This window comes from Zingiber officinale, chromosome 5A, assembly GCF_018446385.1.
Source record: "Zingiber officinale cultivar Zhangliang chromosome 5A, Zo_v1.1, whole genome shotgun sequence".
Taxonomy (NCBI): Eukaryota; Viridiplantae; Streptophyta; class Magnoliopsida; order Zingiberales; family Zingiberaceae; genus Zingiber; species Zingiber officinale.
The window spans coordinates 119,842,737-119,914,825 of record NC_055994.1 but is presented as its reverse complement, the minus strand read 5'-3'; the positions used below and the strand labels follow the sequence as shown (position 1 = coordinate 119,914,825).

General features: G+C 42.1%; 2 protein-coding genes, 1 non-coding gene and 1 pseudogene across 3 annotated transcripts; 1 reads left to right on the top strand and 3 right to left on the bottom strand.

The window, feature by feature from the left end:
• Positions 1-29,854: 29,854 nt before the first annotated feature.
• On the top strand, positions 29,855-30,838 carry LOC121979938. Its single transcript, XM_042531912.1, has 2 exons — positions 29,855-30,332; positions 30,528-30,838. The coding sequence occupies exons 1-2, from the start codon at positions 29,855-29,857 to the stop codon at positions 30,836-30,838; spliced, it is 789 nt and encodes a 262-aa protein (XP_042387846.1).
• Positions 30,345-30,450, bottom strand: LOC121983632. The gene has a single exon (XR_006112654.1). It is a non-coding gene; the product is annotated as a small nucleolar RNA R71 (small nucleolar RNA).
• A 23,039-nt stretch (positions 30,839-53,877) lies between the features above and the next one.
• Positions 53,878-57,709, bottom strand: LOC121979937 (annotated as a pseudogene).
• A 659-nt stretch (positions 57,710-58,368) lies between these two features.
• Positions 58,369-60,571, bottom strand: LOC121983173 (pectinesterase 3-like). The gene is made up of 2 exons (XM_042536130.1): positions 59,355-60,571; positions 58,369-59,170 (listed from the first exon to the last, which is right to left on the bottom strand). Exons 1-2 carry the CDS (start codon positions 60,385-60,387, stop codon positions 58,485-58,487), a joined length of 1,719 nt encoding a protein of 572 aa, XP_042392064.1. The 5' UTR covers positions 60,388-60,571; the 3' UTR covers positions 58,369-58,484.
• Between the last annotated feature and the right edge of the window lie 11,518 nt (positions 60,572-72,089).

The window sequence follows — 72,089 nt, the reverse complement described above, 5'->3', positions numbered from 1 at the left end:
TTGTTGTGGATCGGTCATCAGACCAATCCATATCCTTCCGGACCGATCAGGACACACCCTGATCGGTCTGGAATGATGCTGATCGGTCTGTGGACCGATCAGCCTATGGGTGGATCGGTCCACAGACCGATCCCCCCTTCGCTTTGAGTCCCAACGCATATCCCATTTCTTCTTACTGATCGGTCTGTAGACCGATCAGATAACCCACAGAATGCTTCTGTGTGGTTACTGATCGGTCACGAGACTGATCAGTTCACTTAAGGTATCACTGGATCGGTCTGTCGACCGATCCAGTCAACCAAAGTATCACTGTATCGATCGACAGACCGATCCAATGTCCCTGTGTTAGTTTTAGAGCCTCCCAGCCCTAAACCCTAACGTCTTCCTGGTCCAGAGAACGAGCTACCAAGCCCTCTCTGACCTAGTCCGGAGAACGAGCTACCGAGCCCTCTCCAACTTTGTCCGGTCAAGAGAACGAGCTACCGAGCCCTCTCTGACCTAGTCCGGAGAACGAGCTACCGAGCCCTCTCCGACTTTGTCCGGTCAAGAGAACGAGCTACCGAGCCCTCTCTGACCTAGTCCGGAGAACGAGCTACCGAGCCCTCTCCGACTTCGTCCGGTCCAGAGAATGAGCTACCGAGCCCTCTCTGACCTAGTCCAAAGAACGAGCTACCGAGCCCTCTCCGACTTCGTCCGGTCCAGAGAACGAGCTACCGAGCCCTCTCTGACCTAGTTCGGAGAACGAGCTACCGAGCTCTCTCCGACTTTGCGTGCCAAGTATCTGTACTTGGACTTTTCTTCTCCACATGATCAACCTTGATCATTAATCAGTCTGAGTTTAATTAATATCTGATACAAACTTAAATCAGTGTTAACATCAAAACAACAGCCAGGTCAGACTGTATTAACAATCTCCCCCTTTTTGTTGTTTGACAACACGATTTAAGTTTAGATCAGAAATGTTCATATTTCCCTAATTTTAGGGGAATCAAGATTCTCCCCCTAAGACAGATACAACACCATATAAGGATAGGAGAATCAAGGTCCTCCCCCTAAAAGCAAACTTTCATTTATCTCTAAACTTAGTTATCTTCTCCCCCTTTGTCAAACACCGAAACGGTGTGAATTAGGTAAGAAAACGTTAAAGGACCCCCCCTTAACCCATACTGTCTTTTTCTTAATCCTCCTAGAATGCCCTCTAAGTGTATTATAAGACAGTAATAAAGAAATAAGAGACATACAAGACATGGCATATGAACAGCATGTTAATAACAAATAAGAAGTGAAACATAGAGAAAAATAAGAAAATGAGCAGCATAAATATATGAAGTCGGCAAATATCCAGGTCAGACATAAATATCCAACAAACAACATCCAAATCATAGACAGTCAAAATGACATCAAAGAACAATGTGTATCAATCAGCCTCCTCATCATGAGGAGCATCAGCATCATCAATGGGAGGAATGGGTCCTTGAGGTGGCATGCCGCTGCTCGAGGATGGATAGCCCGGGAAATCCTGCAGAGGTGGGTATCTGGCCATCCATCCCATAATCGCCTGATGTGTCGCCAGCTGCTGACTGCGTAACTCATCGTAGCGCTGGTCAATCCGGACACGCTCAGCGATCTGCCAGCGCAGATCAGGATCTGCCTCTCCATCGTCAGCAGCAACAGCAGCAGGAGCAGCAGCAGGAGCAGCAACAGGAGCAGCCGCAACCTGTCGTGGAGGTCCCCGCGGTAACTCACCTAGAGCTCTCCCATCCTTCCACCGAACATCCCCATTTTGTCCTATGATGCCAGACTTGGAAAATGCCCATTTCCCAAGTCTGCAATCCTGCCTGACTATCTTGACTATTCTACCCTTGGAGACATCAATCTGAAGGGTCTCGAGCCAATCTGTAATTATATGCCCATAAGACATATAAACAGTGAAGCTGTTTGGCTCGCTATAGGAGATGATCGAAGAATAGATGCTAGACATGATGTCAAAGTCGAGACGCCGACGCAGTCCATAAAGCATCAGGCAATGATATGGTCGGATCTCAGATAAGGGTTTAGATGTGATTGGTAGAAGGTAGTTTGTGACAATCTTAAAGAGGATGTAATCTTGGGCAGATAATCTCAAGGCTGCAAAAGTAGGAAAATCAACATCTAATTCATCTAGCCCACCCGGTCTCGGATGTCTGAAGAAATACTCATAAATAGAGTCAGGTGTGACATCAAAAGGTGAAGGTAAGGGATCTGGTAAGTCAGGATATATCGAAAAGACATTTCCGGAACATCTCCGGCAACCTAGATAGTCAAAGAAAGCTGAGAAACTGAAATCAAGAGTCTGCTTAGCAACTTTTGTTTTATAACTTACATCATTAGTTTGATGAAGATTGTTATAAAACTCAGATACTAAGTCATAGTTGATATCTCGTTCTAAATAAACAAGTGAATCAAGTTTGTAGTAGGCAATGATTTCTGACACGGTTGGACAAAATTCGTCCATGAATTTACGATCCACAGGCCTACAAGGGAGTAATTTAAAGGTTCTTTGTTTAAAGGCTTCCTCAAAATGATGGTTTGGAAATCTCCCGGAGACAGATGGTTCAGGTCGGGAGGGAGCCTTAGACTTAGACTTCTCAGGTGTCTTAGAGGTCCCCTCACCCACTTGTTTCTTCCTAAGGTGTAACAATGAGATATAATGGGGCAAGTAAGTGAGCACCGGAGCCACCAAGCCTCGAAACAAAAAGCACACATATATGGTGAGAAATGAAACCGAAATGCCAAGTTCTAGAGAAGTAAGGAGTTACCTTGGTGCCATTGAGCTTTGGCTAGGGCTTCGGCTAGGGTTCCGGCGTGCAAAGAGAAGAGAAGAGGTGAGGTGTAGGGAAGAGTCGGCTAGGGCTTCCGCGTGAAAGAAGAAAAGAAGGGATCGGGAAGCTTTAAGCGAGATGGGTGTATAGATGATGAAATAATCGGACGGTTGTCTGATCAGGAGGTATCAGGAATCTTCTGATCGGTCCCTGGACCGATCCAGGAACACCCTGATCGGTCTGTAGACCGATCAGGAGACGATCAGCAGTCGCTGATCGGTCCCTGGACCGATAAGGGAACCTTCTGATCGGTCTGTAGACCGATCAGAAGGCGATCAGTAACCCTTCGCGTACCAGATTGACCTGATCGGTCCCCGGACCGATCAGGGAACTTCCTGATCGGTTTGTAGACCGATCAGAAAATGATCAGTAGCGAGCTCCGCGTGCTAGGCCGACCTGATCGGTCCCCGACCGATCAGATTACACACAGAAGGGTGGAGAGATCGGTCCGTAGACCTATCAGTGTCTGATACTTAAATTTTTCAGTAATTTCAGTAACTGAAGTTCGTAGAGATGTTCGATAATTCGTAGAAGTGTCTCCAGGAAAACTTCCAAGTTCAGTACCTAGAACCTGGAGGATCTACAAGCATAACTATTTCCTAAAAATTATGGTCTGAAATTGTTTATAGCCCGAAAATTTCAGACATTTAGAAAACATGCAACTTAAGGCCTGAAAACTGAAATTTTCGACTTGTTATGTTCAGTTTCAAGTTTGTCAAAATATAACCAACTTGCTATCATTCTTTCAAGGACTTGTCCTAGTTTCAATCAAAATCATGAAAAGTATCGTTCAAATGTATCAAACAGTCCATCAACCAAAATTACATTATTTCTAGATAAAGGTCCAACCAAGTTTCCTTGGTTGGAATATATGAGTAAGATCTAGGAACCAAATACACATGAATTATGTAATGGTCTTCCCCATACTCAATTTATGTCTCTTCAACCTAATTATTCAAGGGATGCATGATACATTTTGAATAATTCGGCTGATCCTAGCATCTCACCCCATTTCTAGCAACCAAAAATCATTTGTTAAGCCTATAGTTTGTGTGAGATGTCCCCAAGTTGCCCAAATTAATTTCTCAATTTCTCTTGTTGTTTTAAGTGTCCTTATTGATCATGATGGGGGCCTAATGTCTTATTTAGCCAAACACATCCCCAATTCTCTCCTCAAATGACTAAATTCATTTTCCGGAAGAGGTTTGGTGAAAATATCAGCTAGGTTTGACTTTGACTCAACATATGTGAGTGCAATGTCTCCCCTAGCTACGTGATCTCTAATGAAGTGATGACGTACTTCAATATGTTTGGTCCTTGAATGATGGACTGGATTTTTTGTTAGGTTTATTGTGCTGATGTTGTCACACAACACTTGCACTCCCTTATACGAAAGTCCATAATCTTCTAGAGTGTGGATCATCCACAACAATTGTGACACACTCTCTCCCATGGCAATGTATTCAGCCTCGGTTGTGGAGAGAGCAACGCAATGTTGCTTCCGACTTGACCAACTAACCAATGATGAACCTAGAAATTGGCAACCCCCACTAGTGCTTTTCCGATCCAATTTGCACCCAGCATAATCGGAGTCGGTATAGCCTATCAAGTCAAAAGACTCCGTACGAGGGTACCATAGACCTACTCGAATTGTGCCTTTAAGATATCTCAGAATCCTTTTAACTACAATTAAATGAGATTCCTTTGCACATACTTGATATCTAGCGCACATGCCCACAGCAAAAAGTATGTCCGGTCGACTAGCTGTGAGATATAGAAGACTACCAATCATGCTTCTATATTGCGTTAGATTAACTGGTTTTCCATTCTCATCATTGTCAAGGCGAGTGTTTGTCGCCATTGGAGTGGATACTTCCTTAGAGTCACTCATTTTGAATTTCTTGAGCATCTCTTGAGTGTATTTTGTCTGATAGACATAAATGCCATCTCGAGTTTGTTTGATTTCAAGTTCAAGGAAAAATGTCAATTCTCCCACCAGACTCATTTCAAACTCATTTTCCATGTGAGTGATAAATTCATTCAAATAGCCCTTGTTATTCGAGCCACAAATTATGTCATCGACATACACCTGGGCTACAAATATGTTTTCACCATCTCTACGCAGAAATAGTGTTAGGTCTATTTGACCTCTTACAAAACTCTTTTCTAGTAAGTAAGTTGACAACCTTTCGTACCATGCTCGAGGTGCTTGGTTAAGTCCATAAAGAGCTTTCTTGAGCTTGTACACGTGGTTTGGAGCTTCGGTATTCATAAACCCCGGTGGTTGTTCAACATAGACCTCTTCTTTAATGAAACCATTTAAGAAGGCCGATTTAACGTCCATTTGATAGAGCTTGAAGCCTCTATGTGCAGCAAAAGCTAGCATTAAACGAATGGACTCTAATCGAGCCACGGGAGCATAAGTCTCATCATAATCGAGGCCTTCGACTTGACTATAGCCCTTGGCTACAAGTCTTGCCTTGTTTCTTACTACTTCTCCCTTTTGGTTTAACTTATTTTTGAAGACCCATTTGGTTCCAATAATGGTGGTCTTCTTAGGTCTAGGAACTAAGTCCCACACTTGGCTCCTTTCAAATTGACCTAACTCATCTTGCATAGCTATGATCCAATCAGGATCGTGCAATGCCTCATCAACTAATTTTGGTTCGATTTCTGAGATCAAAGCGACCTCATTAGACTCATTCCTAAAGAATGATCTAGTCCTAACCCCTTGTTGAATGTCTCCCACAATCTTGTCTTGGGGATGACTAGAGGCTATCCTAGATTGCCTTGGTGTTGGCGGTGCCTCATGAGTGATCTCACTAGACACAGGCAAGGGCTCAGTATCAGGTAAAGGATCAGACTGAGCCCTCTCTTGCCTTTGCTCATCGTCATCAGAGTCAACTTCGACTCTTTCTATGTTTTGATCATTTAAACTTAGATTTCTATGTTCAAATTGAATTTCTCCTATATCCCTTGATTGATCATTTGATTTAGGGATTTCTTCAAATGCTACATCCGAGGACTCTTCAATCAATTTAGTCCTATTGTTGTAGACTCGATAGGCTTTGCTGGTGAGAGAGTACCCGACTAGTATCCCTTCGTCAGCCTTAGCCGTGAACTTTCCAAAATGATCCTTGGTGTTCAAGATAAACACCTTACAACCAAACACCCTAAGATGTTTAATTGTAGGGGGTTTCCCAAACCAGAGTTCATGGGGAGTCTTTCCTAAAAACCTATGTATCAAGACTCGGTTTTGCACATAGCAAGCGGTATTTACCGCTTCAGCCCATAAGTAGCTCGGTAGTGAGTACTCATTGAGCATGCTTCGTGCAGCCTCTTGCAAGACTCGGTTATTTCTCTCCACAACCCCATTTTGTTGTGGGGTCCTTGGAGTAGAGAACTCATGCCTATATCCTTTTTCTTGACAAAATTCTAAAAATCTATGGTTTTGAAATTCTCCACCATGATCACTTCTAATTGTTTTAATTGTTGTTGATTTTTCATTTTCAGTTCTTCTACAAAAGGAAACAAAAACATCTATGGTTTGATCCTTATTTTTCAAAAAGAAAGTCCATGTATATCTAGTAAAATCATCAATGATCACTAAACAGTATCTACTCCCATTCAATGAAATAACATTACTGCAATCAAACAAATTCATATGCAATAAGTCTAAAGCAGTAGATGTACTTACAGCGCTTTTACCTTTATGAGCCGCTTTTGTTTGCTTACACTTTTGACATGCATCACATAATTTTGTCTTTTGGTACTTGATGCTTGGTAAGTCTCGCACTAATCCTTTGTTGGTCAGCTTTCGAATGTTCTTCATGTTTACGTGGGCCAACCTTCTATGTCACAGCCATAATTCTTCTTCTTTTGACATGAGACACTTAGCACTTAGCAGAGGCATTAGTAGCACTTTTAAAAGATACTTGGTAAATGTTATCTACCCTTGTGCCTACTAGTACCATGTCAAGTGTGTCAATGTGTTTGACCAGACATTGACTTGAATGAAACTCAATTGTGTAACCCGTATCACACAATTGGCTGACACTTAGGAGATTAAAAGTCATCCCCTTGACTAGAAGGACATTTTTGATTTGGAGACATTCGGATATTTGAATATCTCCAACTCCTATAACCTTAAGGCTACCATTATTACCAAATGACACATTACCTCTATTTTTGTTTTGAAGGGTAGTAAAGAGTGACTCGTCCCCGGTCATGTGCTTGGAGCATCCACTATCAACAAACCAAGTTGATAGATGCTCCCCCTTGACAAATGCCTACAAGACACGAAAGATAGATGTTTTAGGTACCCAAATCTTGGGACCTAATGCATCTACAATGAAAGACCTAGAAACTCATGCCTTGGTCACACCCTTCCTAGTCTCATGAACCCTAGAAGCATATGATCTATGAAATTGGGTTCTAGACACTAAGGAAATGAAACTAGACTCCTTAAATTGATATCCTAATGATGTGCGTAGATTATATACTCTTTTACGCATGTTTTTACGCACATTTACATACTTTGAGCATGCTTGATCTATGCATTTTTATACTTCCAGCTTTCCTTTTAGCATATTTACTCTTTTGGTTCGGAGATCTGCTTTTTGTGCATTTTCTGTACACAGGAGTCGAAATTGGTGAAGATTATGAGTCCTCGGGCAAGCTTGGAAGTAATTGAAGGGAGAGAGCATCAGGCCGTGTACCTCACATGGCCGTGTAGTCTTAACAGGAAGGGAAGAGGACATGGCCGTGTGAATCTCACACGGCCGTGTCTTGATTTGAAGAAATCAGAGCAGATGCCTTACATGGCCGTGTGCATCTACACGGCCGTGTGAGGTTTCCAGAGGCCAAGCAGGTGGTGGCCGTGTGCATCACACTGCCGTGTGAAGTTTCTAGAGACCAAGCAGGTGATGGCCGTGTGCACCACACGGCCGTGTAGCACTTCCAGAGAACAGCCAGATCTTGGCCGTGTGGAGTCACACGGTCGTGCAGCTTTGGCAGAGAGGGAACTGGACATGGCCGTGTGAATCTCACACGGCCGTGTCGTGGGGCCGTGTGGCGCCCGATTTCCTCCTCTATTTAAACCTTCCTTCATGAATTGAAAGGGGATCTCTCCCGCTTTGGGAGAAGGGAAGATTTGGTGGTTTCCTCCCATTCTTGGGAGGATTTCTGGGTGATTCTAAGGGAGTTCTTAACAATTTCGACTCCGGAGCGAGGATTGGATCCGAAGACGAGGCTTCTTCGTAGATAAGTTTTCTCCTTCCCCTTTTCTTGGTTTCTTGGATTGGGGATTTAAGAAATGCTTGTAATCTTTATTTCTTCGGGTATTCTTCCTCGATTCATGGAGTAGATCTTGTATTCTAGGATTAAGGGAGTATTTGTATGATGGATTGATGTAATCTCTTATGGATTTGTCATTTTCTTGTTTCAATGACATTGTCTTGCTTGTATCAATTATATCTTGAATGATTAATGGTGATTTGTGCTTAATTCTCATTCTTGATTGATTGTTTGGATTTCTTGTGGACTTTGTAAAGATAAACTCTCACTCGATCATCCGAGGGATCCACGTGACAGGTGCAAGCCCGTGTAAGGACGTTTGAGAGATAATCTTGAAGAGGAAATAGGAATATTCAAGAGAGTAGGATAGATTTTGTGATTAGTTTCTTGTATCTTGATAGATTAATAAGTTGTGGGCTTCTATGTTGATATCCGAGGAAGGCATAGTAATAGGTGCGCTTCTGTGTAAGGACAACGTAGGTTCACGTCTAATTGATCATATTTAGATACATTTCTCAGTCCTTAGCCGGTTATCTATTGCAAAAGAGAACCGGCAACTTTCTACAAGTGTTTGGCAATTGAGGGATAAGAATTGGTGAACCATTTACATTCAATAAACCTTACAAAGAAACCGAAACTCCTAGAATCTCCCTTTATCATAACCCAAAACACTAAACTCTTGTTTGTTGATCTTTAATATTAGATTTGTTTACCTTCACTTTGCATTTGAAACGATTGGATAGTTGTTTAACTAATTCGCATTGAGACATTTCTAGTGCTTATTCAAGTCCCTGTGGATACGATAATCTTTTATATTACTTGCGACATTTTCGTACACTTGCGGAGCGTAACACCTAATCCAGCCTTGTTATAGACCGCCCTTTGGGCATTTAGAATCATATCTAAGGTCTTAGAGCTAGTTGAGAACTTTCAAGCATTTTCTTGAGTTTCTCAACTTCACTCTTTAAGGCTTTGTTTTCATCCTCAAGAAGCTCTTGATGAAGGTCATCAACCTCATCTTCCCTAAGAGTCTTCAAGTGTTCTACTTCTTCTTTTAATAATTTGATTTCAGTTTTTGATTTCTTAAGCAAAGTTGATAAATGTGCAATAGTTTTATAGCATTTTTCTAAATGTGGAGAAGTTACCTCTTCATCATCCGAAGATGATGAAGTCGCGGCTGATGTATCACTTCCGGAGTCCGATTTCTCCCTTGCCATGAGTGCTAATTGACGAGTGGTTTTCTCCTTCTCTTCCTCCGATGAGCTTGAGGAGGATTCATCCCAAGAAGCTTTGAGAACTTTCTCCTTCTTGGCCCTTTCCTCCTTCTTCTTGAGTTTTGGACACTCGCTCCGATAGTGTCCTTTCTTGCTACACTCATAACACGTAACGTTAGTCTTATCAATATTTTGATCAATAGACTTACCTTTCCCTTTGTATCTCCGGCTCCTTCTCATGATTCTTCTCACGAAGTTGGCCATCTCGCTTGATGATGATCCACCTTCATCATCGGACTTGGAGGAGGATGAGGATGTAGGAATTTCTTTCTCCTTCTTCTTTTCTTTCTTCCTTCTTCCATCCTTGCTCTTTTCTCCAGCAACTAAAGCAATACCTTTCTCTTTTTGACCCTTGTTAGCAAGTTCATGAAGTTCCATTTCACAAAAGAATTCATCTAACTTAACAATTGAAAGGTCCTTGGAGACCTTGTAGGCATCTACCATAGATGACCACAAGGCATTCCTCGGAAAGGCTTTGAGAGCGTACCTTACAAGATCGCGATTTTCTACGCGTTCATCTACGGAGTGAAGACCATTGATGATCTCTTTGAACCTTCCGTGTAGTTCACTTACCGTTTCGTTCTCCTTCATGGTGAGATTTTGTAGTTGGTTTAGGAACAAGTCTCTCTTGGCGATCCGAGAGTCTCGAGTTCCTTCTTGGAGCTCGATGAGCTTGTTCCACAAATCCTTTGCACTCACAAATGGACCTACCTTGACAAGTTGATCTTTGGCTATTCCACATTGTAGTGTGACCACCGCCTTGGCATCGGCTTGTCCTTTGCGAGTTTGCTCGGCAGACCACCTTGACGACTCTAGTTCCTTACCTTCTTCATCCTTCGGAGGTGTGAAACCTTCCTTGACCGAGAACCACATGGAGATGTCGGTCTTGAGATAATACTCCATACGGCTCTTCCAATATTGGAAGTCCGCTCCATCGAAGTAGGGTGGGAGATTGGTACTAAAACCTTCCTTCATAGCCATCTTCTTGCTCTTTAGGGTGTTAATTCGGATGAAGAGCGCCTTGCTCTGATACCACTTGTTAGGACCTTCGGATGGCTAGAGAGGGGGGGTGTGAATAGCCTCCTTTCAAATATTCAATCAATTTCCTCACAGGAGTTTGTTAGCACAGTGGAAATAAGTAAAATGAAAACTGATGCAAGGAAAAGAACAAACCACCACTAACAAAACGATGTACGAGGTTCGGGGATAACTTGCCCCTACTCCTCGGCATGTCCGTAAGGTGGACGATCCCTTGATCTTTCGGTAGATCACACCCCGGACAAAATCCGGCTAAGTATTTCTCCTTCTCGGTGGAGTAACCTCTCTACAAAAGTCACATAATAGATTTGAAAATAAAGCACAATGACTTACAAAGTTCAGTGGCTAAAGGATTGAACAAATGAACTTACAGCCACGAAGCAAAATGCAAAGACAGAAGGAAGCCAAGAGCTCAACAACACAGCCTCTTGTTTGATCGACAGAGAGTTTTTCCAGAACCTTAGCAAACCTCTCTTCTTCCTTCTTCTTATTCTGCTTGCTCACTGTCTTCAGCCAGAGCCGAATCGCTGTCACCTGTATCGAATCACTGCGTCACCAGTCACTCTTCCTCCTCATTTGGTTCTCTGAACTCACACCAATACCATCCATGGTCTTCACTGGTGTCTCTGAGCTCGAACCAATGAGCAAGAGTCAAGCTGTAGCCACTGATCGCCGCCAGTGAACGTTGATGCTCCAAATGCACCATTTGCAGCATAACACAGCAGAAAGATCACTTGGTCTTATTCTTCTGATGGAGCTTAATTTGAAATCAACCATTGGCACGACACCTGCAACCTGTAACTTAAAAATCTCACAGCAGATGATTTGATCAGGTGAATCAGAAGTGAATCAGAAATATCAGAGAAGCAGCAGAAATAAACGACATTGTTGTGGATCGGTCATCAGACCGATCCATATCCTTTCGGACCGATCAGGACACACCCTGATCAGTCTGGAATGATACTGATCGGTCTGTGGACCGATCAGCCTATGGGTGGATCGGTCCACAGACCGATCCCCCCGCTTCGCTTTGAGTCCCAGCGCATATCCCATCTCTTCTTACTGATCGGTCTGTAGACCGATCAGATAACCCACAGAATGCTTCTGTGTGGTTACTGATCGATCACGAGACCGATCAGTTCACTTAAGGTATCACTGGATCGGTCTGTCGACCGATCCAGTCAACCAAAGTATCACTGGATCGGTCAACAGACCGATCCAATGTCCCTGTGTTAGTTTTAGAGCCTCCCAGCCCTAAACCCTAACGTCTTCCTGGTCCAAAGAACGAGCTACCAAGCCCTCTCTGACCTAGTCCGGAGAACGAGCTACCGAGCCCTCTCCGACTTCGTCCGGTCAAGAGAACGAGCTACCGAGCCCTCTCTGACCTAGTCCGGAGAACGAGCTACCGAGCCCTCTCCGACTTCGTCCGGTCCAGAGAACGAGCTACCGAGCCCTCTCTGACCTAGTCCGAAGAACGAGCTACCGAGCCCTCTCTGACCTAGTCCGGAGAACGAGCTACCGAGCCCTCTCTGACCTAGTCCGAAGAACGAGCTACCGAGCCCTCTCCGACTTCGTCCGGTCCAGAGAACGAGCTACCGAGCCCTCTCTGACCTAGTCCGGAGAACGAGCTACCGAGCCCTCTCCGACTTTGCGTGCCAAGTATCCGTACTTGGACTTTTCTTCTCCACATGATCAACCTTGATCATTAATCAGTCTAAGTTTAATTAATATCTGATACAAACTTAAATCAGTGTCAACATCAAAACAACAGCCAGGTCAGACTGTATTAACAATCCTAACCTACTCCGAGCCTCCTCGCAAGCATCCGATCACCCTGACCTACTCCGAGCCCACTCTCAACTTCATTCAAGGCCGCCCCACATGGTATTTGATCTGGACCATGACTCGGATATCATTTGTTGTGCCCAAAGGATGTCTACATATCTCCACAATAACATGATATTGTCTATTTTGGGTCTAAGCCCTCATGACTTTGCTCTTGGGCTCTCCCCAAAAGGTCTCATTCTAATAGAGATATCATGCATCCTTTTAAACTCATAATCTTTACCAAATCTTTTCAATGTGGGACTTTGATTGAACCCCAACACGAGGTGCCTCCGGGCTGTTGGAGGCACCTCTGGCGCCTTGGCTGCAGCTGCATAGGAAGTAGGTAGAAGGCGCCTTCCAAGGATGCTGAAGGCGCCTTGGACAGCCGATGGAAGGAGCCTTCCTTAAAGCTTGAAGGCACCTTCGGGTGGATAAGTAGCGCAGACCGCGGAAGCTATCATCTCCGACGTGGAAGGGATAGGATCCAAGTTGGAGGCGCCTTCCATGGAGTTGGAAGGTGCCTTTAACAACCTATATAAGGTTGGTCCGAGCAGATACTAAACAACAATCAATACTTGTAATACTTCTTTCGTGTGCTGCTAACAAATCGATCCAGTGAAGTCCTAACACTACTCCGACGACCAAAAGTTCTCAATTTTAGATTTCTTTACTGTCAGTATAATATTTGGTAGAATTTTAATTATTGTACTCTTTTTGTAATATTTTTGAAACTATAGTGATTGTCATCGAAAGAAATCTTATGTGTGAGCCTTGGAGTAGGAGCTGCCACGGGCTCCGAACCAAGTAAATTCTTAGTGTTTGCATTGTTTATTTATTCCACTGCGTGTTTTACTCGAAACAAACGAATTAGCCACGAGCGCTATTCACCCCCCTAGCACTTTTCGATCCTACAACATTCTCTTGTAACCTTCTTAATGATTTTCTTAGGCTTTTTAGAAGCCTTAGTCATGTTGATCTTCTCAAAGATAACTCTAGAGATAACTTCTTTTGTAACCTTGGCTTGACTCCTAAACCTAGGGTTAATTCCATAGTTATATGGAACTCTATGGTATGAAGACACATTCTCCTCGGCTTTTAGTTTGTATCTCAAATCTCTCTTGTCATTGAATGACTCTTGTTCTTCTAAACCTAGGTTTTGCTTCTTAGGCCCTTGGACACTAATTGTCATTTTCTTAAGGGTCTTCTTTAATTTATTAAACTTTGACCTCAAGACTTGATTTTCTATCCTTAAATCCTTAAATTTAGATTTTTCTTGATTTCCTTGGATATTTTTATTTCTAGGCATATACCTAATATCCTTATAGTTCTTGCCTAAATTGTTATCTACCTTTCTATCATTAGGTGTGGTAGTCAAAGCTTGAAATGACTTATAATTATCCTTAGATTTTTCATACTTTCTATTTTCATGATAAATAACATTAAAATGATAAAAGTTATTCTAACATGCTTTTTATCATGACATAAGTAAGTACCATTAACTAGTGGTGCCTTAGATTTACCCTTGGAAGCCCCCCCTAACTTGAGCTTCCTCCTATCTTCTTGGTCAGATTTTTTTTCTTTTGGGCATTGGTTCCGATAATGTCCCTTTTAATTGTAAGAAAAGCATATAATGTGCTCATTGTCTTTGCATACCATAGAGTCAACCTCCTTTGGCTTCTCCTTATCCTTGGGTGCCACTTAACCCTTCTTCTTGGTCAACCTTGGACACTTACTCTTGTATTGTCCATTTTCCCTACACTCAAAATAAATGATATGATTTTTATTTTCATAAATTGAAATTCTTATACCTTTACTTGTAGGGGTGGCATAAGACTCTTCTATTGATCTGAATGTAGAAGCTTCTTCTCGATCCGGTGTCAATATGCTCTCCCCCTAAATACTTGAGGTTGATACTTCTTGAGTTTCGTCTTCGAATGCTGAACATCTTTTAACTTCTGAATCCTCTTGGTCTAATGAATCTCCCTCTTTAGATTTGTCTTGACTTGGCAAAGTGGAGGGGTTTTCATGGAGCTTAGTCAATTTGCTCTATAACTCTTTGACATCTTGAAATTCTCTAATTTTGCACAAGATGGTGCTCGACAATAAATTAACCAACAATTTAGTTACTTTCTCGTTGGCCTTGCATCTCTTGATTTGCTCTTCGATCCATTTCTTCTTCTTGAGGATCTTTCCTTTTCCATCAATTGAAGTTTGAAATCCCTCAATTAGAGCAAACCATAACCCTATCTCCATCATTAAAGAAATTTTCAACCTTTGATTTTCAAAGGTCAAAACTCCTAATTTCATAAGGTGGAGGTGCTCATATATTGTTTTTGAATCCATCTTTGAAATCCATTTGAAATTAAGCTCTTTGATGATGAATCTTTGACCGTTGAAATTAGAGCTTCACTTCAAACCTTCTTCTTCTTCATCTAGCTTTTTGTTCTCTCGGCAATTAGTCCACTGAAGACCAGTCTTGCTCTAATACCACTTGTTAGGATACTCCAGGAGTTAGAGGGGGTGATTAGCTCCAATCGCTTTGTTGATGATGATTTATAGCAGAAAACTTGAAGCAATTACTAATACTAGGATTTACTTGGTATCCATCTCCTTAAGATGATCAATCCAAAGATCCATATAGTGCATTGATGTGCGTAGATTATATACACCTTTTATGCATGTTTGGACGCACATTCACATACTTTGCACATGCTTTGTCTACGTATTTTCGTACTTCCAGCTTTTCTTTTAGCATATTTACTCTTTTTGTTTGAAGATATGTTTTTGTGCATTTTCTATACGCAGGAGTCGATTTTTGAGAAGATTTGACGATTGAACAAAGAAGGAAGGCACCATTCCTTGACCTCACACGACCCTGCCATGGGGGGTTGCCCAGGCCGTGTGGCTGCAACAGAGGTGGAAGTTGCCACGGTCGTGTGAACCTCACACGTTCGTGCTAAGATTTAAAGCCAGAAAGACCATGGCCGTGTACACTACACGACTATGCAAGCCATCCAGAGTTGAAGCCTTACATGGCCATGTAAATCTACACGATCGTGCAAGGTTTTCAGAGACCAAGAAGACTCTGACCGTGTGCACCACACGGCCATACGAGGTTTCCAGAGGCAGAGGCAGTGCAAGCTGTGTAGATCTACATGGTCATGCAAGGGAAGCAGAAGCAGTGTGTGCCACGACCGTGTATCACACACGGTCGTGTAAGGAAGGCAGAGAAGGGAGTGGCCTTGGCCGTGTAAACCTCACACGGTCGTGCCTTGGGGCCGTGTGGTGCCCAAACCTCTCCTCTATATAAGGCCTCCTTCAAGATTTGAAACGGGATCTTCTCCCTTTTGGGGGGGAATCAAGATTTGGGGCGTTCCTCCACCTTCTTAGAGGGTTTTCCGACAATCTAAGGGTAGATCTTCATCGTTTCGACTCCGGGGAACGAGGATTGGATCCGAAGACGGTTCTTCATTGTAGATAAGCTTTTCTTCCCTTTCTTTCTCGGATTTGGGATCAAGATGCTTGTATTCTCTTTATCTTTGGATTTCTTTCCTTATTCTATGGATTAGATCTCTTGTTCTAGGATGGAGGGAGTATTTGTAATGGAGATTTGATGTAAAACTCTTATGGATTTGTAAATTTCCTATTTCTATGATTTTGCCCTGTCTGTATCTATTATTTCTTGTGTGGATTGTTGTGATTAGGGCTCAATTACCATGCTTGATTGAATGTTTGAATATCTTGTGAATCTTGTATGGATTGCTTCCCATTCGATTTTTCGAGGGACGTTCGTGACAGGAACATGCCCGTGTATGGACGTTTGAGAGGTAATCTTGAAAGGGAAATTAGGTATTTCAAGAGGGTAGGATAAATTGTATAGATTATATATTATATCTTGATGCGGTTGAGGGGTGATGAATTCTATGTTGATTATCCGAGGGACTCACGTGACAAGCAAGCCCGTGTAAGGACAACATAGATTCATTCCTAATTGATCACGTTTATGTATAGATTTCAGTCCTAGGCCGGTTGTCTATTGCAAGAGAGAACCGGCAACCTTCTATAAATGATGGTCAATTGAGGAATAAGATTTGGTAGATCATTACATTGAATAACATTACAAAGAAACCAAAACTCCTAGAACATACATTTACCATTGCCCTTATTCTTGTTTCTTATTCTTTCATTTCTACATTTTACTTTGCATAGTTGCATTTAGCTTTTGAAAACCAATTGATTAGTTGTTTAGCTAATTCGTGTTGAGACATCTTTAGTGCTTATTCCAGTCCTTGTGGATACGATATCTTTTATTATTACTTACGACATTTCCGTACACTTGCGGAGAGTCAACAAGTTTTTGGCGCCGTTGTCGGGGTCTGCGCTATAACATTGGGATTATCAATTGAGTTAGACTAAATATAACTTTTCTTTTCTTTTCATTTGCATAGTTGTAACTAATCTTTAGAATTCTATTTTCATAAGTTTTTCCTTTCTTGTATAACATTCTTGTTAGAATTCTGTTTTCATAACTCTTTCTTGTATACCTTACTACTTCTTCATAATTCTTTTTGATTTCGATAACTATAATTTGTATCTCCTATTCCTCCTCTTTTGCACATCAAATATGGTATTCAGGTCATTAGGAGATTATGGAGCCCCAAAGTCTGCCAAAGGATTAGGGCCAATTGTTACCCTGAAATTCAAGCAAGACATTTTATGCTTAAACCTTCCTTCATCTCAATGATTCAGAAAGCTCAATTTGGGGGTCTAGAGATTGAGAACCCTTATTCACATCTAATGGAATTCTATAGATACTGTTATACTTTGAAATATGAGGAGGTTCCATATGATGTTATATAGCTACTGGTTTTTCCCTTTAGTCTGAAAGGTGCTCCAAAGAGATGGTATAATTCTATGAAATCTTAAAGTATCAAAACCTGGGATGAGTTAGAGCAGAGATTCCTGGACAAATATTTTCTCCCACAGAAGACTACTTATTTGAGAAGTCAAATCTTGAATTTTAAGCAACTTGTTGGGGAGGAGCTACATCAAACCTGGGAAAGATATCAATCTCTTTTACAGTTATGTCCACATCATGGTATCGAGAGATGGTTAATCATGCACCTATTCTATGTTGGGCTTTCTTTCTCAAATAAAAGTCAATTAGACATAACTTCTGGAGGATCTTTTCTGAAGAAAAGCTTAGAGGATGCCTATGAGATAATTTACAGGATTACATCAAATTTTAATGATTGGACAGGACAAAGCAACATAACCCTAACAGTTAATTCGGTTGAAGGAAAGGAGAATGGTGAGAAAGGAATTCCTCTGAATCAAAATGATCTTCAAATATTATTGCCTTGGTGTTATGAGTCTCTCTCAAAAATATTGGATGAAGAGACATTTTCAACAAAAGAGGAGAAATGTTTGAGTGATTATAAGGAGGATTTAGAGGAGAGATCTCAGGAAGAAGAAGTTAAGTTGATAGAGTAAGAGCCAACTCTGCCAGAAATAATGCCACCTCAACTTGAACTTAAGCCATTACCACCAAACTTAAAGTATGAATTGCTTGGACCAAATTCCACTTTTTCAGTTATAATCAATGTCAATTTAACTTAGCTTGAAACACAGAGATTGATTGAGGAGTTAAAGCTGCATAAAAAAATAATTGGATATACAATTGATGATATCAAAGGGATTAGTCCCTCTCTTTGCATGCATAGAATTTTACTTGAAGAGGGTTATAAAAATTCAATTGAACATCAAAGGAGGTTAAACCCAAATTTAAAAGAGGTGGTGAAGAAGGAGGTGCTCAAACTTCTTAATGCCGGGATCATTTATCCAATTTCAGATAGTGAATGGGTGAGTCCAGTACACGTAGTTTCAAAGAAAGGGGGAATGACTGTTATCAAAAATGAGGATAATAGACTGATTCCAACACAAACAGTAATGGGGTGGCGAATGTGCATTGATTATCGAAAGCTGAATAAAGAAACTAAAAAAGGATCATTTTCCCTTGCCCTTCATTGATGAAATGCTTGAGAGATTGGCTAAGCACTCATATTTTTGCTATCTGGATGGATATTCAGGATTCTTTCAAATTCCAATTCATCCCCAAGATCAAGAGAAGACTACTTTCACATGCCCCTATGGTACCTTTGCTTATCGTCGTATGTCATTTGGGCTTTGTAATGCTCCAACCACTTTTCAAAGATGTATGATGGCGATTTTTTCAGATTTAATAGAGAATGGAGGTGTTCATGGATGACTTCTCAGTTTATGGGGATGACTTTGACACTTGTTTGTCGAATCTTTCTACAGTTCTTCAAAGATGTGAAGAGATGAATTTGGTGTTAAACTGGGAGAAATGTCATTTCATGGTTAAAGAAGGAATTGTTTTGGGACATAAAATATCGGAACGTGGGATTGAAGTGGATCAAGCAAAAGTGGAAGTGATAGAAAAGCTACCCCCACCAATTAATGTAAAAGGAGTAAGAAGTTTCTTGGGGCATGCCGGATTCTATAGGTGTTTTATCAAGGACTTTTCAAAAATCTCTAAGCCTTTAACAAATTTGCTAATCAAAGATGTTGAATTTTACTTTGACAAAGACTGCATGGAGGCTTTTTAATAAAATTAAAAGTGCTCTTACTTCAGCTCCGGTAATCTAAGCCCCGGATTGGAATCTTCCATTTGAGATAATGTGTGATGCAAGTGACTTTGCAGTAGGAGCAGTTTTAGGACAAAGAAAGAATAAGATTCTACATGTCATCCATTATGCAAGTAAAACACTTGATGCAGCTCAAGTGAATTATTCCACTACAGAAAAAGAGCTTTTAGCGGTAGTATTCGCATTTGACAAATTTAGATCATATCTGGTAGGTTCAAAGGTGATAGTTTATACTGATCATGCAGCCATCTAATATTTACTAGGTAAGAAAGATGTCAAACCTTGGCTTATCAGATGGATTTTACTGTTTCAAGAATTCAACCTTGAGATTAGAGATAAGAAGGGAGCAGAAAATGTAGTGGCTGATCACCTATCCAGAGTATGGCAAGATGAAGAAAGGGATGCAGAGTTTAATTTACCAATTGATGACATTTTTCCCGATGAGCACCTTCTAGCTTTGTCAAGTGTTAAAATACCTTGGTATGCAGATTTTGTTAATTTCCTAGCAAGTGGAGTTTTACCTCCAAATTTCTCAAATCAACAATAGAAAAAGTTTTTTTCGGATGTCAAGAATTATATTTGGGATGAACCTCTTTTGTATAAGAAATGCAATGATGTGATTTATCGTAGATGCGTACCTGAGGAAGAAGTTAGGGATATCTTATTTCATTATCATTCTTCATCCTATGGAGGACATTTGGGGAGCTCTAAGACAATAGCGAAAATTCTTCAAGTAGGTTTTTATTGGCCAACTCTATTTAATGATACTAAGAGATTTGTATAGTCATGTGATCAATGTCAGAGAACTGGAAATATCACTAAGAGGAATGAAACACCACTGAATTACATACTTGAAGTAGAATTATTTTATGTTTGGGGAATAGATTTCATGGAGTCGTTTTCTCTTTCATATGGGAATAGGTTTATTCTTGTAGCAGTGGATTATGTATCCAAATGGGTAGAAGCTATAGCCTCTCCTACAAGTGATGCAAGAACAGTTATTAAATTGTTTAGGAGTATAATCTTTCCAAGATTTGGTATGCTTAAAGCAGTCATCAGTGATGGTGGATCACACTTTATAGAAAGACAGCTTGAGAATTTACTTAGAAAATATGGAGTGAGCCACAAAGTAGCGACACCATATCATCCACAAACTAATGGGCAAGCTGAGATCTCTAACCGTGAAATTAAAGTCATACTAGAGAAAACAGTATCTGTTTCATGAAAGGATTGGTCATTGAAGCTAGATGATGCTTTATGGGCATATCGTACCGCCTACAAAACTCCTATTGAAATGACTCCATTTCGGCTAGTTTATGGATAGCCTTGTCATCTTCCAGTAGAATTAGAACATAGGGCTTATTAGGCAATTACAAATCTAAACATGAACCTCAAGGAAGCAGGAGAGAAAAGGAAGCTTCAATTGAATGAGCTTGATGAATTAAGATTGGATGCTTATGAACATGTTAAATCTTATAAGGAAAGGACAAAGAAATGACATGATCAACACATTCTACGCAAAAGTTTCAAGGAAGGAGATCTAGTTTTATTGTTTAATTCAAAACTAAAACTTTTTCCGGGGAAGTTTAAATCAAGGTGGACGGGGTCATTCATGGTTAGAAAGGTTTATCCTTTTGGAGTTGTAGATATTTGGAATAAAGAACTTGGAATGATTAAGGTAAATGGTCAACGGTTGAAGGAATATGTGCATGGTATGAAACTAGATGAGAAACAAAGGTTGTATTTTTCTGAACCTCGCCCTCCGGATTGATTATGTAGTTAGTTCCTTTTTTATGTTTTTTTATCTTTCAGTATAGTGTTTTTAGTTGATTGCTGCTTTGTTTTCAGGTTAAATTTTACTTCCATGAGATGGCCATGACTTTTTCATGGGCATGGAGGTGTTGGAGAGGTAGAGGAAGAAGAAAAATCATCATTTGAAACAAAGGAGAGCTTGCCCATGTGTCATACACAACCAGGGATGTTCTGTAGAGGAAGAGATTGCATGGGCCGTGTTTATATCACAAGGCCGTGTGAAGACTCCAGAGAAGGAAGCATGCATGGTCGTGTCCGAGACACGACCATGTGTTGATTCCAGAGAAGAAAGATGGTGAGGCTGTGTACCAGACACTACCATGCAAAGAGACCTGAGGAGGAGATGGTTGTGGCTGTGCCAATTGGCATGGTCGTGTGAAGTCTCCCGAGGGGGAGAGGGGAGAGGTTGTGTCTCAGACACAGCCGTGTGAGCTTATTCAAGGAGGAGATGGTTGTGGTCATGCCAATTGGCACAGTCGTGTAAGTTTAAATGAAAACTAGGTCGTGTGATAACACACGACCCAGTCCATGCCATTAAAAGGGGAGGGCACGGGTGTGGGCAACACACGACCGTGTCCGCCCACACCCCCTTCTTCTTTCTTCTTTCTTCTCTCTTCTCATCTCTTAGTCTCTAGGGTTTGCCTCTTCTAACCTTTTTCTCTCAAAAGCTTGAGCCTTTCTACTATGGCGGATTTGATCAAGGAAATGTCAACCACAAGGAAAGGGAAGGAAAAGATGGTCGCAACGAAAGGAAGAAACTCTTGCTTCAAAGGTATATCTAACAACTTTGATATCATTTTTTTCTAGTAATAAACAATGACTTAGATATTTTTCCTTATGTAACCGCCCTCTTTTGAGTATTAAATTTGTGGATGATGTAACCTTGGACACATTTAGGGTTTAAGGATGATGTAGAATGGTTATTTGGAAGAATAGGTTGGAGTGGGTTGGACATGTCAAGGGCATTTTATTGTATGTGTATGATTGTATTATAAAATACAGCAGGAGCTATATTTAGTTTTATTAGGATTTTATTTTTTTATCTAGTTACATGTACATTCCTTTTATGGAATAAAGGATCGATGGATGTAAATTTTATTTTATGTTCGATCTAGTTTACATGTACATTCCTTTGAGGAATATAGGATCGAAAAATGTAAAATTCTATTTATGTCGCGGATCAAATCTTGCAAGGCGTGGAACCTTTTGAGGACCAGAGGCGCAGCGGAACAAGGAGCAAGATGGATGCGACAACTAGACCCGATGGCGGTGGCCAAAGATGGCAGCAGCTAGGGTTGGCGACACACGGAGGACAGCAATAGATAAAAGCCATAATAGTTGAAAATTAGTTTTTCTATTTATTGCTTTTTATGTTGTGCTGTGTGTGCTTGTTAGTATGCATGTTAAGTAGGCTAGTATAGTCAAAATTCCTCACTTTAAATAACTAAGTGGGAGAGAGATTTATTTTTAAATAAATTCCATGGTCTCCATTACTGGTTTATAAGTGATGCAACAAGCTTGCGCGTTGGCTCTGAGTGCCTTCCTCCATATCGGATGAGCTTGTTTGCGGATCACTAGATTAAACTTCCATTTTGGATGACTATAGAAAATTAGCTAAGAGCGTGTGATCTTCCCCATTGGAAGGGGCATAATCTTATTTGATGGACTAAGTGTCAAGTAATGGTATACACTTAGGCACATCTAATAGTATCCTCCCCATCGGAGTCACTGCTATTATTTGTGTGACCAAAATAAAACCAACTATTAATTTGTCAAAAAGATAAGTTGACAAGATAATAAAATTAAAACCCCTCTTACAATTGTCTGATTTTGTATACGTCCACACTATCGTGGCATACAAAATTTACGGTGTTTGAGGTAATTTTATTTGTCATAAAGTTTTTTTTGACAAGGTAATTAATGGGTAAAACCCTCCTCTTACAAATGTTTGAATTTGTATACGTCCACACTATTGTGGCATGCAAAATTCACAGTGTTTGAGGTGTTGGTGAATTTAAATAATATTGTTTGAGGAATCAATATTATTTTAAATTCAAAGTTTTGACCAAAATATTTGATCTAAGATAGGCCAACTATTAATTTTATTTGTCATAAAGTTAAGATGACGAGATAATAAAATTAATGGACAAAATCTCCTTTTGAATTTGTATACGTCCACACTATCGTGGCATACAAAATTCACGGGGATTTTAAAAGTGTTAGTCTTGACCAAATATTTTTGTGATTCTTAGGATTTAAAATGTTTGTTAATCCCCTAGTTGTTATACTATAGAAAAGACTTAGTAGTCCCAATTATAATGATCGGAAACAGGACTTGGATATTAAAGTAGACTGCCCTCTTAGAATTAAGAACAAAATAGGTGTATTTTATTCATTAGTTGATACATGTTTAGTGGTATTATGTACCAGTACCTGGTGTGTAGATACAGGAGCCACTGATCATGTCTGCAATTCATTGCAGGGGTTCCAGGAAACCCGATAACTATATGAAAGGTAAATCACCGTCTACATGGGCACTACTGCAAAAAGTTGTAGCTATTGCAATGGGAGATGCTTATCCTCTGATAGGAATAAAATATGGATTTTAGAAATTGTCTGTACGTACTAAGTTTAGAAAGAGCTTGTTTTCAGTTTCTAAACTATTAAAGAATAGATATTGTGTCTATTTTTGATAACAAAGTTGTTATCAAGAAAATAGAAAAGATATTTATTCTGGTACATTGGTTGACAATTTATAATCCAATAACTCTCATGATGCAATAAATGAAAATTGATAACACATCTTCTAACTTTAATAAGACAAAGAACCTTCAAAATGAACCAAACATATCTTTGGCATCTAAGGCTAGGTTATATTAACTTGAGTAGGATTCAAAGGATAATAATCGATGAACTCTTGGGTTCATTGGTAGAGGAAAATTTTCCAACTTGCGAGTCTTACTTGGAAGGAAAAATAACCAAGAAGCTTTTAAGTCTAAGGGGTTTGGAGCCAAAGATATATAGGAATAGGTTCATTTTGATTTGTGAAGACCTTTGACTATCCAGGCAAGAGGTTGTTTCGAATATTTCCTCTATTTTATAGACAACTATTTGAGATACGAATACATTTACTTGATGTGCCACAAGTCTAAGTGCTTTGATTAGTTCAAAGAGTACAAGGCTGATGCGGAGAAACGTCAAAGTAAAAGTATCAAGACACTACGGTGAGATCGTAGTGGCAAGTACCTCTTGGGAGAATTTAGAAGTCACTTATCAGAAGTTGGGATTCAATCCCAACTAACTGCACCTAGTACACCCCAACAGAATGGTGTAGTAGAAAGAAGGTATAGGACTCTTATGGAAATAAGTAGATTGATGATGAATTATTTACTAAATTTGTTTTAAGGATATACTGTGGAAATGGAAGTGAACATAGTACCTTCCAAGTCAGAACTCTCTACTCATATAGAATTGTTGAATAGGCGTAAGCCTATTTTGAAGCATATTTGGATTCGGGTAGTCCAACACATATGCTGAAGAGAGACAATGATAAGTTGGACAGGAATTCACTTATTTGTGGGTTATCCTAGTGAAACGAAAGTAGGTTTATAGTCTTAAAAATCAGAAGGACATTGTTAGCATCAATGACCGATTTTTAGAAAAGGACTATGTAACAAACCATAAGCCCATAAGTAAATTTGTTCTTAAGAAAGGGCATGTCTAATCTAGTACCAACTGTACAAGATGAAATATCACAAGAAACTGCAACACGTATCATAAATGATACACAGACAGTGGCTCATCGTAGTGGGAGAGTTGTCAAGCAAACATAAAAGATTCATGTTTTGGGAGAGTTTTTGGACTTGATCCCAAATGAACATGAGCCTGATCCCGGACATATGATGAAGCACTCCAAGATAAAGATGCAACATCTTGGTAAAGAGCAATGAATACAAAATTAGAATATATGTATTCTAATAAAATCTGGAAGCTTGTAGAACCACCAGATGGTGTAAAAGCCATTGGGTAAAAATAGGTCTACAATAGGAAAAGATGGATAGACAGGAAGGTGGAAACTTTCAAAGCAAGGCTTGATGAAAAAGGAAACTTTTTCACTAGCAGCCATGCTTAAGTCTATCTGGATTCTTTTATCTATTTGGCAAGTGGATGTCAAGACAACATTCCTTAATGGAAGTCTTGAAGAAATCATCCATATAAAGCAACCAGAAGGGTTCATTGCAAAGGGCAAAGAACATCTTGTGTGCAAGCTCAATCAGTCTATGGACTGAGGCAAAGCTTCAAGGTCTTGGAACATCCAGTTTATCAAAGTAATTCAGACCTATGGATTTATTTAGTAACCAGATAAGTCATGTGTATACAAAAAGTGTGATGGAAACGTGGTGGTATTTCTTGTACTATACGTAGATAACATTTTTTGTAGTTGAAAACAATATCAAAATATTGTCAAAAGTAAGGGTATGGTTGTCCAAACAATTCGATATGAAGGACTTGGGAGAATGTATATATTCTTGGGATCAAAGTAATAAGGGATCGCAAGAAAAGAATATTTTACTTATCCTAAGCTTCATATATCGAAAAATCCTTGCTTGTTTTAAGCATGCAAAACTCCAAGAAAGGTTTCTTACCTTTTTAGCATGGAGTAACTTTATCTAAAGAAATGTCTCCGTAGACATCAAAGAAGATAGAGGAAATGAAGGCAGTTCTTTATTCTTCGGCTGTCGGAAGCCTAATGTATGCTATGCACGAGATTAGAAATCTGTTTTGCCAAGGGCATAGTTAGAAGATATCAAAGTAACCCTAGACAAGGGTATTGGACTGCAGTAAAGCATATATTGAAGTACCTTAGAGGCACTAGAGATTATATGCTAGCTTACAAGGCAGTTAATTTGGTCCCTGTGGGTTACACGGATTTTGACTTCCAATCGGATAAGGACAATAATAAGTCAACCTCGAGGTTTTATGTTTACTTAAGAGGTAAAGTCATAACTATGGAAGAATGATAAGCATAGGTGTTTTTCTGGACTCCACCATAGAAGCTGAGTATATGGCAAGACTCTAAGGTAGCCATAAAAGCTGAATGACTCAATAACCTCAAGATAGACTTAGATATGATTTCTAGTTTGTCCAAAGATTATTACAATTTATTGTAATAATAGTGGTGCAGTAGCAAACTCGAAGAAACCATGAGTCTATAAGGTAAGTAAACACAATAGAGCGCAAGTACCACCCAATACGAGAAATCGTATAAACGAGGAGAAGTTGTTGCTGCCTAGATTGCATCAGATGATGACCTATAGATCTTCTCACTAAGGCTCTTAAGGCAAGAGTTTTTGATAGGCGTGTTGAAGGGTTGAATCAGATGTATGGCAGCAGATATGGCAGCTTAGTCTTTTAGTATAAGTGGGAGATTGTTAGGATGTATACTAAAAGTCTAGCTTTTGGTATAAACATTTATCTAGAAATAAGAATCACATTGGTCAAATGTCTACATTTATGATAAATGTAGTTGTTCAATTAATTTATATTGTAGATAACATAGTGTGTGGTGTCACACACAGAGGATCATGTTATCAGTACCTTATAAATTATAAACAGTAGCTCACGATCAAGATGGAAAGGAACAAACCATTGGAAGATCATAGTGTAATTAGGTATTAGTTTACCTTAACTATATAATTACACTAGTACACTTAGAGTGTATTGAGTAGGACCATTAGAGGTCGTTTCTTTTATACTGACTTTATAAAGGAACAAAGACCTCAGTTATTATGGAAGTGTGTGCTCTTAATCCTAATATAATAACAAGCACATATATTTAATATTTATTTCTTTAATTTATCAATGGGTGAGATTTAGTTTGATAAATCAATAAGCCCGATAAGTTGGGAAATGATATCACTTATAATGTGTGTTGTTGATTATAAAAGGAAACTGTGTCCTAGAAATCTAGGTTGGGAATGTCCCCAAGAGGAGCTCGTAAGAATTATCATGTTAAACCCTGCAGGTGGACTTAGTCCGACATGATGATAAGGTTGAGTGGTACTACTCTTGGACTAAGATATTAATTAAGTGAGTTGTCAGTAACTCATTTAATTAGTGGGCATTCATTATCTTAAACACAGGGAGACTAACACACTCATAATAAGAAGGAGCACAAAAATATAATTTGGGATTGGTGCGGTAGTTCAATAATAGTTCTCTAGTGGAATGAATTATTATTGATAAAATTAAGTTGTGTGTTCGGGGCGAATACGGGATGCTTAATTTTATCGGGAGACCAAAACCAATTCCTCCTCTCGATCCCTATCGTAGCCTCTTAATTATAGAGTACTATACCCACCTTCTTACCCATCCTATAGGGGTCGACCAAGCTAGCTTGGAGACCAAGCTAGGGCTGGCCATAGCTTGGTTCATGGGTGAATTCATGTGGCCGGCCCTAGCTTGAAATCAAGCTTAGGTGGCCGGCCCTATTAAAATAAAAAATAATTTTAATTTTAAAATTTTCTTATGTGGATAACATGATTTAAAAGAGAGTTTAAAAATTTAAATCTTTCCTTTTATAAGATTCTACAAAAGATTAAGAGAAGACCTAAATCTCTTTCCTTATTTGTAGATTAAAAGGTTGATTTTAATTTTGGTAAAAACTTTCCTTTTAATCATGTTCATGATTTAAAAGAAAGTTTAAAAATTAAAAAATTCTCTTTTATTTGTTTCTACAAAAGATTAAGAAAAGATTTGATATCTTTCCTTATTTGTAGATTGAAAGGAGATTTTAATTTTTAGAGATAACTTTCCTTTTTGGAAATTATCCACATGTTTAAAAGAAATATTTTAATTTATAAAATTTCCTTTTTATTAACCAATCATGGAGGGATAAAAATTATTAGAGAAATTTTTATAAATTTTCGGAAACAAATTAGGAAGTTTTAATTCTTGTTTTAATTAAACATTTCCTTGTTTTGGGGAGATAGTGGCCGACCAAATAATTTAGGAAAAGAAAATTGATTTTTAATTAATTAATTTTTCTTTTTCATGGCAAAGGAATTAAGGAAGTTTTTATTTAAATTTCCTTATTTGCCAAGGCCAAGGATTATAAAAGAGGGGGTAGAGGTGCCTTCAAAAATATACAACAACCTCTATTCTTTTTCTCCCTCTTTTCCTTGGTGGTGTGGACAGGCCCTTCCTTCTTCTCTTCTTCTTCTCTTTGTGGCCGAGCCTCTTCATGCTCTTGGAGTTTTAATTGGTGGCCGGATTCTAGCTTGGAGAAGAAGGAGAGAAAGCTTGCATCCCTTGGAGCTTGGTTGGTGGAAAAAGTTCTTCATCCTTTGGAAGTTTTTGCTTGGCCGAAACTTGAAGGAAAGAAGAAGAAGGTGCCTTGGTGGTTCTCATCTCGAAAGATCATTGCCCACACAATGTCCGAGGTTAGAAGAGGAATACGGTAGAAGATCAAGAGGTCATTAAAAGTTCACAAAGAAAGGTATAACTAGTAATTGTTTTCCGCATCATACTAGTTTTATTTCTTTGTAAAAATACCAAATACAAAAGGCATGTGATTCTAGGTTTCGAATTAGTTTTCAATATTGTGTTCTTTTGTTTTCTTTTCGAACTTGTGCTTCTATTGTTCTTTTTGGTTAACCTAGAGTTATTTAAGGAAATTAAATATTAACTTTCCTTAAAAGGATTTGTCTAGGCGGTGGTGGTTGTTCCCATATCCAAGAAGGTCATGTGCCTCGCCATGCAGTCCTAGAAGCCAAATTTGGAAATTAATATTTAATCAACTTTGTGACCTAGGTGATTTGGATCGAACGTGTTAATTTCCGCAGGAGATCCAAATCTAAACCTAAAAGAACATATAAGTTAAACTTGGGATCAAACGTGTTAAGTTCCGCAGACGATCCAAGTTTAATTTAAAAGAACACATAGTAGCTAGGAAAGGTTCAGATCTTATATAAAATTTTTGTACAGAGGAACCATTAGGTTTTCCAAGTAGCAACCAACACGTTCAGCAAACTTCCACCACCACATCGACTCCAGAAGCAGAGAGTTGGATCCGAAGGCCACTCTTCGACATCCGATAAGCATATTCCCTCTTACTTGCTGAGAATTATATGTTTGTCCATACTATATTTTCAGATATTTCTCTAGCATTTATGGAATAGATCCCTTGTTTTGGGATTAGGGAGTAGTCGTGGTACAGATTGATGTAAAACTCATATTGTGTTTATACTTGTTGGATAAACTTTCATGATTTGTTTCAATTGCTAATTGCTTACTTTTGATTGTGAAGAACTTGTTAGCTTCGTAGAGGATTACCTATAGACCGTATACCCGAGGGGCCCTAGTGATAGGGGTAACTCATTCACGGACATCTAGGATAGTTCCTTGAGAGAAAAGGAAAATTCTCCCCAAGGGAGCGAGAGACCAGGCTTAGCTTTACTCACTATTCTTAATTTACCAGGTAGAGTCATGTCCTCAAGATTTGCCGAGGTGCCCTAGTGACAGGGGTAAACCATGACAGGACTTCTTAGGGCATTACCCTATTCTGGTGTTTAAGAATACCCGCTTATCTTCTGCCAATAGCATGAATAAGGACAGTAAGAGTAAGATAAAACGAGACACATCAATGCTACCATGACGAAACCAACCCCTTAGAACTCCTCGTCACCAAGTGAATATTTCGACCTTGCGACTCTCGGCTCTCTCTCTCGACCTTTCTTTTTCCTTAGCTTATTCAGACCATTGGTAGTCTAGCTAACCATAAGTGAACGTTTGCTAGTGTTTATAGTCATTCCCTGTGGGATCGATATTTTTATTACTAACGACGAATCCGTGCACTTGCGGAAGCGGAATATGTTTTTAGCGTCGTTGCCAGGGACTACGTCCATAACACTAGCTAAGTCATATTGGATTAGACTAGGCTTTGTTTTCTTTATTCTCTACATATATATATAAAAAAAATCTACTAATAATAAAATATTTTCACTCTTCTTCCTTACTGCATTCATTTTTTTATTATTTCTTGTTGTCATATTTTCTATCTTGTTCTCTTTTCTTTTGCATGCGTAGAGTTAATCTTTCAGGACAGCTACTACCATTTGATCCAGAGATTGACAAGACCTTTCTGAGGAGAAGGAATTTACAGAAAGCTTTCCAAGCAGCAAAAGAATCCTCAGGAATAGTCGATAAACTGCTGAAAGATTATGCGACACCATATGCACGAGGGGTCCAATCCAGTATCACCCGACCACCCATCGATGCTAACAACTTTGAGATCAAGCCCGCAGTAATCCACATGGTCCAGCAAAATCAATTCGGAGGAGGACCATACAAAGACCCGAATCATCATCTAGAGTTGTTTTATGCAATTTGTGGCACGATGAAGGTGAATGAGGTTCCTCCAGAATCGGTGAGACTACTTTTTTTCGGATTTTCTCTGAAAGACAGGGCCAAGCAGTGGCTGAATTCTCTACCAGCAGATAGCATATCGTCTTGGGAGCAATGTGAGCAGAAATTCTTAGACAAGTTCTACCCTCCAAGTAAGATTGCCCACATGAGGAACCTGATTGCCAGCTTCAAGCAGATAGACTCAGAATTCCTATTTGAAGTCTGGGACCGATTCAAGAGCATGTTGAGATAGTGCCCCCATCATAGCCTTGAGAAGTGACTGGTTCTACACATCTTCTATAATGGAATAAATTATCACACGAAAGTATCATTGGATTCTGCGGCAGGAGGAGCACTGATGAAAAAAAGTCTTGATAAAGTCGAAGAGATAATAGAGAATGTGGCGCTAAACCACCATCAGTGGGCATCTGAAAGATCTAGCGGTGCTTTCTCAGGAAATCAGATGAAGGCGTCAAGGAAATTCGAGGTGGATGCATTCACACTCATATCTGCGAAGTTGGACGCCCTGACTAAGAAATTTGAAGCCATGGGTAGCAACACAGCTAATGTAATAGTTTGTGCTTGCGACATCTACGGAAGTGCGGACCATGCTCACGACACTTGCCCCCTTGGGCCAATGCAAGCACAGATAAACTAGCTTGAGCAATGCAATGCAATAACAAGCTACAATCAGAGGTAAAACAATCCATACTCCAACACATACAACCCTGGATAGAGGAACCACCCCAACTTTTTATACCAAAATAATCAGGACCAGGGGCCAGCACATCAGACCTACCAACCTGGACAGCAGACTCATCAACAGCAGCAACCTACACAGCTGTCTAGGATTGAAAAGATGCTTGAGGAAGCTCTCTCGGAGCAAAAGGAGATGAGGAGCGAGATCAAACAACTGACTCAGAGGCTGGAGAACTCAAAAAAACACCAGAAGATGCAAGATAGCCAGATAGCCTAGATAGCTTAGTCTGTCTCGAGAGCATAGGGTAGATTCCCAGGGAAACCATATTTAAATCCAGTGGAACATTGCAATCGCATTGAGCTGCGAAGCGAACATACTGTGGGAAATCCTCAAATCATGGCTCAGATGGAGCTTGACTCAGAAAAGGAACCCACTCCCCTAATGCCCAATTAGACGCAAAACAAGGATGGATAAGTGGTTACTAAAAAAATTGAAGAAGCTCTTCAGACTACTCTACAAAATCGCACGATTCCTTTTCCTCAGAAGCTTATAGCATCCCAAAGGGATGAAGAGTTCCATCGGTTTCTGAAAAAAGTCAAAGAGATTTGTGTTGAAGTACCATTGTTAGATGCACTGCACCAGATGCCGAAGTTCACAAAATTTTTAAAAGGAATCTTATCCAATAGAAGGCAGAAAGGCGACTTCGAGACTATAGCACTGATAAAGAATTGCAGCGCCCTCCTTATGGCGAATCCTCCACCCAAGCTTCAAGACCCAGGAAGTTTCTCCAAACCGTGCAAAATTGGTTCTGAACTTATACCAAGAGCTTTCTGTGACTTGAGAGCCAGTGTCAGCCTGCTCCCGTACTCTTTATCTAAGAAGCTGGGTTTCCAGAACATTAAATTGACCATGATGGCACTGCAACTAGCTAACCATTCATGTAGGTACCCGATGGGAATAGTGGAGGATGTGCCAGTTGAAGTAGGTGGATGCATAGTTCCTACAGATTTCATTATCTTGTACATGGAGGAAGATCCCAAGATACCGATCATCCTTGGAAGGTCATTCCTTGCCACGACTGGAGCCATCATCAATGTAAAAAGTCATAAGTTATCCTTGGAGATTGGCAAGGGAAAGATTGAATTTGATTTGTCCAATTCTTCCATATGCAACCCCTCTTCTCAGGAAAATTCTCACAAAATCAGCATATATAAAGAAGGGGAGTACGGTTTCTATGAGAGTTCCCCTCCAGCAAGCAGTAAGAAATACATCTGTCCAGCACGAGCAAAACTGAAGGCGTAGGCTGGAACATCAACCCTAGAAGGAGAGTCATCCTCTAACGGGTTCAGCCCACACTGACTGAAACGGGGTCGAGCTAAAGACCTAAAACAAGTGCTTCTTGGGAGGCAACTCAAGGGTTTTCTTTTCATTTTGATTTAATGTCTCGTCATCCATTTTATTTCCTTTTATTTCCTTAAGTAGATTCGGTCGAGTAGCATTACTTAATTCGTGTTCATTTTCAGGATATGCATAATCTCCACGAGCTGGTCGTGAGTGTTTCATGGGCGTTGAGGCATCAGAGGAGCCAAAACAACAAAGGACGAGTCATCCCGCGCTTAAAGGAGGTGGTCGTGCGACCCTGCATGACCGCGCGGAGCTTGCAGAGAAGCATAAGCCACTGGCCGTGCACCCTTGCACGGCCGTGTGGCTAGTGCAGAGAAGAGAAGGAAAGTAGTCGTGCCATTTGGCACGGTCGTGCAAGAGAGTCCAGAGAAGAGGAAGCCCTGGGTCATGCCATTCGGCACGGCCATGCGAGCCCGACCGAGGGGAGGAAAGAAGAGGTTGTGCCATTCAGCACGGTCGTGCAATCTGATCTAACCCAGCCGTGTCTATAAGACACGGTCGTGCCCCATCCCGTGCGGTGCCGCCTACTCCTTCCAAGAAACCCTAGCCTCTACCTTCTTCTCTCCCAAAACCCTTCCCCTCCCCAATTCACCTCATCTAACCCTAATTTCTCCCTCTAGAGTCCACTTTTCCTTAGATCTATATCTAGATCTAACACATTCCCAAGCCAAAACTTTGGAAAAAGAAGCTAATCCCCTATTCCTCCTCTCCCCTGCTCTTATCCTCAAGGACTTATCTCCATGGAATTCTAAGCTCACCATATTGCAGATCTTGAAGTGACTTCGTCGAGGAAGTGGTGGATCTGGAGAAGGAAATGCACCGGGAGGTGACAAAGGCAAAGGAAAAGCTTCATCATCAAAAGGCAAAGGGAAGAGGGTAGCATGCGACGAAGGTAACAAAAATATATTTAATATTATTTTTAGAAATCAAGATCAAAAAGCTAGACATGATAACCTAGTCACTAGGAAAATTGTATGCACGAAATATATGGATCCCGCCACTATGGATATGCTAGGAATTAGGGATGATATTGATTGGATGATTAGCTCTTTAGATTGGAATGATATAATGTACTGTCATGCACCAACTTACCCTCATCTAGTCCTTGAATTATTGAGTTCACTTGATGTTAAATATTCATCTGAAGAGGACTACATAGGGATCATAACTTTTAGGATGATGAACAAAGAAGTTCGGTGGACCTTTAATGATTTTAATGATTGTTTTGGTTTACCTAATGGAGGTGCCCGAGGATTTGATAGTGGGATTAGATGGAATGAATTTTGGAGGTCGATAACTGGATCGAATGACCCTTATAAACTCTCTAGAGCCAAGGCATCCCGCATGCAAAACCCGACCTTTAGATACATGCACCGAGTGATGAGCAAAACAATCTTTGATCGAGGAGATAGTGACGGGGTGATTAAAAAGATTGAACTCTATTCTCTTTAGGCAATGTTGAAGAAAGTTGATTTTGATTCCGGATTCCATTTCCTACAAACCTTAGTAAGGGAAGCTAGGGCATCTTCAGGGACAATTGTGTTTGGTGGATTGATTACTCCAATAGCACATAATTTAGGTTGTGAGCTCGATGGACTAGAGGTTATTTATGGTAATGACAAGATCGACATCGATTCTTGTCTTGCAATGAAGATGATTTGTCAGGATGAGAATGAGTTTGCCTTTCCTATGACCTTTGGTTTTCCTCTACCCCTTCCTTATCCCAAGCACACTTTAGTTCGCAATCCCGCGAATTGAGTGATCACGGATCTAGTTTCTGAGGATGTTCTCTCCACTGCAGACGACATTGATTACCACCATGAGCCTTCATCATCAGGTTTCCCGCAACCTTCCAGACATCCGGAACCTCCTAGGCACTCTTTTGCCTATGGCACGGGACCCTCTAGTTTTGATTTTTTTGACTTCCGTACCTCCTTAGAATCCCTTCATGAAAAGCAAAATGCCCAACAACAGTTGTTGGAGGGTTGCTTCAAGCTTTCTGACGACCAATTTAGGGAAGTGCGAGATCATTTTCAGTTCACTAGAGACTTCCATAGTCAGGTGACGGGGTTCGTACAGGATTATGAGGTGGACCAGGAGAGAATGAGGAACTTTATGGATGATATAGATATCACTCGACAACAAGTAGACACTTTGTATCAATATCATCAGCACATAGGTCATCTCCCTAGTTTTCCTAGATTTCCCCCGGGGCCAAATCAAGGACCTCCTTATCCCCCACCACCATATTGATTTCATCGGGGCGATGAAAAGTCTAAGTCTGGGGGGTGTTGTTGCACAACCTGAGTCTAGTTGAGAGTCTTTCTTTTGTTTTTACATATTTTATTTGCTTTCTTTTATCTGTCTAGTTAGTTTTATCTATTTGCATTTTATTTGTTTCTATTTGCACATTATTTGCATTTTCTTATATGTGGCATATTTGAGAACATCAACCGTCTACTTTTTCAGCCACTTGTCCAATAGCAAAATGTCTAGCATTTTCTTAGTTCATGAGTGGTCTAGATTGAATTAGTATGTTTAGTGTATCTCCTTTCTCTATCTTTAGTAGCATGAAATAAGCTAAGTATTGTACAGAGTTCGGTATAAGTTTTTGGCCTAACCTTAAGGATTTATTTTCACTACACTTAAGTACTTAAGCTTGCATGGTAGACATACTTTTGAAATAGTTATGATTCATCAAAATTGTTTAGTACTTATGTTCCCATGGTGATTCCTTATTTACATTTTGGTTACTGGATAACCTCGGATCATGGAAGCTCATTCGAAAAAAATCTAAATCCCAACATATGCATCGCGTGTTAATAAGTGCTACACCTCTATAGCACTATATAAAAAATAATAATAATAATAATAAATAAAATAAGGGATAAAAAATAGTTGTCGTGAGTGGAAACTAACAATTCATCCCTTTGAGATCGAGTTAGGTTACTGAGGAAATGAATGTTATGTTTCTCTTGATTCTGAGAAGTACCCTTTGAGACCTTGTATAATTTAAGGAAAATGAACCAAGTGTGTGGCAGGTAAGTGTATATCACTGGGAACATTAGGAACTCAATTGTATGACGATTTAACTAGGACAGAGAATAGAAACTTGAAGAGCTTGAGCTACTTTCTGCACCGAGTACAGAGGACTTATGTTTAAGCCATACTTAGGTTACTCCGCAATCATGCTTATCAGTGAAACTAGTTGATAGAGTTAGGCGAATGCACTAAGGATTATGAAACACTGCAGGATTTCATGAACATAGTTTGTAGCATTTTGCTTGAGGACAAGCAAAGGTTCAAGTATGGGGGTATGATGTGCGCAAATATTATGATCTTTTACGCATGTTTTAGTGCACATTCACTTGACTTATGCACATATATTCTTCACATGATCGCATCTTTTATCTTGTATTCATCATATCTATTGTTTTGTTCAGATATCTGCTCTTTGTTTGGTTTTATGTTGACAGAGAAGATTTTCAGAGCTTGAACAGAGAGTATTAATGCACCGGAACCAACCAGACAACACGGCCGTGCAACCCTGCATGGTCGTGTGGCCAAACAGGAGAGGAAGAGTACACGGTCGTGCAACCCTGCATGGCTGTGCTACTAAAACAGTAGCCAGTCAGCACACGACCGTGCAACCCTGCACGGCCGTGCCACCCTAGGCAGAGAAGAAGACCTGAACGGTCGTGCACCCCTGCATGGCCGTGCCCCAGGAGACAGAGCTTAGGGGCTACACGATCGTGCGACCCTGCACAGTCGTGCATCCACACTAGAACCGGAGAAGGGCACGACCGTGCCACCCTTACACAGTCGTGCCGCTGCGACCAAACCTTAGGCTATAAAAGGGTATTAACCCTTTTTGCCAAGGGGGGAGGCGAGTCGTCAGGGAGAAAAGGATCTTGGAGCAATTCTACACCATTTTGGACCGCCGTTCAGCGAACTTCCACCACCACATCGACTCCAGAAGCAGAGAGTTGGATCCGAAGGCCACTCTTTGACATCCGATAAGCATATTCCCTCTTACTTGCTGAGAATTATATGTTTGTCCATACTATATTTTCAGATATTTCTCTAGCATTCATGGAGTAGATCCCTTGTTATAGGATTAGGGAGTAGTCGTGGTACGGATTGATGTAAAACTCGTATTGTGTTTATACTTGTTGGATGAACTTTCATGCTTTATTTCAATTGCTAATTGCTTACTTTTGATTGTGAAGAACTTGTTAGCTTCGTAGAGGATTACCTCTAGATCGTATACCTGAGGGGCCCTAGTGACAGGGGTAACCCGTTCACGGACATCTAGGATAGTTCCTTGAGAGGAAAGGCAAATTCTCCCCAAGGGAGCGAGAGACCAGGCTTAGCTTTACTCACTATTCTTAATTTATCAGGTAGAGTCATGTCCTCAAGATTTGCAGGTGCCCTAGTGACAGGGGTAAACCGTGACAGGACTTCTTAGGGCATTACCTATTTTGGTGCTTAAGAATACTCGCTTATCTTCCGGCAATAGCATGAATAAGGACAGCGAGAGTAAGATAAAACGAGACACATCAATACTACCATGACGAAACCGACCCCTTAGAACTCCTCATCACCAAGTGAATATTTCGACCTTACGACTCTCGACTCTCTCTCTCGACCTTTCTTTTTCCTTAGCTTATTCAAGACCATTGGTAGTCTAGCTAACCATAAGTGAATGATTGCTAGTGTTTATAGCCAGTCCCTGTGGGATCGATATTTTTATTACTAACGACGAATTCGTGCACTTGCGGAAGCGTAACACTTTCCTTTTATCATATTTACTCTTTTTGTTCGGAGATCTGCTTTTGTGCATTTTCTATACACAGGAGTCGATTTTGGAGAAGATTTGACGATTGAACAAAGAAGGAAGGCACCATTCCTTGACCTCATACGACCCTGCCATGGGGGGTTGCCCAGGCCGTGTGGCTACAGTAGAGGTGGAAGTTGCCACGGTCGTGTGAACCTCACACGGCCGTGCTAAGATTTAAAGCCAGAAAGACCATGGCCGTGTACACTACACGGCCATGCAAGCTATCCAGAGCTGAAGCCTTACATGGCTGTGTAGATCTACATGGCCGTGCAAGGTTTCCAGAGACCAAGAAGACTCTGGCTGTGTGCACCACACGACCATGTGAGGTTTCCAAAGGCAGAGGCAGTGTAGGTCGTGTAGATCTACATGGCCGTGCAAGGAAAGTAGAAGCAGTGTGTGCCACGACCGTGTATCACACATGCCGTGTAAGGAAGGCAGAGAAGGGAGTTGCCTTGGCCATGTGAACCTTACACGGTCGTGCCTCGGGGTTGTGTGGTGCTCAAACCTCTCCTCTATATAAGACCTCCTTCAAGATTTGAAAAGGGATCTCCTCCCTTTTGGGGGGAATCAAGATTTGGGGCGTTCTTCCACCTTCTTAGAGGGATTTCCGGCGATCTAAGGGCAGATCTTCATCGTTTCGACTCCGGGGAACGAGGATTGGATCCGAAGATGGTTCTTCATCGTAGATAAGCTTTTCTTCCCTTTCTTTCTCGGATTTGAGATCAAGATGCTTGTATTCTCTTTATCTTTGGATTTCTTTCCTTGTTCTATGGATTAGATCTCTTGTTCTAGGATGGAGAGAGTATTTGTAATGGAGATTTGATGTAAAACTCTTATGGATTTGTAAATTTTCTATTTCTATGATTTTGTCCTGTTTGTATCTATTCTTTCTTGTGTGGATTGTTGTGATTAGGGCTCAATTACCATGCTTGATTGAATGTTTGAATATCTTGTGGATCTTGTATGGATTGCTTCCCATTCGATTTTCTGAGGGACGTTCGTGACAGGAACATGCCTGTGTAAGGACGTTTGAGAGGTAATCTTGAAAGGAAAATTAGGTATTTCAAGAGGGTAGGATAAATTGTATAGATTATATATTATATCTTGATGCGGTTGAGGGGTGATGAATTTTATGTTGATTATCCGAGGGACGCACGTGACAAGCAAGCCCGTGTAAGGACAACATAGATTCATTCCTAATTGATCACGTTTAGGTATAGATTTCAGTTCTAGGCTGGTTGTCTATTGCAAGAGAGAACCTGCAACCTTCTACAAATGATGGTCAATTGAGGAATAAGATTTGGTAGATCATTACATTGAATAACATTACAAAAAAACCAAAACTCCTAGAACATACCTTTACCATTACCCTTATTCTTGTTTCTTATTCTTTTATTTCTATGTTTTACTTTGCATAGTTGAATTTAGCTTTTGAAAACCAATTGATTAGTTGTTTAGCTAATTCGTGTTGAGACATCTTTAGTGCTTATTTCAGTCCCTATGGATACGATATCTTTTATTATTACTTACAACATTTCCGTACACTTGTGGAGAGTCAACATGCACACACTCCACTATTAAAATCACTCATTCTCAAAAATAATTTGGAGGTGCAAAAACCTCGTACAAGCTCACAACAAGAGAAATATAACAAAAATAAGGAAATGAATACACAAATATAATAAGAACCTTGCCTGCTTTCTTCTTGAATGAAAATGCCTCTTGTTGACTCGGAAGTGCAGCAACACTTCACCCTAAATGGTCCAAGAACCAGTAGTAAAGAGTGGAGAAGAAGAGATATCGAATCCCCTATGAAAACACCTTTATCTCTCGATCTAGGGTTCCTAATTGATTGACCTTGCTCCCAATCAATTGCCATGTCGGATTTGTCCATTCAAACCTCACAAAGACTCTTTCCTATTTCTCCTAATCGATTACACAGTTTCAATCGATTACCTAATCGATTCAGAGGATCACTGTGCTTCATGAAACTCCTCTCAATTGATTACCCAATCGATTGAAGAGAGTTGAATTGATTAGCCAATTGATTCAGTGACTCTCTATTCTTCGTAAATTCACCTCAATTGATTACTCAATCGATTAACTTTTGGCTGAGTCAATTACTTGATCGATTCATTGTGCCTCCTCGCGACAACACTCCCAATCAATCCACTGATTGATTGAACTTGGGCTAATCGATTATCCAATCGATAGCTTCAACCCTAACTCACTTAATATGAGTTTAGGGTTCCCTTACCCAATATCCTGTCAACCGTGATCTGTTGGGACTTCCCTACCAAGTGTCTAATCAACCTTTAACCCACTTGGACTTTACTAACTTTTCGTTGGACTTCCGATCACTAAGTACGGTCCTCCTTGATCTACTTAAATTTTTCTCTTGCTTAACCACAGTTAGAACTTTCCTTTGACAATGTGTGGTCCTCCTTAATCCATTTGAACTTTTCTTTACCTAACTTTCGAGTTAAGACTTTTTTTTTACTAATGTGCGATCCTCCTTAACCCACTTAGACTTTACCTTGCTTAACCCTTAGTTAGGACTTTTTTTTTATCAACGTGTGGTCCTCTTTGACCTACTTGGACTTTCCTTCGTCTTACCCTCAAGTTAGGACTTTTATTTGCCAACGTGCAATCCTCCTTGACTCACTTGAATTTATGTTGTCTAACCTCCAGTTAGGATTTTACCCTTGACTAACTTTCAAGTTAAGACTTTGTCTTACCTAACCTCCAATTAGGACTTTACCTTGCCTAATCTCCAGTTAAGGCTTTATCCTTGTCTAACCCTCAAGTTAGGACTTAATCAGTCAAGTATCCAGTCCTTCATGACCTACTTGACTTTCCTCTCACATATCGTCAAGTATTTGGTCAACCTTGACCTACTTCTCAACACACAATGGATCGACTGGTCTGACAACGCTACTCAACATTTAACAAAAGCAACTCATGCTCATGCTCACATGAATGTGTTGGATCGAGATGTACATAAGAGGGGGAAGAGAATCACGTGTTTTTTTTTAAAAAAAAAAAAAATCTTTTTCTAAGTTGACAACAAAGTATGTGCAGCGGAAATAAGAATAGAAAAGAAAAATATAGTAAAAGTAAGAAACACGAACGCAAGCTGCTTTACTTAGTTCGGATCCTTCAGCGACTCCTACTCTAAGACTCAGGTCTCGTTGACCTATCAATGGGTTATCCACTAAAAACCTCTTCTAGAACCGTCGAAAGAGGGGATCGAGTACACAAGAATCGAAAGAGTGTAACAAACTATATTTTTCATTTATAGAAATTAAGTACAATAATTAAGTTTTGTTACCAAACACTTTTGTTGATAGTCGGCTCAAACTCGATGTTTGGATTACTTCTTGGTGGCAGTCAGGCATAGTAGAGCCGCAGCAAAGCAACAGCAAGAAGCAAGAGTAGTTAGAAGGCCAATCGAGCACGTAGGAGCTCATATAGAAATTGATCTTGAGTTATATGAAAGCTTTGGGTGAGACCTCCTTATATTGACTGTTGAAGGTGCCTTTAATGTGTAAAATTTGATCCCGAAAAATGCTGCTCCTTATCGTCGACGAGGTCTGAACTTTATCCCTTAGAAGGCGCCTTCCATAACACCGAAGACGCCTTCCATGAACAGTGCGAAGGTGCCTTTCAATGCTTGAATGCGCCTCGGGTACTATTCACCCGAGGCATTTTTACTTCTTTTGTCCTACAAGTTAGGTTAATCCAGCATGACAATATTTAACCTACAAAATAAAGTTTGCACAATAATAATATAATTAATTTATGACTTAGATCATGTCCTTCAAATCAGGATCTAGTCAGGGTCTTAATCTATGTTTCCGAAATGAACCTAAATTAGATCGACGCCTACTGTCCCTTCAATCGGAACGCATCCTCACTTAGTCACTCTCCTCTAGTGATCCTACCTTCACTTACCCAATGTCGAGTGAACCCACTGGGAATCAAACATCCCGATCTTCCTTCTGGAATCACACATCCGGACTTTAAGAATCGAGCATCCCGGTATTCCTTCCAGAATCACACATACAGACTTCGGCCAATCGGGAATCGAACATCCTGATTGCCAATCGGGAATTGAAAATCTCGACTGCCAATTGCGAATCGAACATCCCAACTGGACTTCCTTCCAATCGGGAATCGAACATCTCGATTGTCAATCGGGAATCTAACATCCCGATTATCAATCGGGAATCGAACATCCCTGTTAGGACCTTCGGATGGCTAGAGAGGGGGGGTGTGAATAGCCTCCACTAAAAACTCAATTAATTCCTCACAAAAGCTTGTTAGCATAGCGGAAATAAGTAAAAATAAAACTGATGCAAGGAAAAGAAACAACCCACCACTAACACACAAAGATGTACGAGGTTCGGGGATAACTTGCCCCTACTCCTCGGCGTGTCCGTAAGGTGGACGATCCCTTGATCTTTCGGTAGATCACACCCCGGACAAATTTCAGCTAAGTATTTCTCCTTCTCGGTGGAGTAACCTCTCCACAAAGTCTCAGAAAAGATTTGAAAAGAAGCGCAAGACTTACAGAGTTTAGTGGCTAAAAGGAATGAACAATAAACTTACAGCCACGATGAAAGCAAAACACAGAGACAGAAGAAGTTCCTCAGCCAAGAGCTCAAACACACAGCCTCTTGCTTGATCGATAGAGAGTTTTTCAAAATCTTCTTCTTCTTCCAAAACCTCTCTTCTTCCTTCTTCTTATCCCTCTGCTTTCTCACTGTCTTCAGCCAGAGCCGAATCACTGTCACCTGTATCGAATCACTGCGACCAACTCAGGCGTCGCCAATCACTCTTCATCCTCATCTGGTTCTCTGAACTCACACCAATATCATTCATGGTCTTCTTTGGTGTCTCTGAGCTTGAACCAATAAGCAAGAGTCAAGCTGTTGCCAACTGATCGCAGCCAGTGAACGTTGACGCTCCAATTGCACAATTTGCAGCGAAACACAACAGAAAGAGCACTTGGTCTTATTCTTCTGATGGTGCTTAGTTTGAATTCAAGCATTGGCACGACACCTGCAATCTATAACTCAAAAAGCTTACAGCAGATGGTTAGATCAGATGAATCAGAAATCGCAGAGAAATATCAGAAGATAAACGACATCGTTGTGGATCGGTCATCAGACCGATCCATAGCTCTCTGGACTGATCAGGACATATCCTGATCGGCTTGGGAGGCTTCTGATCGGTCTGTGGACCGATTAGCCTATAGGTGGATCGGTCCACAGACCGATCCCCTATAGTCCTCTGAATCCTTCGCTTCCTTCTGATCGGTCTACAGACCGATCAGATAACTTTCAGTGAACTACTGTTTGGTTACTGATCGGTCACCAGACCGATCAGATAACCCACAGAAAGCTACTGTGTGGTTACTGATCGGTCACGAGACCGATCAGATAACTAAGGTATCACTGGATCGGTCGACAGACCGATCCAGACAGTCAAAGTATCACTGGATCGGTCAACAGACCGATCCAATGCCTCGGTTGTTTTTAGAACTTCCCAGCCCTAAACCCTAACGTCTTCCTGGTCCAGAGAACGAGCTACCGAGCCCTCTCTGACCTAGTCTAGAGAACAAGCTGCCGAGCCCTCTCTGACTTCGTCCGGTCCAGAGAACGAGCGAGCTCTCTCTCGACCTAGTCGGAGAGCGAGCTACCGAGGCCCTCTCCGACTTCGTGGTCCAGAGAGCTACTGAGGCCCTCTCGACCTGAGTGCGGAGAGCAGTGCCGAGCCCTCTCCGACTTCCACGTCCGAGTCAGAGAACGAGCTACCGAGCCCTCTCTAACCTAGTCTGGAGAACGAGCTGCCGAGCCCTCTCCGACTTCCATGTCCAGATCAGACAACGAACTATCGAGCCCTCTCTGACCTAGTCCGGAGAACGAGCTGCCGAGCCCTCTCCGACTTCCACGTCCGGGTCAGAGAACGAGCTACCGAGCCCTCTCTGACCTAGTCTGGAGAACGAGCTACCGAGCCCTCTCCGACTTCGCGTGCCAAGTATCTGTACTTGGACTTTTCCTCTCCACATAATCAACCTTGATCATTAATCAGTCTGAGTTTAATTAATATCTGATACAAACTTAAATCAGTGTCAACATCAAAACAACAGCCAGGTCAGACTGTATTAACAATCTCCCCCTTTTTTTTGTTTGACAACACGATTTAAGTTTAGATTAGAAATATTCATATTTCCCTAATTTTAGGGGAATCAAAATCCTCCCCGTAAGACAGACACAACACCATGTAAGGTTAGGGGAATCAAGATCCTCCCCCTAAAGCCAAACTTTCATTTATCTCTAAACTTAGTTATCTTCTCCCCATTTGTCAAACACCGAAAAGATGCGAATTAGGTAAGAAAACGTTAAAGGACTCCCCCTTAACCCATACTGTCTTTTTCTTAATCCACCTAGAATGCCCTCTAAGTGTATTATAAGACAGAGATAAAGAAATAAGAGACATACAAGACATGGCATATGAACAGCATATTAATAGCCAATACGAAGTGAAACATAAAGAAAAACAAGAAAATGAGCAGCATAAATATATGAACAAACATAAGTATCCAGGTCAGACATAAGTATCCAGCCAACAATATCCAAAACATAGATAATCAAAATGACAGCATAGAACAATGTGTATCAATCAGCCTCCTCATCATGAGGAGCATCAGCATCATCAGCTGGAGGAGTGGGTCCCTGAGGTGGCATGCCGCTGCTCGAGGATGGATAACCCGGGAAATCCTGCGGAGGTGGGTATCTGGCCATCCATCCCATAATCGCCTGATGTGTCGCCAACTGCTGACTGCGTAGATCATCGTAACGCTGGTCAATCTGAACGCGCAGCCCGTGGAGCTCAGCAACCAGCAGCTCATCGTGCCGATCAATGCGACTCTCCAGCTCGGTGATCTGCCAGCGCAGATCAGGATCTGGCTCTCCATCGTCAGCAGCAGCAGCAGGAGGAGTAGCAACAGGATCAGCCGCAACCTGTCGTGGAGGTGCCCGTGGTAGCTCACCTAGTGCTCTCCCATCCTTCCACCGAACCTCCCCATTCTGTCCTATGATGCCAGACTTGGAAAATGCCCGTTTTCCAAGTCTGCAGTCCTGCCTGACAATCTTGACTATTCTACCCTTGGAGACATCAATCTGAAGGGTCTCGAGCCAATCTGTAATTATATGCCCATAAGGCATATAAACAGTGAAGCTGTTTGGCTCACTATAGGAGATGATCGAAGAATAGATGCTAGACATGATGTTAAAGTCGAGACACCGACACAATCCATAAAGCATCAGACAATGATATGGTCGGATCTCAGACAAGGGTTTAGATGTGATTGGCAAAAGGCAGTTCGTGACAATCTTAAAAAGATTGTAATCTGGGGCAGATAATCTTAAGGCTGCAAAAGTAGGAAAATCAACATCTAATTCATCTAGCCCACCCGGTCTAGGATGTCCGAAAAAATACTCATAAATGGAGTCAGATGAGACATCAAAGGGTGAGAGTAAGGGGTCTGGTAAGTCAGGATATATAGAAAAGACATTTCTGAACACCTACGGCAAGCAAGATAATCAAAGAAAGCTGAGAAACTGAAATCAAGAGTCTACTTAGCAACTTTTGTTTTATAACTTACATCATTAGTTTGATGAAGATTGTTATAAAACTCAGATACTAAGTCATAGTTGATATCTCGCTCTAAATAGAAAAGGGAATCAAGTTTGTAATAGGCAATGATTTCTGATACAGATGGAAAAAATTCGTCCATAAATTTTCGATCCACAGACCTACAAGGGAGCAATTTGAAGGTCCGTTGTTTAAAGGCTTGTTCAAAATGGTGGTTTGGGAATCTCCTGGAGACAGATGGTTGAGGTCGGGTGGGAGCCTTAGACTTAGACTTCTCAGGCGACTTAGAGGTTCCTTCACCCACTTGTTTCTTCCTACGGTTTAATAATGTGATACAATGGGGTGATCACCGGAGCCACCAACAACCGAAAGCCAAAACAAAATGCACAAATACAGTGAGAAATGAAACTGAAATGCCAAGGTGAGTAGTTCTAGGGAAGTATGGAGTTACCTTGGTGCCATTGAAGTATCTTTTGGCTAGGGCTTCGGCGTGCAAAGAGAAGAGAAGAGTGGAGGTGTAGGAAAGTGTCGGCTAGGGTTTCAGCTTAACAGGAGAAGAGAAAGGATCGGAAAGATTTAAGAGAGATCGGTCCAGGTGTTGAAATGATCGGATGGCTGTCCGATCAGGAGATATCAAAAACATCCTGATCGGTCCCTGGACCAATCAAGGAACCTCCTGATCGGTCTGTAGACCGATCAAAAGACGATCAGTAGCCCGCGGACTAACCTAATCGGTCCCTGGACTGATCAGGGAACTCTTCCTGGCGTACAAAACGAACCTGATCGGTCCCTAGACCGATCAGATTACAAACAAAGGGTCTGGAGAGATTTTTGGATCGGTCGACAGACCGATCCACCTTCTCCTGATCGGGCTGTAGACTGATCAGTGTCTGATACTGAAGTTTCTCCAGTAATTTCAGTAACTGAAATTCGTAGAGATGTTCGATAATTTGTAGAAGTTTCTCCGGTAAAACTTCCAAATTCAGTACCTAGAACCTGAAGAATCTACAAGCATAACTATTTCCTAAAGATTATGGTCTGAAATTATTTATAGCTCGAAAGTTTCAGACATTTAAAAAACAGACAACTCAAGGCTTGAAAACTAAAATTTTCGACCTTGTTATGTTCAGTTTCAAGTTTGTTAAAATATAACCAAATTGCTATCATTATTTCAACGACTTGTCCTAGTTTCAATCAAAATCATGAAAAGTATCGATCAAAGGTATCAAACACTCCATCAACCAAAGTTACATAATTTCTAGATAAAGATCCAACCATGTTTCCTTGGTTGGAATATATGAGTAAGATCTAGGAACCAAATACACATGAATTATGTAATAGTCTTCCCCATACTCAATTTATGTCTCTTCAACCTAATTATTCAAGGGATGCATGATACATTTTGAATAATTCGGCTGATCCTAGCATTTCACCCCATTTCTAGCAAACAAAAATAATTTGTTAAACCTTATAGTTTGTGTGAGATGTTCCCAAGTTGCCCAAGTTAATTTCCCAAATTCTCTTGTCGTTTTAATTGTCCTTATTGATCATGATGGGGTCCTAATGGCCTATTGAGCTAAACACATTCCCAATTCTCTCCTCAAATGACTAAATTCATTTTCCGGAAGAGGTTTGGTGAAAATATCGGCTAGGTTTGATTTTGACTCAACATATGTGAGCGCAATGTCTCCCCTAGCTACGTGATCTCTAATGAAGTGATGACGCACTTCAATGTGTTTGGTCCTTGAATGATGGACTGGATTTTTCGTTAGGTTTATTGTGCTGATGTTGTCACACAACACTTGCACTCCCTTATACGAAAGCCCATAATCTTCTAGGGTGTGGATCATCCACAACAATTGTGATACACTCTCTGTCATGGCAATGTATTCAGCCTCGGTTGTGGAGAGAGCAACGCAATGTTGCTTCCGACTTGACCAACTAACCAATGATGAACCTAAAAATTGGCAACCCCCACTAGTGCTTTTCCGATCCAATTTGCACCCAGCATAATCGGAGTCGGTATAACCTATCAAATCAAAAGACTCAGTACAAGAGTACCAGAGACCTACTCTAATTATGCCCTTAAGGTATCTCTGAATTCTCTTAACTGCAATTAAATGAGATTCCTTGGCACATACTTGATATCTAGCGCACATGCCCACAGCAAAAAGTATGTCCGGTCGACTAGCTGTGAGATATAGAAGACTACCGATCATGCTTCTATATTGCGTTAGATCAACTGGTTTTCCATTCTCATCATTGTCAAGGCGAGTGTTTGTCGCCATTGGAGTGGATACTTCCTTAGAGTCACTCATTTTGAATTTCTTGAGCATCTCTTGAGTGTATTTTGTTTGATGGACATAGATGTCATCTCGAGTTTGTTTGATTTCCAGTCCAAGGAAGAATGTCAATTCTCCCACCAGACTCATCTCAAAACCACTTTCCATGTGAGTGATAAATTCATTCAAATAGCCCTTGTTATTTGAGCCACAAATTATGTCATCGACATACACCTGGGCTACAAATATGTTTTCACCATCTCTACGCAGAAATAGTGTTGGGTCTATTTGACCTCTTATAAAACCCTTTTCTAGTAAGTAAGTTGACAACCTTTCGTACCAAGCTCGAGGTGCTTGTTTAAGCCCATAAAGAGCTTTCTTGAGCGTGTACATGTGGTTTGGAGCTTCGGTATTCACAAACCCCGGTGGTTGTTCAACATAGACCTCTTCTTTAATGAAACCGTTTAAGAAGGCCGATTTAACGTCCATTTGATAGAGCTTGAAGCCTCTATGTGCAGCAAAAGCTAGCATTAAACGAATGGACTCTAATCGAGCCACGGGAGCATAAGTCTCATCATAATCGAGGCCTTCAACTTGACTATAGCCCTTGGCTACAAGTCTTGTCTTGTTTCTTACAACTTCTCTCTTTTGGTTTAACTTATTTTTGAAGACCCATTTGGTTCCAATAATGGTGGTTTTCTTAGGTCTAGGAACTAAGTCCCACACTTGGCTCCTTTCAAATTGACGTAACTCATCTTGCATAGCTATGACCCAATCAGGATCGTGCAATGCCTCATCAACTAATTTTGGTTCGATTTCTGAGATCAAGGCGACCTCATTAGACTCATTTCTAAAGAATGATCTAGTCCTAACCCCTTGTTGAATGTCTCCCACAATCTGGTCTTGGGGATGACTAGAGGCTATCCTAGATTGCCTTGGTGTTGGCGATGCCTCATGAGTGGTCTCACTAGGCACAGGCAAAGACTCAGTATCAGGCAACGGATCAGCCTGAGCCCTTTGTTGCCTTTGCTCATCGTCATCGGAGTCAACTTCGACTCTTCCTATGTTTTGATCATTCAAACTTAGCCTTCTAAGTTCCAATTGAATTTCTCCTACATCCCTCGATTGATCATTTGATTTAGGGATTTCTTCAAATGCTACATCCGAGGACTCTTCAATCAATTTAGTCCTATTGTTGTAGACTCGATAGGCTTTGCTGATGAGAGAGTACCTGACCAGTATTCCTTCATCAGCCTTAGCCGTGAACTTTCCAAGATGATCCTTGGTGTTCAAGATAAACACCTTACAACCAAACACCCTAAGATGTTTAATTGTAGGGGGTTTTCCAAACCAAAGTTCATGGGGAGTCTTTCCTAAAAACATATATATCAAAACTCGGTTTTGCACATAGCAAGCGGTATTTACAGCTTCAGCCCATAAGTAGCTCGGTAGTGAGTACTCATTGAGCATGCTTCGTGCAGCCTCTTGCAAGACTTGGTTCTTTCTCTCCATAACCCCATTTTGTTGTGGGGTCCTTGGAGTAGAGAACTCATGCCTATATCTTTTTTCTTGACAAAATTCTAAAAATCTATGGTTTTGAAATTCTCCACCATGATCACTTCTAATTGTTTTAATTGTTGTTGATTTTTCATTTTCAGTTCTTCTACAAAAAGGAACAAAAATATCTATGGTTTGATCCTTATTTTTCAAAAGAAAGTCCATATATATCTAGTAAAGTCATCAATGATCATTAAGCAATATCTACTTCCATTCAATGAAATGACATTACTACAATCAAATAAGTCCATATGCAATAAATCTAAAGCAGTAGATGTACTTACAGCACTTTTACCTTTATGAGACACTTTTGTTTGCTTACCCTTTTGACATGCATCACATAATTTTGTCTTTTGGTACTTGATGCTTGGTAAGTCTCGCACTAATCCTTTGTTGGCCCGCTTTCGAATATTCTTCATGTTTACGTGGGCCAACCTCCTATGCCACAGTCATGATTCTTCTTCTTTTGACATGAAACACTTAGCAGAGGCATTAATAGCACTTTTAAAAAATACTTGATAAATGTTATCTACCCTTGTGCCTACTAGTACCGTGTCAAGTGTGTCAATGTGTTTGACCAGACATTGACTTTAATGAAACTCAATTGTGTAACCCGTATCACACAATTGGCTGACACTTAGGAGATTAAAGGTCATCCCCTTAACTAGAAGGACATTTTTGATTTGAAGACATTCGGATATATGAATATCTCCAACTCCTATAACCTTAAGGCTACCATTATTACCAAAGGACACATTACCTCTATTTTTATTTTGAAGGGTAGTAAAGAGTGATTTATCCCCAGTCATGTGCTTGGAGCATCCACTATCAACAAACCAAGTTGATAGATGCTCCCCCTTGACAAATGCCTACAAGACACGAAAGATAGATGTTTTAGGTACCCAAATCTTGGGACCTAATGCATCTACAATGAAAGACCTAGGAACTCATGCCTTGGTCACACCCTTCCTAGTCTCATGAACCCTAGAAGCATGTGATCTATGAAATTGGGTTCTAGACACTAGGGAAATAAAATTAGACTCCTTAGGTTGATATCCTAACCCAGCCTTGTTGTAGACCGCCCTTTGGGCATTTAGAATCATATCTAAGGTCTTAGAGCTAGTTGAGAATTTCTCAAGCATTTTCTTGTGTTTCTCAACTTCACTCTTTAAGGCTTTGTTTTCATCCTCAAGAAGCTCTTGATGTAGGTCATCAACCTCATCTTCCCTAAGAGTCTTCAAGTGTTCTACTTCATCTTTTAATGATTTGATTTCAGTTTTTGATTTCTTAAGCAAAGTAGATAAATGTGCAATAGTTTTATAACATTTTTCTAAGTGAGGAGAAGTTACCTCTTCATCATCCGAAAATGATGAAGCCGCGGCTGATGTATCACTTCCAGAATCCGATTCCTCCCTTGCCATGAGCGCTAATTGACGAGTGCTCTTCTCCTTCTTCTCTTCCTCCGATGAGCTTGAGGAGGATTCATCCCAAGTAGCTTTGAGAGCTTTCTTCTTCTTGGCCCTTTCCTCCTTCTTCTTGAGTTTTGGACACTCACTCCGATAGTGTCCTTTCTTGTTACACTCATAACATGTAACATTAGTCTTATCAACATTTTGATCAATAGACTTACCTTTCCCTTTGTATCTCTGGCTCCTTCTCATGATTCTCCTTACGAAGTTGGCCATCTCGCTTGATGATGATCCACCTTCATCATCGGACTCGGAGGAGGATGAGGATGTAGAAATCTCTTTCTCCTTCTTCTTTTCTTTCTTCCTTCTTCCATCCTTGCTCTTTTCTCCTGCAACTAAAGCAATACCTTTCTCTTTTTGACCCTTGTTGGCAAGTTCATGCAGTTCCATTTCACAAAAGAATTCATCTAATTTAACAATTGAAAGGTCCTTGGAGACCTTGTAGGCATCTACCATAGATGACCACAAGGCATTCCTCGGAAAGGCTTTGAGAGGGTACCTTACAAGATCGCGATTCTCCACGCGTTCATCTACGGAATGAAGACCATTGATGATCTCTTTGAGCCTTCCGTGTAGTTCACTTACCATTTCGTTCTCCTTCATGGTGAGATTTTGTAGTTGGTTTAGGAACAAGTCTCTCTTGGTGATCCGAGAGTCTCGGGTTCCTTCTTGGAGCTCGATGAGCTTTTCCACAAATCTTTTGCGCTCACAAATGGACCTACCTTGACAAGTTGATTTTTGGCTATCCCACATTGTAGAGTGACCACCGCCTTGGCATCGGCTTGTCCTTTGCGAGTTTGCTCGGCAGACCACCTTGACGACTCTAGTTCCTTACCTTCTTCGTCCTTCGGAGGTGTGAACCCTTCCTTGACCGAGAACCACATGGAGATGTCGGTCTTGAGATAATACTCCATACGGCTCTTCCAGTATTGGAAGTCCGCTCCGTCGAAATAGGGTGGACGATTGGTGCTAAAACCTTCCTTTATAGCCATCTTCTTGCTCTTTAGGGTGTTAATCCGGATGAAGAGAACCTAGCTCTGATACCACTTGTTAGGACCTTCGGATGGCTAGAGAGGGGGGGTGTGAATAGCCTCCACTAAAAACTCAATTAATTCCTCACAAAAGCTTGTTAGCACAGCGAAAATAAGAAAAAAGAAAACTGATGCAAGGAAAAGAAACAACCCACCACTAACACACAAAGATGTACGAGGTTCGGGGATAACTTGCCCCTACTCCTCGGCGTGTCCATAAGGTGGACGATCCCTTGATCTTTCGGTAGATCACACCCCGGACAAATTCCGGCTAAGTATTTCTCCTTCTTAGTGGAGTAACCTCTCCACAAAGTCTCAGAAAAGATTTGAAAAGAAGCGCAAGACTTACAGAGTTTAGTGGCTAAAAGGAATGAACAATAAACTTACAGCCACGATGAAAGCAAAACGCAAAGACATAAGAAGTTCCTCAGCCAAGAGCTCAAACACACAGCCTCTTGCTTGATCGACATAGAGTTTTTCAAAATCTTCTTCTTCTTCCAAAACCTCTCTTCTTCCTTCTTCTTATCCCTCTGCTTTCTCACTGTCTTCAGCCAGAGCCGAATCACTGTCACCTGTATCGAATCACTACGACCAACTCAGGCGTCGCCAATCACTCTTCCTCCTCATCTGGTTCTCTGAACTCACACCAATACCATTCATGGTCTTCACTGGTGTCTCTGAGCTCGAACCAATAAGCAAGAGTCAAGTTGTTGCCAACTGATCGCAGCCAGTGAACGTTGACGCTCCAATTGCACAATTTGCAGCGAAACACAACAGAAAGAGCACTTGGTCTTATTCTTCTGATGGTGCTTAGTTTGAATTCAAGCATTGGCACGACACCTGCAATCTGTAACTCAAAAAGCTTACAGCAGATGGTTAGATCAGATGAATCAGAAATTGCAGAGAAATATCAGAAGATAAACGACATCGTTGTGGATCGGTCATCAGACCGATCCATAGCTCTCTGGACCGATCAGGACATATCCTGATCGGTCTGGGAGGCTTCTGATCGGTCTGTGGACCGATTAGCCTATAGGTGGATCGGTCCACAGACCGATCCCCTATAGTCCTCTGAATCCTTCGCTTCCTTCTGATCGGTCTACAGACCGATCAGATAACTTTCAGTGAACTACTGTTTGGTTACTGATCAGTCACCAGACCGATCAGATAACCCACAGAAAGCTACTGTGTGGTTACTGATCGGTCACGAGACCGATCAAATAACTAAGGTATCACTGGATCGGTCGACAGACCGATCCAGACAGCCAAAGTATCACTGGATCGGTCTGTTGACCGAACTTCCCAGCCCTAAACCCTAACGTCTTCCTGGTCCAGAGAACGAGCTACCGAGCCCTCTCTGACCTAGTCTAGAGAACAAGCTGCCGAGCCCTCTCTGACTTCGTCCGGTCCAGAGAACGAGCTACCGAGCCCTCTCTGACCTAGTCTGGAGAACGAGCTGCCGAGCCCTCTCCGACTTCGTCCGGTCCAGAGAACGAGCTACCGAGCCCTCTCTGACCTAGTCTGGAGAACGAGCTGCCGAGCCCTCTCCGACTTCGTCCGGTCCAGAGAACGAGCTACCGAGCCCTCTCTGACCTAGTCTGGAGAACGAGCTGCCGAGCCCTCTCCGACTTCCATGTCCGGGTCAAAGAACGAGCTACCGAGCCCTCTCTGACCTAGTCCGGAGAACGAGCTGCCGAGCCCTCTCCGACTTCCACGTCCGGGTCAGAGAACGAGCTACCGAGCCCTCTCTGACCTAGTCCGGAGAACGAGCTACCGAGCCCTCTCCGACTTCGCGTGCCAAGTATCCGTACTTGGACTTTTCCTCTCCACATGATCAACCTTGATCATTAATCAGTCTGAGTTTAATTAATATCTGATACAAACTTAAATCAGTGTCAACATCAAAACAACAGTCAGGTCAGACTGTATTAACAATCCCGACTAGACTTCCTTCCAAATTAGTCAACCCTGCACACTCGATAAATGTATTAGATCATAATAGCACTTAACTCACTTGTTATTCATCAAAATCAGAGTTAGACTGTTAGTGCAAATTACACCAACAAAATAAATCTCTACCCTTGGCACTTGGTTGGAATCAAAATTTGTTCGCTTATTAGACCAACTCATCTCAATTTGCCTTTACCTTGTTGAAATTATCATTATCTACAATGGGAACCCCAATTTGATCGTATCCACTAGTTGCCACATTTTTTGTGCATCTCTCCTCCATTTCCTTAGAAGATGATGAGCAAACAAGCATTAGTGCTTAGTCATTTGTTAATCGATGTTTTTTTATTGTTATATTGCTTATTGTCAACTTGGAGTGTCGCCTACATACAAGATAAATACCAACAAGTTTAAGTTTTTAAAAAGGCATATTTTGCCTATTTAGATGAATAAATCATATCAAATGAATCAACAAGAATTAATTAACCCACAAAAAAAGTGTAGTAGATTTTGCTTTCGAAACAAAAGTGAACACAAATAAACAAAAAAAAATGTATTCAATTAATTAAATGAATTAAATCAATTACAATGTAGAAAACCTAATTCATCGTTGAACTAGGGATGGCGTGACGACAACAAGGATTTCTTAACTAACTATGTACAAACTCTAAGTCCCAAACACCCTCCTATAAGAAAAAAAAAATCTACAAATTGTTAATGGTATGAATTTAAGGCCCTTCTTAATTTGTAGCATATTCTCTTGTAGGTGTGTTAATCTATTGAGTTTTCTATCGAGTCGCATTTAGATGTTTCTATGTAGCTTATTGCACAAACACCCCGGAAGAGGGTTTGCATAAAAATACTCCTCTTGTCTTGGGTTTATATCGGTCCTCCTCTCATACGGTCCTCCGAGTCTCTTAGCATGATCCTTCTTGACTGCCTCCTCGAACTTTGTCCACTCTAACATGCCTTGATCCAATTGATCTATTAGTTCCACAAACCTCTTCCTAAATGATCAATGGAAAATAAAAATATTTCAAAATGGTCAATCGATTGATTACAAAGTGCAAGAGTATATATATACATATACCTATCTGGATCAATTGTCTTCTTAAACCCTTCGAATCTCCTATGTCCTTGAACAGCTTTGGCCATGTTTCCATCGTAAGTATACACGAAGACATCACTCTTAAGCGCGACGATGTAATCAAGCGCCGCAAGCCTATTTTGATACTTGTCCAAGGATTTTAACTCCGCATGAGATAGCAAGCTATGATGAGTATAGATGTTTGGATATTCCTTTCTCAACGCGTCCATGCTACGAGCTCCGAAAATTTGTCCTGCCACAATATAAATGTTTGTCGTGGAGGGATACCCCATTGCCTTTAAAAAGATGGCAGCCTCTCGAGGGGTCATCGGGCAACCTCCTTGGAGCCTCTTCTCCTTGCTATCGATCTCTTTCTCCTTCCAATGCTTCACTTTGTACCTCATAACTTTTAGCTCTTCCGCTTCATGTTTTGACAGGTTATGAGTACATCCGGTGAATGATAACATGTCCTTCTCGTATCTATATATATATATATATATATATATATGAAATCGCAATGAAGTAGCAAGGGAACATACAAGTCTATCTTCTTCTATATAAACTTACCTCAAATGGAGTGCAATGTAGGGGTTGCTGCCATCTCTCAATCTGTTAACTAGTTTCTCCCCGAGTTCTTCGATTTTTGGGGTGTATCGAAGTGCTTGGTAGTTAGTTCGACATCGGAGCCTTTGAATCGAAGGAGGAAGACCGTTGTTTGCAAGACGAGTATCGGTATGGCTAAACTCTATGACCTTGTGCTTGCTTAAAATGAGAGAGAAACTTTTAAAATAAGAAGCCTACAAAAATCAAATAATTGATTAGCAAAAAGAAATAAAAAAACAATTAGGTTAATGGTAATTAAACTTAGAGAGAACACAATTTATATATATGCAACCTTGGACCATGAAATGGGAGCTCGTATGAGCGGCTTAATTCTTGCATATTGTTTCGGGAGGGAATTGACTATGGTAATATCGTCTTTGAGAACTTCCTTGAAGTTTTGAACATCAAATATATCCTTGAATTCACTGTGAAAACATCACATGTGCACTAAGTAACTTGAATTCACTACAAATATATATCACTACCAATACGATCGAACTTAATTTGCGCACAACTTTATTTCTTACCTTGGATCTGTCCAAAAGGATTTATGATCTAATAATGGTAGCACAAGAGCCGCATTCATTAGTTTTGCTACGGCAACCATATCGCTAATCTACATAAATATAGCGCATACAAAAATATTAAGTTAATCTTCATCTTTCTAATAAACATAAAATTAAAACACTATCTATACTATGATACTTACTCCCATCCGCATTTGATTGAGTCCGCCATTCGCGTGAACTAGTAGATAACCAACTGTAACATTAAGGCATGACTCTGCGAATAAAAAACCAATAAGAGCATGATCGATGAGAATGATCAATATTTTTCCAAACGCGACACGAGTACTCGTACTTACTACATTTTGCCTTGGGACGTTCTGTGCATTGATCAAAACCATTATTATTTGGATTCATCCAAATCTCAGATATCTGAAAACAAAGATATAGATAGATACAAATGAGTTTTAAGCATAAAAAAAATCACAACTTGGTGCATAAATTAATTAAAGTATATTAATTAACGTAACTTATTCCCCTTTGGGAAGTTAATAACAATTTTGTTCAATATATGTTTTGTGTGTGTGTGTGTGTGTGTGTGTTTCCTTTGTTCTATTTCATAACGACCTTCATAGAAGAGTTTTGAAACTCCTCTATACCAATATCCAGGGGCGGATCCAGTGGGAGTACAAAAAAACAACCACCACCAATTGCATAACAAAGCCAAGTTTATTCTTCTAATATCCTTTGCATCCAATCTCTCAAAGCCTCCAAACCATGTCAATCGTAGAATACTCGTAAAAAGACCATTACAAATAGAACAATATGAAGCAATACGAGTCTAGCTTCCTCCTCAAGATAGAAGAGTTCTTTTCCATGTTTTTGGCCACCTAGTGAACTAAAGTAGTTCTAATAGAAGATATATCCTAGCAAAGCAAAGTTTTGTATTTAACGAATAAGAAACAAAAGAAGTTAATCAATCCCCAAACCACTAAAAGTACTAAAATAGAGAAAGAATAGAACATAGAACCTAATCACATAACAATCCCCATCAATAGATAGTGAGGTGTTGGCAAAATTTAGTACTAGTGTTCAACCTATTATGACAAGCTAGACAAAAAATGATCCTAAGTAATGCCATTTCTAAAAGGCTAGAGAAGAGCAAGAACCTAGAAGAATAGAGAGGGCAGGTGATTTGAGTTCATTTGTAGTAACTCTATGATTGGTCTATCGAATCAATACCAAGAGATGGCCAAGAGAAGTCGAAGCCACAAATGTTAATTATACCATCACTATAATACATGATGTGAGTCAAATTCAACTTAAGTAGAGGTGAGGTCATCCAAAAGCAACCACCACCAATTGCATAACAAAACCAAGTTATTTCTTTTAATATATATCCCAATCAGTCTGACCTCTCAAAGCCTCCAAACCATATCAATCATAGAATACTCTAACCGACCGTTAAAAATAGAACAATATGAACCCATATATAGTAGTCTTCCTCCTCCAAATAGAAGAGTTCTTTAATTTCCATGTTTATGGCCACCTAGAGAACTAAAGTAGTTCTAATAGAAGATACTATAGCAAGGCAAAGTTTTCTACTTAATGAATAATTAAGCAACAAATTCAATTAAATGAAGTTAATCAATCCGCAAACCACTAAACCTAAAATAGAGAAAGAATAGAAGATAGAATCTAAGTTCAAAACAATGAAGAGAATTCATATAATTACAATTATATGAATATATATATTTATGGCAACAAACTACATGCATTAATCACAAAGGACAAAATGCCGGTGTTATAAGAGTCAACTCTAATTAATAAAGGACTAGCTTGCTGTTGTTTTTTCTTCTAGATTTGATCGTCGTTGTTATAGGAAGGTGATAGAATCAAGGATTGAAGGTTGTGATTGCTGTTAAAGAATTTCCACATTTCTGTAAGAAATAAATGATTAGTTTTAATTAGAGATGATTAATAAAGGATTAATTGATGGGGTTGAGTAATTGCACCACCGGTGGATGTAGCTTCTTCTTCACCGCCGTGGCGTTCTCCGCCGTCCAGCCCATCGACTCCTCGTGCGCGTTTATCTGCAGGAGGACCTCCTCCTTCTGCTCTCGCACCACGGCGCTGCCGCCGCCGCCGCCGATGCGGGCGGTGCCGAGGAGCAGGGCGGAGGCGAGCAGCGCGAAGAGCGCCAATGCCAAGAGCCTCGTCAGCCACCAGTTCCCGGCCATCAGCCTTCCGGCCCTCCGCCTGCGAGCGAAGGGCGCGCTGTCGTGGGAGGGCGAATGGTCGTCGACGGAGGGGTCCGCGTCGGAGGGGTCCATCAGGCGCCGCCTGGTGGGGACGGAGAGAGAGGGGCTGGTGGTGGCTGCTGCGGCGGAGGGGGAGGAGGAGGAGGAGGAAGGGGGAATTGCGCCGGCGGCGATCATGACGACTGAGAAAAATGACCGGATTAATTTTGGAAGAATTAATGAATTAATTAATCGCACGGCTGGCGAGAGAGGCGGGGAGAAAAGCCCGGCAAGGAAATCTGATGCAACGGCTCTCTCCGCCGTGAACCCTCCTCGCCTTTTATAGTCCGTTAATAGCTTTAAATGGGCCTGCGCCTGATATTTGGCCTGGCCTCCAATTTATTAAATTTAAATTGTTTTCATTTTGAAAGAACTTAATAGGAGATAAAAATATTGTTGAAATGAATTCAGTCTTTTTGGTTTTTTTTTAGCAAAACCAGTACTTTTATTCATTCATCAGGACATAATAGCATATCTGCAAAAGCCAAGTAGGGTAAGACCCATCCATCCATTCAAACTTCGAGGAAGCATCGGGAACTTTTCGAGTCAATTAATGAGCAATCATATTCGTCGTTCTTCTCATATGTTCCAAGGAAGAAAACTCTAGACTAATATGAGTATAGCATGAATTTCCATTGTCAGCACCTCCTCTGATCCCCACTCCCCTGTAAGCTGAGTTATTGCTTGAACCGCCTGAAGGGAATCTGAATATATGCAAACATTTATCCAAGCTCTCTACGAACACAGTTTTTTTTTTTTTTTTTTTTTTTTTTTTTTCTGAAAATCAGTTTCTCTATATAATTATTTATATATTGGGATTCTGCTTGGCAAATGACAAGGAGGAACTTGATCGAATCTGGAAAAGGATTATTACAACAAGAATTCAAGAAATCAACAAACTGATTGCTCATTGCTATCCCAGGTTTGATTGGAACTGCACACCAGTGGCCGGAATCCAATCCCCGCCGCTGATCAACGCTTCCACCGTGTACCGGTTCGCCTCCGCCTCACTCATCGCCGGGCTGTATCCCGGCCAATGGACTCGGCCTGCGACGCTCGACCCCGCCCCATTGTTCTGGTACTCGCCGTACTTGATCGTGTTCGGTGGCTCCTCGCCGACCACCCACGAGAGCCACCCCGCTGGGTCGATCACTGACCCGATCTCCGATTGCATGACCACGGTGGTGGAGTAGTCCTTCCACGGCCGTCCGAGGTAGCTCGGCACGGTTACGTCGGAGTCGAGCCGTTGGATGGAGCAGGCCTGGAGGGCGAAGCCTGTGTTCTGGTTGGGGTCGGACTTGCCCTGGGCAGTCACGGTGTTCTCCTGGTGCAGGAGCGCCTGCTTGGGCCGGATTAGGCAGGCCTGGAACGTGGCGGCGGCGTTGCCGAAGATGAAGTCGACTGTGCCGGCGATGTGGCACTCGCGGTAGAATTGACGAAGGGAGTGCGCGTAGAGGCTGCCCTGGAAACTGTCGAAGCCGCAGCGGAAGAAGACGGAGCGATCAGAGCTAGAGCGGAGCGCCACCGCCTGGTGCTTCTCCGGCCCGGCAGAGTTCTTGAAGCCCATGTTCATGGCGACGAAGCCCTTCCCCTCGGCAACTGATAGCACAGAAGTCCACGTCATTTATCTTTGCAATTAATTTACTAAAACAAGGAAATATAAATTTAATTTAAAGATAAGAAATTAAGTAGTCGATGCTGCTGTAATTACTCGGAAATTATTTAATTAATTAATTAATTTTTTTAAAAAAAAATAAATAGATATAAAGATGGGGGTGTTTACTGAAGGTTGCGGTGGAGAAGGTGGGAGTGCCGCCGACGAAGTTCGAATTTCCCTCCACCACCGTCTTGTCCATGCCGTCGCCGAACATGACGACGTTCCACTGGTCCTTGCCCACCACCACCTGCTCCTTGTACACTCCTGCCTTGATGTAGATCACGAAGGCCTCCTCGCTCCTCCGCGGCGCCAGATCCACCGCCTCCTTGATGGTTCTCACCTGCCCGCTTCCGTCGGCCGCCACCGTCACGTTGGGCTTTGGCTTCCCTTTTTCCTGCAGCGCCCTACGCATCCACTCCCTCCCTCCTCCCGCATACAAAAGCCGCCTCCTGTGCAGGGGAAACCTCGACTTTTCCATTGCCCCCAAAATCCCCGTCGCGATCGCCAAGCTATTGCTCGTGTACTCCGTCGCGTTCGCCATCGCCGCCTCCATCTTTCCCAGGAACCCGCCCGTGGTGCCCTCGAACCCTTCCAGGCACGTGTCTTGATTCGTCACCGCCGCGCTCAGCCACGTCCTCAGCTCCTCGATCTCGGACGCGTTCAGCGTCGCCTCTCCCGCCGCCGGCCGCATCAACGCGATCGAGTCGTTAATCCGGTCGATCGCGCTGCCGAGAAGCTCCCTGCAGTCGCGCAGCGCCGCAGCGAGGCGCCGATCCTTACTCGGCGGCGCGAATTCGGACGCCGCGGCGGAGGCGGCCGCCAGGGCGTCCATGGCGACGGCAAGGGAGACGCCGAAGAGCTCCTCAGGGTCGGTGGTGAGGTTCGCCCCATTTGCGGCGGAGACACTGGAGAAGCACGAGGCCGGGTAGCGCGTGACGTTGCACATGGCCCTGATGGAATCGGCAACACCCTCCGGTGAGGGAGAGCGGCCGCGCTTGCTCACGGCGATGGGAACGGCGACTAAGAAGACCAGGAGGAGGGCGGCGGCGGAGGCAACGACGAGAATGAGGCGCCTCCGTGTGGCGCTGCGCAAGCGCTTGTCGACGGTCTCGTTCACTCGGCCGTAGCCTTTGAAGAACTCGATGGCATCCATAGCCATAGCCGTAGGTTTCTCCTCCTCGATCGACTCTGCTCTGTTCTGCTCGATCTATTGTCGCTGTGCTTTAGCTGGGGAGTTGGAAGCAGAGAGTAGTATTCAAATGGAAGCAGGTAGGTTTGTTACGAATGATTCTGTAGTTTAATGCCGGGTTTGGTTTCATCATTGACTGGAGATGCAGTGGACAGACACGAGAGTTTCACTAAGATCAAACCAAACCTTTTCCTTTGTTCTTTAAAGCATAATTATTGTGAAGAATATATTGACTCACTCACACATGAACTGATGAACCTTCCTTTGTTCTGGTGTTCTAGCATCATTGCCAGAGCTAGCGACCCCTTGTGTGGTTTATGATATTCTAGGATAATATGATCCTTTTTCAACTTAGCATGTCCCGTTTATATGGCCTCCACATGCAGGCACCGTATGCCCCAGACCTAAAGGCCCTACCTCTTGGGCCGGTTCGAGTTGAGTCACATTGAGCCGTCGAGTCCTTCTGAGCTAAGTTTTCTCGAGCTCTCGATGGTTATCCATGTAACTTTTTCTTGGCACTATCTCTCATCCCGTCTAGGGGTGTAAATGAACAAATCCGCTCGTGAGCTATTCAAAGCTCGATTCGATAAAAGTTCGTTTGAGTTCGTTTAATGAGACTCGTTAAGATAAACAAATCAAGCTCAAGTTTCATAATACTCGGCTCGTTAGCTCGTGAACACGTTTGTTAAGCTCATGAATCAACTTTTAAATTAAAAAAATAAAAATTTTGATATTAAATTTATAGATTGTACACTCTAGAAAAGTATAGATAAATATATTAAATTTATTTATTACAATAAAATTATAAATTTTAATAAGAATATTATAATTTTCTTTAAATATATAATTTAATTTTTAATGAATATTTAAATTTATAATTTATACTTATTAAGTTTCGTTTAGGCTCGATAAAAGCTCGAATAAGCTCGTGAGCCATGAATATATTCGTTAAATAAAGTTCGGGTTTGACTCAATTATAAATGAGTCAAGCTCAAATATTCAAGAGTTCGACTCGATTCGACTCGATTATACCCCTAATCCCGTCTGCTCTATCTATACTTGAGTATGGTTTCCATGTCATATTCTAAATCATGTTTAAGTATAATCAATTGCAGATACATATCCTATTTAGACATGATTTTTCATTTACCATTGTTATAAGTCTTACTTGGATATGATCTCCGCTTACCCCCACATAAATGTATCCACTAGATAAAGGGGTCTTCTTGTTGAATATTAATGTATTAGTGGATTGATGAGTTGCCACGTTGTTTTAATTAGTGGTGAAAGTAAGTGAGTGGTTTTAGAAATTATCCAAGTTCATTGTAATTAAAAAAAATGATTATATAGTTGCGTTAGTGGATAAGGAATAATATAGTAATGGTTGTATTGTTGAGTCAGTGGTTAACGTTGAGGGGTTAGTAGAATACAATTAAGGGATAGGGGTTAGTAGATTGGTAGATATGTATTAGTCTATAAATACAGTATTTGTTTATGCATGAAATATTGAAAAAAAATTATTTTATCCTCGACTCTTCTATTATTTATCTGAAGAGTGGTGTTTCGATGATAAAAGCTCAATCCTTAGAGGGTCGTTATCACAGTGAAAATCAAAGTTTAGACGATCAACACCCCTGTATCACTAGCCGGTTGGGCAACCCACTCGCCTGACCGAGGTGAAGGATAGCCAAGTCAATATCAATCTGAGGTCACCACAACTCGGTCGTATACCAAGCTTCCGACGCTCAGAAAATCGTGTGTCGGCAAGACATACGCCGAGCGGCCAACTTGCTCGAACTTATATCAAACCTCGGAACCGGCGAAACGGGATCACCGCCGAGCAGTCACTCGGATATAGCTCGGCACAACAATGGAGGTCTGACAGTAGAATGTCGGCCGAACGATCACTCCACTCGGCCCAAAGGCCAAACCACCCCGACGGCTGAGGGCTGGCTAAACGACCAGCCCACTAACAGACAAAAAGAGGATCAGCCGATATCCTTGTGGGAACTCATGTCATCGACAGACGGCATGGTTGGCGGCATGGTCAGGCAGAGGATTGTACGATGGAAACTTTCACTGTCATGTCAGAGATATGCTCGAGTCATTGAGGTATGGTGTCAGAGACGCTTTCCTGACATGTCATTTTAGGAAAAGCTTTGAGAAGCATGCACATCTCGAGAAGTGTGCACGTGCGCCCCTGGAGCCCTATATAAAGGGCCCCAAGCTTCAACGCAGGTATGCATAATTTCTACTGTAGCTATATTGTTACTCTGCTTCTTCGCTTCCTTACTTACGCATCGCCGGAGATTGACTTGAGCGTTGGAGGGCCATCGCCAGGGAACCCCTCCCTGGCTCGGCACTGACGCTGCTGTGATTGCAGGATCCTCCAGCTCGGAGTTCGCCAACGATCAATAGGAGCGACACGTCCCCCAACATCCATTGCCTCGACTCTCGGATAGAATCAAATTTAGCGTCGTCTGTGGAAACGCACCTACATCCGAGCCGAGAAGATGGAAGAAGTTGGACGACTTCATACAGTGACGCTCACTCAAGAGGAGCTCGATATGCTCGTGCAAGCTCAAGCGACCAAAATAGTCGAGCATCAACAATAGAAGGCACTGTCTGATCGGCTAGCGCAACAAGCCACGTCAGCGTCAAGAGGCTGAGCGATGCAGGAGGACCGGCCGGAGCAACTCTCCATCTGGGGATAAAATAGAGGGTCGACCAGCACGCAGGGAGAAGCACCCCTCGCGCCGATACCATTCCACCGTGCTCTGTTCCAGACGCCCTCGGAAATCACACAGGCGAATCAAGAGTGGGGATCTTCTTCGGACGAAGCGCCCGTTCGAGATGCCTAGAAAGGCAAAGCGCCGCGAGGTGACGCGTCCCCCGAGCGAATCAATTGCTAGTTCTCCGAAGCAATATTGTAGGACTCGTTGTCGAGACACTATGCTCCACTGACGATCGGAGAGTACAACTGATCGACCGATCCGGATGATCATTTGGGCAAGTTCGATAACGCAGCTACACTTCACCAATACACAGATGGGGTGAAGTGTCGTGCCTTCCTCACCACACTCTCTGGCTCGGCGCAACGCTGGTTCATAAGGTTGTCGGACGGATCAATACGGAACTTCAAGGATTTCCGAACGGCCTTCCTACACCACTTCATGAGCAGTAGGCGCTACCAAAAATGAGCGTCAGTTTATTTTCTTTGAAGCAAGGACCGAGTGAAGCTCTCCGGGCGTACATCAAGCGATTTAACCAGGTAGCTATGGATATCACCTCGGTCTCATCTGAGACCATAATGAATGTTTTCACCCAGGGGCTCATCGAGGGAGACTTCTTCCAGTCGCTCATCAGGAAGTCACCCCGTGACTACGACCACATGCTCAAAAAGGCTAATGAGTATATAAATGTGGAGGAGGCTCAGGCGGCAAGAAGGAAGGGGGCACCAGCTGAACCTTCGGTGTCGACTGAATGGTGACTGCCGAGTGGCTACCAACCACCGAAAGGACCAAGAGCCAAAGGCTAGCCTCACCAGGAAACAAGGGTGCATGCCATGCAGCATGTGGCTTCCGACCAACCAAATCATGTGGCTTCAACCAGTCGATGTTGCACAACACACGTGATTGTTGTGGTCTGACGCCAATCACCAGACCGACCCCAAGGGGCTATCATCGCCGATCTCCCTCTCCCAACCTACGACATGAGCATCAATCTGTCGAACGGCGGGAGGATGCAAGAAGATCACCCGGGCGACGACACCATCATCAGTAGAGGGAAAGTGTTGATCATCCCCTAACCTCTCGCGAGTAGAATAGGGCATCCGCTCGGGAGGAGGAAAACAAAAGCAATACCGCTGGGGGGAAATAAACATCATCGCCGGTGGGCCGACCAGCGGTGACTCCAACCGAACCAGAAAGTCATACGCTCGCGGACTGGAGATACATGAGTAGGTTGCAGCCGAGAAAAGGCAAGTGGGCTTGAGATCAGCTTCAGGCCCCGGGACCTCGAGGGAGTGGAAGTCAATCATGATGACGCCCTCATCATCCGAGCGGTAATCGCTAACTATACTATCCACCGAATTTTTGTTGACACAAGGAGCTCGGTAAACATAATCTTCAAGAAGGAATTCGATCAGCTCCAAATCAACCGAGGCGAGCTACTGACGATGACAACCCCACTATATGGGTTCACTGGTAACGAGGTGCAACCAATCGGCCAAATTAAGTTAGCTATATCGACCAAAAGATTAAGTTTCCGGTAGACGACAGGGTTGGAGAAGTCAGAGGTGACCAGCTGGGCGCTCGGCGCTGCTATGTTGAGATAGTCAAGACCGAGGCTAGATTCGCTCGGAAGGCTCCCAGGCTAGAGGTAAGCGACATCATTGAAAAACCGCCTACTCTAGTTTATGAGGAGAGAGAGGAAGTGCAAGTCCATTCCGGCCGAGCGGAGGCAACAACCTTTATAAAGGGACCCAAGCTTCAACGGAGGTATGCATAATTTCTATTGTAGCTACACTGTTACTCTGCTTCTTCACTTCCTTACTTATGCATCACTGGAGATTGACTTGAGCGTCGGAGGGCCATCGCCAGGGAACCCCTCCCTGGCTCGGCACTGACGCTGCTGTGATTGCAGGATCCTCCAGCTCGGAGTCCGCCAACGATCAATAGGAGCGACACGTCCCCCAGCATCCATTGTCTCGACTCTCGGATAGAATTAAATTTAGCGTCGTCTGTGGAAACGCGCCTACATCCGAGCCGAGAAGATGGAAGAAGTTGGACGACTTCATACAGTGACGCTCACTGAAGAGGAGCTCGATATGCTCGTGCAAGCTCAAGCGACCAAAATAGTCGAGCATCAACAATAGAAGGCGTTGGCTGATCGGCTAGCGCAATAGGTCACGTCAGCGTCAAGAGGCTGAGCGACGCAGGAGGACCGACCGAAGCAACTCTTCATCTGGGGATAAAATAGAGGGTCGACCGGCACGCAGGGAGAAGCACCCCTCGCGCCGATACCATTCCACCGAGCTCTGTTCCAGACGCCCTCGGAAATCACGCAAGCGAATCAAGAGTGGGGATCTTCTTCGGACGAAGCGCCCGTTCGGGATGCCTAGAAAGGCAAAGCGCCGCGAGGTGACGCATCCCCCGAGCGGATCAATTGCCAGTTCTCCGAAGCAATATTGTAGGACCCGTTGCCGAGGTACTATGCTCCACTGACGATCGGAGAGTACAACGGATCGACCGATCCGGATGATCATTTGGGCAAGTTCGATAACGCAGCTACACTTCACCAATACACAGATGGGGTGAAGTGTCGTGCCTTCCTCACCACACTCTCTGGCTCGGCGCAACGCTGGTTCATAAGGTTGTCGGACGGATCAATACGGAACTTCAAGGATTTTCGAACGGCCTTCCTACACCACTTCGTGAGTAGTAGGCGCTACCAAAAATGAGCGTCAGTTTATTTTCTTTGAAGCAAGGACCGAGTGAAGCTCTCCGGGCGTACATCAAGCGATTTAACCAGGTAGCTATGGATATCACCTCGGTCTCATCTGAGACCATGATGAATGTCTTCACCCAGGGGCTCATCAAGGGAGACTTCTTCCGGTCGCTCATCAGGAACCGCCCCGTGACTACGACCACATGCTCAAAAAGGCTAATGAGTATATAAATATGGAGGAGGCCCAGGCGGCAAGAAGGAAGGAGGCACCAGTCGAACCCTCGGTGTCGACTGAATGGCGACCGCCGAGTGGCTACCAACCACTGAAAGGGCCAAGAACCGAAGGCTAGCCTCACTAGGAAACAAGGGTGCATGCCATGCAGCATGTGGCTTCCGACCAACCAAAGCATGTGGCTTCAACCAATCGGTGTCGCACAACACACGTGATTGTTGTGGTCTGACGCCAATCACCAGACCGACCCCAAGGGGCTATCATCGCCGATCTCCCTCTCCCAACCCACGACATGAGCATCAATCTACCGGATGGCGGGAGGATGCAAGAAGATCACCCGGGCGACGACACCATCATCAGTAGAGGGAAAGTGTTGATCATCCCCTAACCTCTCGCGAGCAGAATAGGGCATCCACTCGGGGGGAGGAAAACAGAAGCAATACGGCTGGGGGGGAATAAACATCATCGTCGGTGGGCCGACCAACGGTGACTCCAACCGAACCAGAAAGTCATACGCTCGCAGACTGGAGATACATGAGTAGGTTGCAGCCGAGAAAAGGCAAGTGGGCTTGAGATCAACTTCGGGCCCCGGGACCTCAAGGGAGTGGAAGTCAATCATGATGACGCCCTCATCATCCGAGCGATAATCGCTAACTATACTATCCACCGAGTTTTTGTTGACACAAGGAGCTCGGTAAACATAATCTTCAAGAAGGCTTTCGATCAGCTCCAAATCAACCAAGGCAAGCTACTAACGATGACAACCCCACTATATGGGTTCACTGGCAACGAGGTGCAGCCGATCAGCCAAATTAAGTTAGCTATATCGACTAAAAGATTAAGTTTCCGGTAGACGACCGGGTTGGAGAAGTCAGAGGTGACCAGCTAGGCGCTCGACGCTGCTATGTTTAGATAGTCAAGACCGAGGCTAGATTCGCTCGGAAGGCTCCCAGGCTAGAGGTAAGCGACATCATTGAAAACCCGCCTACTCTAGTTTATGAGGAGAGAGAGGAAGTGCAAGTCCATTCCGGCTGAGTGGAGGCAACAACCTTCATAGCGTCCGATCTGGAGGCATATCAAAAGGCGGAGCTGATCACGTGTTTCCAGCAGAACCACGATGTGTTCGAATGGTCGACGCACGAGCTTCTCGGGATCTCCCCATGCGTCGCGCAGCATGAGTTGCACGTCCGATCAGACGCTCGACCTGTAAAGCAGAAAAAGAGAGACTTCAACGCCAAACAAAATCTGATCATCCGGGCAGAGAAAGTTGTTGGAGGCCGGCAACATACGGGAAGTTCAATTCCCGAGTTGGCTTGCAAATGTCATGTTGATCTCGAAATCGGACAACAAGTGGCGAGTCTGCATCGACTTCCGAGACCTCAACAAAGCATGCCCGAAGGACTTCTACCCACTGCCTCGGATTGATCAGATGGTCGACTCCACTGCTGGGTGCGAGCTAATATGCATGCTGGACGCATATCAAGGGTACCACCAAGTGCCACTCGCCCGAGAAGAACAGGAAAATGTCAGCTTCATTACGGCCGACAGAACGTACTGTTACAACATCATGCCGTTCGGATTGAAGAACGTCGGGACTACTTATCAAAGGCTGATGAATAAGGTGTTCCAACGGTAGATCGGCCGTAACATGGAGGCATACGTCGACGACATATTAATCAAAACCCTCCGAGCAGCTGACCTATGTGCAAATATCAAGGAGACCTACCAGACACTCAGGATATACGAAATCAAACTGAATCCTAACAAGTGTTTGTTCAGCGCAAAGAGCGGGTGATTCCTAGGCTACATCGTCACTGAGCGGGGCATCGAGGCAAATCCTAGTAAAGTAAAAGCACTACAAGACATGTCGCCGCCAAGAAATTTGAAGGAAGCCCAGCGTCTCACCGGTCGGATAACAGCACTGTCTCGGTTCATCTCCAAATCATTCGATCGGAATTTACCATTCTTCAAGATATTATGCCAAGCCTGTTGGAGTGTATACTGAAAGCCTAAGCTTTGTAAACATTCATTATGAATAAAGAATCACATTTGGTCAAATTGTCTATATTCAGTTGTAGTTGTTCAATTAATTTATATTGTAGATAATATAGTATGTGGTGCCACATACAGAAGATGATATTATCAGTACCTTATAAATTATAAACAGTAGCTCGCGACCAAAATGGAAAGGAACAAACCATTAGAAGGTCGTAGTGTAATTAGATATCAGTTTATCTTGACTATATAATTACACTAGTACACTCAGAGTGTATTGAGTAGGAACATTTGAGGTCGTTTCTTTTATACTGACTTTAAAAAGAAACAAAGACCTCGGTTATTATGGAAGTGTGTGCTCTTAATCCTAATATAATAACAAGCACATGTATTTGATATTTATTTCTTTAATTTATCAATGGGTGAGATTTAGTTCGATGAATCAATAAGCCCGATAAGTTGGGAAATGGTATCACTTATAGTGTGTATTGTTGATTATAGAAGGAAACTGTGTCCTAGAGATACTAGGTTGATAATGTCCTCAAGAGGAGCTCATAAGGATTGTCATGTTAAACCCTGCAGGTGGACTTAGTCTGACATGATAATAAGGTTGAGTGGTACTACTCTTGGACTAAGATATTAATTAAATGAGTTGTCAGTAACTCACTTAATTAGTGGACATTCGATATCTTAAACATAGGGAGACTAACACACTCATAATAAGAAGGAGCCCAAAAATGTAATTTGGGATTGGTGCGGTAGTTCAATAATAGTTCTCTAGTGGAATGAATTATTATTGATAAAATTAAGTTGTGTGTTCGAAATGAACACGGGATTATCGGGAGACCAAAACCAATTCCTCCTCTCGGTCCCTATCGTAGCCTCTTATTTATAGAGTATTATACCCACCTATACCCACTTTCTATACCCACCTAATAGGGGTCGGCCAAGCTAGCTTGGGAACCAAGCTAGGGCCGGCCTAAGCATAAATTGGGGTGGCCGGCCCTAGCTTGAACCCAAGCTAGAGGGGCCGGCCAAATTAAATTAAAAAATAATTTTAATTTTTATTTTTATTATGTGGAAGATATAATTTATTAAAGAGAATTAAAATTAAAATATCTCTCTTGTAAAAGATCTACAAAAGATTAAAGAAAGAGATTAGATCTCTTTCCTTATTTGTAGATTGGTGAGATATTTTATTTTCTCTTTAAAAAATTATTCACATGTTGTAAAATTAAAATTATGGAAATTTCTTTTTATCAACCATGAAGAGATTTTTGAAGAGAAATTTTAATTTTAAAATTTTCGGAAACAAATTAGGAAGTTTTAATTTGTTGATTAAAACTTGTCTAATTTATTTCTCCATGTGGTGGCCGGCCATTATAGTTTAATTGGGGAAATTTTATTTTATTTTTCTCAATTAAACCATGTCAAGGAAACTAAGGAAATTTTATTGTAATTAAATTTCCTAATTTGCCTAGGCCAAGGAATATAAAAGAAGGGGTGAGGGTGCCTTCATAAAAAAAAACAACCTCTATTATTTTTCTCCCTCTTTTGTTCCTTGGTGTGGCCGGCCATCATCCTCTCCCTCTATTCCTCTTGTGGTGGCCGAACCTCTCTCTCCCCTTGGAGCTCTTGTGGTGGCTGGATACTACTTGGAGAAGAAGAAGAAGAAGGAGAGAAAGCTAGCATCTCTTGGAGCTTGGTTGGTGTTTTGATCTTCTTCCTTGGTGAAGCTTCCTTATTGTTGGCCGAACCTAGCTAGGAGGAGAAGAAGGTGGTTGGTGGTTTCTCATCTTGGAAGATCATTGCCCACACAACGTCCGAGGTTAGAAGAGGAATACGGTAGAAGATCAAGAGGTCTTTTTAGAAGGTATAACTAGTAGTTTTTCCTTTTCCGCATCATACTAGTTATTTATGGAAATAATACCAAATACAAGAGGCTTACGATTCTAGTATTTCGAATATATTTTTCGATGTTGTGTTCTTTTGTTTTATTTTTCCTTGTGATTTGATTGTTCTTTTCGGTTAACCTAAAGTTATTTTAGGAAATTAAATATTAGCTTTCTATAAAAGGTTTTGTCTAGTCGGTGGTGGTTGCTCCCATATCCAAGAAGGTCATGTGCCTCGCCACGTCAGTACTGGGAACCAATTATGGAAATTAATATTTAATGGAATTAATAACTTAAGGTGATTTGGGTCGAACGTGTTAAGTTCCGCAGGAGACCCAAGTCAAAACCTAAAAGAACGAATAGATTAAGTTTTGGATCAAACGTGTTAAGTTCCGCAGGCGATCCAAAATTTAATTTAAAAGAACACATGGTATCTAGGAAAAGGTTCAGACCTTTGTACAAAATTTTTGTACAGTGGAACCTCTAGGTTTTCCGAGTAGCAACCAACAAAGCCACCAAGTTTCAATGGGACCAGGAGTGCGACCAAGCGTTCGAAGAGCTTAAGGAATACCTTAATTCATTGTCTATACTAGCTAAGCCAATTGTCGGCGAACCACTCCGAATTTATCTGTCCTCGACCGAGCACGCGGTCGGCTTGGCGCTGGTTAGGCAGAACGGTGAGGAACAGCAAGTGTATTTCCTGAGTCATATATTGAAAGATGCTGAATCTCGCTACACTGGTCTCGAGAAGTTGGCTTATGCATTGGTACTGATCGCTCGGAGGCTTCACCCATACCTTCTCACTCACTCCATCATCGTAATGACCAATAGCCCCTTGGGTAGAGTCCTCCTCAATCCAGAGGCGTCCGGTCGGCTTATCAAATGGACGACGGAACTCAGTGAGTTTGACATCCAATATCAGCCCCAGACGGCCATCAAAGTGCAATCCTTGGTAGATTTTGTTACTGAGGTGCAAAATCCCCAGCCGGAAGCCATTTGGAGGATATATGTGGATGACTCATCCACTCGGTAGGGCAGCGGAATCGACATATTGCTCATCTCGCCCCAAGAGAAGCGGATGCAGTTGTCCGTTCGGCTGGATTACAAAGCCACGAATAATGAAGCCGAGCACGAGGCGCTCATAGTCGGCTTGCAAGCCGCCCGGCACGTTGGAGTCATCAAGGTCCTCATCCACTCGAATTCTCAATTGGTCGCTCAGCAGCTGACCGAGACATTCGAGATAAGTAATGCGTGACTCAAGCTCTATGCCGAAGCCTTCAAAAAACTAAATGCCAACTTTCGGGAGGTCGTCATACATAAAATCCCCCGATCAGAGAACCAAGCTACGGACGAGCTGGCCAAACTAGCCAGTTCGCTATTGTCAATCGTCATATCACAGTCGATCGAGCAAGTATCTTTAGTGGTTCATGTCGATCGAATGGAGGGGATCTCCTTTCCAATTGACTGGAGAATGGTTCTAGTGGAATTCTTGCATTCAGGAGCTACACCGCCCGATCAGGAGGAGGCTCAAATATTGAGGAGGAGAGCTGGTCGGTTCACCCTGATTAGGGATAAGCTCTACAAGAAGGCCTTCTCTAGGGCTTTGCTTAACTGTGTTGGATCTGAGGACATCGATTACATACTGCGGGAGGTACATCAAGGGTCCTGCGGAAGACATTCGGGCGGTCGCTCATTGGCAAGAAAGATTCTATTGGCTGGATACTTCTGGCCGACCCTCCAAGAGGATGCCGCTCGAACGGTAGCCACCTGTCTGTCCTACCAGAAGTATCATAGCCTCTCACACCAACCGACCGAGGAGATGAAGGCGTCCACGGTCTCTTGCCTGTTCGACCAGTGGGGCATGGACATTGTTGGGTCATTCCCCATAGCGACAGGACAGCGGAAGTTCCTACTCGTCGTAGTAGATTACTTCTCCAAATGGGTTGAATCCGAGCCGCTGACAAGAATAATTGAACAGATGGTCATGAAGTTCATCTGGCAGCATGTCATCTGTTAGTTCGGCATCCCGCGCTGGCTCATCTCAAATAACGGAAGGCAGTTTGTCGATCAGAGACTTAAAGAATGGTGCGGAGGATATGGCATTC

What these genes read in the sequence shown, in the direction of transcription:
- LOC121979938 (XM_042531912.1), top strand. Translation starts at nt 29,855, where the DNA reads ATGCGTAGAGTTAATCTTTCAGGACAGCTACTACCATTTGATCCAGAG. An exon ending in AGACAAGTTCTACCCTCCAA is followed by an intron (nt 30,333 to 30,527) that starts GTAAGATTGCCC and finishes ATTCTGCGGCAG; the next exon opens with GAGGAGCACTGATGAAAAAA.
- LOC121983173 (XM_042536130.1), bottom strand. Translation starts at nt 60,387, where the DNA reads ATGGCTATGGATGCCATCGAGTTCTTCAAAGGCTACGGCCGAGTGAAC. An exon ending in CTTCTCCACCGCAACCTTCA is followed by an intron (nt 59,171 to 59,354) that starts GTAAACACCCCC and finishes CTGTGCTATCAG; the next exon opens with TTGCCGAGGGGAAGGGCTTC.